This window comes from Epinephelus moara, chromosome 4 (genome assembly GCF_006386435.1).
Source record: "Epinephelus moara isolate mb chromosome 4, YSFRI_EMoa_1.0, whole genome shotgun sequence".
Taxonomy (NCBI): domain Eukaryota; kingdom Metazoa; phylum Chordata; class Actinopteri; order Perciformes; family Serranidae; genus Epinephelus; species Epinephelus moara.
In genome coordinates, this window is record NC_065509.1 from 14,838,093 (window position 1) to 14,910,181 (window position 72,089).

Genomic DNA, 72,089 nt, shown 5'->3' on the forward strand with positions numbered 1-72,089 from the left:
TCCCAAATAACTCATCACTGACATTGCTTGACCTGCTTTTATTACAGTAAGATAATCAGTATGTATGTTTGTAGGTATGTAAAAGTAATCATTAGCGTACATGTTTTACGTAATTGATTATTAAGTACAGTATTCTTAATGATCCAGGATCCAAGCATGCTGTGATGTTGCACCCCTGACCACACCCTCCAGTGATGTCATGGTGCACTGACACACCCTGAAGTCAGTGTCGTGCATGAACGTGCTCATGTTTTTGATGAATATTCATATGAATATTTGAAGGAGTTTTATGGAGAAATCAGTACAGACTCCAGTGGAAAAAAAAATCTTAAATTTTTCTGCAAATTGTGCCCATGGGGTCTGAGAAAACTAGTTTGAATGTTAGCCACTGTGGCAACAAATTCGAAACAGCACCTTGAGTTGTTGAAGCATCGGACCGGTCTTGGAGAATACCTACAAATGAATCACAAGATTTTATGAAGAAAAAAACCCCAGAAGAAATTGACCTAAACTAGTTCATATTTCAAATATGAACCATGACCGTGAACTAGTTAATTTCAGTGTGTGTGAGCTGAACTTTGAGCTGGCTCTTGTGATCTGTGAATGCGTGCACAACGCTGCCTGGAGTACACTTTAACATCACTTAAAAGGTTTGCATGCAGTAAAAGCTTTTTTTTTTTTTTTTTTTTTTTTTTTTTTTTTTAGCAACCAATCAATCTAAACAAAAGAAAGTGAGGTTTCACATTTCCCCCCAACTACAAAACGTATGCGGAAAGTGCTGGTGGAGAAATTTGTTGCTGCGATAATTAAACATTGTTAAATAATCTAACATGCCTGCAACACGGCATCAGGTAAACTGAAATTTATCTCCTGTTGTTATGGAAACAATATGCATGTTCCACTTTTTATTACCCCTCACAAGAAAAGCGCCCCAGGCAGTGCTTTTCTTTACAAAGCATGCTAAACATGATCAAAGCACAATTCTCTATTCTTTTCCAGCTTTGGGAGATAAACACAACTACAGACCAATCAAATGGCAACATGTGCATCCTCTCAAGGATCCAGATATTGTGTAGAATAAATAGAATAGCTGAATACATTTGAATTGCAATGAAGTGGTCTTTAAACACAAAGACAAAATCCGTTATTCGACATGAAGAAAATAGTCTAACCTGTTATAGAAGTGGGGTATGAAGTCTTCAGGTGTGAGAGTGGGAAACTTAACAGAGTAGCATCTTTTCTTTGTCTGATCCTGACCCCCAAAAACCACGCATGTAAGTGCACAAGGTTGCCTTTAATAGCTTTTATTCTTAGGGAGAAAAGCAAAAAGTATTCAACAAGAATGAAAATGTGACACAGGTTTATTTTCCTACTTAGCCTCCGAAGTCCTTTTTCAGTGCTTTACTTCTACCAAGCTTCAATAAAAGGCATCTTCGAAGTGCACTTACGGAAAATTTCTCATCATAAACTCAGCTATGGGCAATAATTCACACAAATTCACTTCAAATGCTCTCAGCCAATGGAGTAATGAAAGGTATTTTGCAAACAATTGGTCCCTTTCCTCCTACTGTGCACTGAAGGGGGAAGGAGCAGTGACTGAGTGAGCTGTGACATTTTGCTAGCATCAGCAGGCTCTCGTGAAACGGGGCTCCCTGGCACACAGGAGTTAGCCAGGATTAATGAAGATGCCAAAGTCACTCCTCAGCTCCTGGCTCTAATGGCACGACACACAATGCAAATGCAGTCGACACAAGATGCCATATGGCATCATTGCCACTGACACACCGGGAACTTTTGGGCTGAAAAGCCTGGCGCGGACGAGACAAAATGCACGCATTACACATTTTACTCGCACATACATTTGTGCACACATGCGAGGAATTGTTAAAATGACATCCGAGTGCATCCCCGGCTAATTTAGACCAGCCCTTTAGCAGGAAATCCTCTGGTGCCCAAGCATGAGTGATATACAGATCCACCCACAAAGGCCCCGGCTCTATCTATCTCCCATGTCATTGGCATTCTAAATCTCTCAGTCATGCCTGCATCCATAATGGCCCAATTACTGCCGATGGGGATCCCACTCCCTATCTGACAATTACATCTGTTAGAGTTTGAGAGCGTTAATGCCTAAAAAATATCAATTAAGGTGATTGATCAGGATGTTAATATCCTATTAAACAGCAGTCTGGGGCTGCAGAGCATTTCTGTTGATTGGGCTGAAATGAGAGAGACTCTCCAGGATGAAGCGACTGTAGTTTAGTGGGCCAGTTAGATTGCGGATCTAATGAACACAGAGATGGCCCAGAGTTGCATTTTATTGCCAGATAAACCTGGACAAGAACAACTTTAGGTAATTGCTACTGAAAGGCATTTCATGGAGCTATAAAAAGCAGAGCGGACGGACAACTTTTCTAGATGGCTGAGCCAGAAACAGACAGGTATCGATGTCGTTTTTACAAAGAGCAGGGAGGAAGAAATGACACTTTAAACATCGTATCACACACTTTGGTATTTGTCAAAGGATCCGTCACAGTAACAGACTTGAATCAACATTTATTTTTCATTAAACTCACTGGCAGTCATAGTTGAGGTACAGTATGGTGTGCTGATTCTCATTTACAGATTGACTGAGTAAACTTTGACACTGCCTTCTTTGCCGGAGTGGTAAATTTGTTTCAACAATGTCTTATCTCAAGGTGATGGTATTTTCTTTTCCCTGGCTTTTGCCGTTTTAACGCAGTGTTTGAAGAGCTCTGCCAGTGTAGTCTGATATTTAAGTTATAAGCGGTGCAGACGGCACATTTTTATTCCTCCGTTCAGCCCAGTTCAGCACATGAAGAGGATATCTGCTATTTAAGCTCTCCGAAATGATTGGACGTATTTTCAATTGCAACACGGCTCCTTTCTACCCGACTGATTGTTTGAAAACATAAAGGATCTCCTTGCATTGTTGAAGCTCACAGTGAAGCCTTGAATAGGGGGGCAATTAAATTCTAAAGTGTAATTTCATACATTTGCAGTGTGTTACAAAATGTTTCCTCTTTTTATCGTCTTGTCGATGATCACCAGAGTGCTGCACTCATCCCTCCCTCCGTCCTCCCTCTACCCCTTTTCCCCTCCTCCGCTGCTTCCATTTTTGAAAGGCTTCTAGCCGTTCCATTCTTCCCCTGGCACGGCATCACACACTCATTTCATTTCTCATTTACAGACTGATAATCAGAATGTCATTACAGTGTCCACACTGGGCCGCTGGAGGGGTAATTGAGCAGCATAAAAGGCATTTGAAAGAGGGATGAATAATATAAGTGGAGAGGGGGGTGAGTGGCGAGCTGGACCAAGGCCTGCTCTCTCAGGTGTCTGGCTGCTATCGGGTGGCATCCGCCTTGGCATTATGGTTAACCATGTCTACGTCAACCTCATTTTTCACTTCTGGCACATTAGAGGCCGAACAGGCATCAACACTAATCTGGAAGAAAAGGGGGGGTGGAATCAATAGGAGACTTTTAGAAGGTCAAAGTCAAGCATCAACAATCACTTTACATCGTGCATGCCCTGTAGATTTAGATGCCAAAATGGAGAAGGATTTCGTCCTTGATTGGGGTTTTCTCCTGACTCGTGGTGAGTCCTCCCAGGTGAATCTGCATGCAGAGCACGTCCACCCAGGTAGAGGTTAAGCCCACGTCTCACTGGGATGCAACAAAGACTTTATTTCTCATAAAGACTCCGTCTGAGCTGTCTTTGTGTGTTACTTGCAAACTGGTTGATTAATTAATCACTGGATGGCTTTAAACTGTTGTTGTGTCGTAAACAATATATTTTACCACAGCCCTTAAAATACCAAAATCGAGCATGACTCCTTCAGTCGCTGTGACACAGATAACAACGGTTGCATCTGTATTACAATCTAATGTTATTTGTTTTGTTGCTTACCCCTCCCCTGCTCCCATCCGCCCCGACTGTGGCGTGGCAGCTTGGCACGGCGCCAGCCCCGTTTGGCCGTGGTGGTACATTTCCATCTCATTCATCACATAAAGACAGATAATCAGAAAGTCATTACAGTGGCTTGACACCAGTGCTTGCCCCAGGAAGACAGAGTAATTGAGCACCACAGAAGGGAAGAGAGCAGACTGAGCCAAGGCCACGCGGTAATGAATGTGAGATGTCGACATACGAGGAGGGGAAGAGGATCTCGACGCGCGGAGACACGGACGGACAGAAAGCGAGACTGACAACCGGGGAGGTAGAGGAAGACTGATACGTGTGGGTTTGGTGGACAAAGACAACATTGTGAGGAAAAGCGAGAGAGGTAGACAGACAAACGCTGGCATGACTTTCAGGTAATTGAATCAATACACACATTGTCAGGGAGAAGAAACCACAAAAACGTGAGATTTGACTGGTGCCGTGACTGTATGTGGGTGTGCTTCTGAGAAAAGCTACAATTCTCACTTTTTAATCACTTTCTGTCAGAAATAAATAAATACATAAATAACCAAAAAATGCACAGTTGTTTAAAAAAACAATTAAACTGACAGTGTATTTATCATGAACAACAACAAATGTAATCCACTAATGAAGCTGAAATAAATGAGTTTTTCAAAAATGCGACAGTGGCTTTTGAAATAAATTAAGACAAAATATCACTTGAAATACAGCCAAAACAACCTAGTAACCACAATCTGATGATGTTATTTTGGAGCTTTAGGTCAAGTGTGTAGGATTCATGGTGTTACATTGGCAGAATATGAATCTAATATAATTAGCTTGGTTTTTTTTTGGTTTTTTTTAAGAGTATAACCACCTGAAAATAAGAATAATTGTCTTTTTCCTTAGAGTGAGCTGTTTATACCTACATAAGGTGTGGGCACTTGTCTACAGAGATTGCCATGTTGCACCGCCATGTTTCTACGGTCGCCCAGAGCAGACCAACCAAACAGTGACTCTAGATAAAGTCTTTCGCATTTTCGTGTCAGCCACTGTAGTGAGCATTTATACTTGTGATGTGTCTTTGCAGTTACACCTCCAAAACACTAGTTGGCAGTGGGGTTTTTGATTCAAAACACACCCAAAACACACTTTAAACATGGCTTAATAGTGACAATTTGAAACACAAGTACACAAATCAGCTTCATTTTAACTCGCAGGAGTCACAGACAAAGCACTTGTCTTTTGCTGGACACATTTTCTCTACAAACACAACATGCTAATGTTAATAGCATGACCCTATGGCATTTTACATTGTATACATTAGCTTAGCGGCTGGCGGATATTTCTCTACTCATATGACACCAGGGACAACAGCAACATTTAACAAAGGTAATGTTACAAAATTCGGCTCCATTAGAGCTCACAAGGTTCACCGACAAAACAACTGTCTTATACTAAACACGTTTTCCAAACAAATACTACATGCTAACATTATTAGCACAAGCCTTTGGCATTTTACATCGTAAAAATTAGCCTAGCGACTAGCAGAGATTTCCTCTGCTCATATGAAGCCAGGATAAATGACACACAAGACATGAAATGCTATTTTGTGAGGGCTTTATTGTTTTCACAATTTGTTGTTTCTTATCTGTGAAATAAAAGTTGTGGTAAGCTGCCAGGAGGTCTGCGTTGCTGTGACGTGTAGTTACATTTCTGGGGAGGTGCATGTCAGGCTATGGCGTAGGCTCTACACTGAAGCAGAGCCTACACCTTAGGTATGGTGTTGATTCGATGCAGTGGTATAAATCCCACTTAATCAGGAGAAGTTTCAGCTGGATGCAAACTGCAATTCTCACTACTACATAGCACTAAATTCCCCTAAATCCTACACACTGTTCCTCCAAGTAAAAGAGCAAAGATGAACACCAACACAGCACATTAAATACCATAATCATTATGCATAAAAACATTCAGTTGACACCACTAACCCTCACATCTCACACGTTTGGCTTTAAAACATAAAACTCAGCACATAGCTGACCCAAAGAGCCATTATGAACAGATGACCAACACTGACTAAACAGTCAAACACTAAATATAGATATGGCATGTAAAGCAATATAATAAGCTGCGTAATTAACACCTCATCCAAATGAACAATTTATGCACTTAAGTCCTTGCTCTTTTTTCCTGAGTGGAACCAAAACATGATCTTTTTGCTGATATTTAAAACAGCTGTGTATGTATTCCCTATTAAAATCCATTATAGCTGCATTATAAATCATCATATCATCTCAGACTGGCACATAGAAATAAGACACCACCGAACACCTAATGGACAGTCTGAAAGAAAGGATCTCCATTTTTTAAACAGTGTTTTAGGGTGCCTATAAAGTTGCAGCGGCTCTCAATTACAGTTCCTGGTCGTGTAGCTACTGACACCAAATCAGTAAGTGATTTACGCCTGCAACAAGGTGACTGCAATGAATATGCTTGTAGAATGGAAAACCAGTAAAAGTATAATCCCCGAGGACCAGGATTGAGAACGGCTGCTCTGTCAGACCCTCTTTGTTCTGTCAGACTTCAGGTGGTGCTTGGTTTATTGCTGCCTGTAGGTGCCAGGACAGCTCTTAGCTGAGGATGATCTCATTTTCTAAGTTGGTGAGTTTCCAAGATCTTTTAAAAGTTACTTGTTTTTTGAACATTTCCCAGCATTTTCCTGCAGTAGAAGATTATGCTACCTGCTGTTATTTATTTTTATTTTTTTTTACAATTACAGTTTATATGTGCTGTAGGCAGAACAGAGTTTTGACTCCATCCATCAATAACGAAAGTAGGAAATGACTGTCTGTTGACCAGAACTTTCTTTATGTGTTTTTGAGGGAAGACTTCCTGATGGTAATGGACCTCCAGCCCTAAAAACACTAGCTTTCAGTGAGGTCTTACAGTGCCTCAGAAGACTAATTTTCAAAATCATAGAGTGCCTATTATACCAACCCACTATTAGGTTCTTCAATAAGTGGTAAGCCCAGTGGCTGAAAGACAAAAAAGCTTGAATTCCTAGCAAGAGTTCATTGTAGGTAACTGTTCCTGGTGCATCCAGCAAGGCCATAGGGTTATCAGCAAGATAAATGTTGTTTTCGGGGTTCTTCACCTCTTCATCAAATGACTGAACCACAAAGTATCTCCACTCCACCTAAAGCACGTCTCCACTGGAGGAACAAGGCCTGGTCCTGTGGAGTATTTTAAGCATTGCTTGTCAGTGTGTCAGACAATTATTGTCTAGACTTTGTGGATTATGAGAACAGACTCCATGATACCATGAGGGATTGCAAAGGGAAGAGGTTTTTTTTCTTTTTCTGTCATAGATTTTTGTCTTAAAGGCATACTATGAAGAAATTGTCGGTTACTGTTTGTAAGCAGAATCCCCAGCAAAAATAAAAGTGAAAGCCAAACCCAGACTCACTTTCATATTGGAATGAACTTCATCCACTTGGCACTTTGCTATTTTTGTGTATTTCTGCATTAGGATACGTGCTGCTTTTGTCTGGGACCTGGTTGCAACCTTTTTGTAAATCCCTTACCTTACTTGTGCACTGCTCCAAGGAACAACCCTGAACACAACAAAATAAGAGAAAAATAAGAAATGCGGTGGAAGGCAGAGTCTCTGCAGATAAATACACCAAAACACACATCTGGTGAGTCATTATTGATGATTACAAAGGGTTACTTTTGTACGGGTCTATACATGTAAATTCTGCCAAGTATGCCTTTCATTTTGGTAAAAATGCATGTGAAATTCCCCACACAATTATCTTCTACCCTTTGATTGGCATAAACTCCCTACGTGAAATCAATGGTACAAATGACTAACATCTTGGTTGGAAAGTATGTGGTTCTCTGATTAAAATTCAAAGGCACAAGCCTGCATGCATAAAAACTTTGAGGTAGACATTAATTACGACTCCCAAAATGTATTTGGGATAAAAATTCTCTGACATGCTTTGACTTGGAAAACTAAAAAAAAAAACAACACAATCCACAGCTTAAATAAATTCACTTTTAATCAATTAATTATTGAAACTGGTGATCACAGATGACACACACTCATGCCTGCCAATCAGCAGACCACTGTTAAGAGACCAACGAACAACAAGATCCATTGTGATTAAGCGAGCCATTGCTTTGTTTTCAGCGGCTTGTTAGACACCAAATGTTGGTGTTTTGTGGTGACCTGTTGCTGTGTTTACAGCGGCTCGTTTAAGCAATAGTTTTTTGCCGAGACATTGTTGCTTTCCCTGATGGAATAGTGGCACAAAACGTGTTAGTTTTTTAGTAAAACATTGCTGTTTTTCCTGCTGGGATAGTGTGCTGGAAACCAGGTATTTTAAGCTAAAATATAATCCTTTCCTAACCATGACCAAGTCGTTCTTCTGCCTAAACCTGACCACACAATAACCACACTTTTAGTTAAATGTAAAGTTTCAACATATCTGCTCCATTATAACATGAACATGTAACATATCTTTGGTTTCCAGAAAAGGACAATGCCAACATTATTTCTGGGGACTGGGCTGAACATACAGTATGTTCTCTGTTGTCATCTGGACCTGGATCAAGAAGATAAGAAAAAACAGAAATGCTTGCACTTCAATAAAATAAATACAGGCTCTTGTAAATAAAAGTGTGTCTAGGTTCACATTACTTTAAATGTTCTTAGTGTGGCACATAAGAATCAACACTGAGCACAACAGTCCCACTGCTAATCTATGTTATGGCTTAATTGAGAGATGATGTGCCGAGGCAGCTGTGGAACACCACCTGCCAGGTTTTGACCCTGGTCTGGAGCTCAGCTGTGTCCAACCAAGACACGCTGTGATTGGCTGTGGTCTCCGTGATTTCTCCAAGGGCACCTGCGGACCATAATAAGTCTATTATCGTGAGGGCAAACCAAAAGGCAAGATTCAATACTCCCTCCTCACATCTGTTACTTTGCCAAATATTTTCTACAACGCCCGTCTGATCTTTTCATTACTGTCCAAATATGAAATAAACACATCCCATGTGCTCATTTGTAACTGCCATCCATGGAGGCTTTTCTTTTTTTGTCTGTCTTTGGTGGGTTCTCCCTAACCAAAGCAGTTGTCCCATCTACTCATGACATATGCACATTACCATACAACCATGCCAACTACACACTGCCGGTAGTAAGGCATTGCAAACTTAATCAATTGTCACAATCTGAGTCCAAACTGTGTGAGGTACAGAGACAAAGTGTAGCTTAGCAGTGTGGGTGGTGAAAAATGTTTTCATCTCAGGGGACACTGTAGCCGTACAAAGTCTTTGCCCTTTGCTGACATCTTTCAGTGCTACCGGCAAACCCTTACTGGAGTAGACTTGTGGCTCCAGAAACTGTACAGTATACTGTATAGAAACTGATAGCCCTCATTTAGGTGCTTTTTATATGAGTTGAGACTACTGAGCCCGTCTTCTGGAAACCAGACACGCGCGCTGGTGATACTGGATACAGCGGACAGAGCTAATGTTGGGGCTTCCCGTAAATACTTATGTGTACCGTGCTCAGACTAATCAGCAGTACTGAGCCCGTCTACTGGAAACTCAACTTCTGTTATTGAATGATGCAGCTTGTTGCAGGACTTCCCACTTCCTTTAATGACCCCATACACTTAATGCTCCTTCCTAAAAGAATGCTTTTGACTCCACACATGGATCCTTGAATACTCAGCATTATTGAGCATAAAAAAATAAAAGGCCGGTGACCAAGAACGTCAAGGGTTTCTATGGAAAAAGCCAACTCAAAAAGGCAAATCTCTGAGCAACTATCAAGCATGACATATATCAAGGTAGTGAGTTATCCCCACTGCTGTTTTGCATGAGTCAGATCATTATAAAGCACAGATGTGAAGACAAAGGCATTTCTCTCTGACGGGGGAACAGTGGGTGGATGGTAGCGAAGAAAGGGAGGACAATTAGCAGTGGGAGAGTCAAACTATCAGAGGGCCACATACAACAGCTGCAAACCAGTGGGGGTTCCGCAGTTGCTTAGGAGCCACGGTAACACGAGAGAGTCTTTAACATCCATGTATCTTGACACAATATGACAGGTATCTTAGCACAAACGGAAATAACAACATCTAAGCCAGCAACACATGCACCCTTCTAATCATCATGCCATCAGATATCCAGCTGGTGTATCGAGCTGCCAACAGAGGACAAGGAAGCTGCTGACATCAAGAAACGGAGAACTGTGACTAAAGTCAAGTAAAAGCAACACAGCTGGGAAAACAGGGCAAGGGCTAATAGAGTGTGTCAACCTGAGTCCTCAGTGAAACAAAAGCATTGAGTATTACATATGTAAAGTATCTGCCAAGAATGAACTGCCAGGAGAATATCTCACAACAGTAGATCCAAGTGTAAATGAAGAGCGAGTCGAGGCAGTGCCACGGGAGGAGGGCTCCTACAGAAGATGTACCACCGTCAGATAAAAGGGGTGACTGACATCAGAAAATACAGGGAAACAGGGTCAGCTGTAGCATCTTTAGAGCTGTGGAAATGTCCTCGACAGTTCAGGGCAACAAAGAAGGAGGCAAGTCTCTGAATATGACCGACAGGAGTGTTTCCGAAATTGGCTGACCTACTGGTGGACAACAAAATAGCTTGCATGACAATTATTGGTTAACAGTTTTAAATCAGAGTAATGTTATGAAGTAGCCATAGTTGCACCAAAACTATGTGGTTACGTTCAGAAAGTCATGCTTGTCACTAAGGTAACTTAGCGTATGTCATGTGGCATATGTTTAGTTGCTGAAATAACTCTACATTGACTTTTGGTTTCACACAGGGCATGAACACCGATCTCTGGATGAAGATCCTGTGCTTGTTTGACCCACCCACCTATGCGGACTTTCTTACTCTTTATACTACATTGTCTCACTTTTGTCTTTGCTCCCATTATAATTCCTACTGCCCCTTGAGGTTGCCATCTAACAAAAAAAAGCAAATGTGGATCGTGATTTCTGCTTGTTACAATTCCCTGTGGTCGTTTTTTCGAGGAAGACCGTCTTAAAAGTCCTGCATGATTTCCAGATCCAAGCCCCGGCCAAAGCAATGGGACATTGTGTTAAAGCACTTGGAACGGTGTTGATAATTAGGACTATTCAGGGCTGTGACATGAAGGCCCAGTAAGTGGCTCCAAAAGATTCAAACAAGAGCATCCAATATCTCTGTCCACAAAAGTGCTGTAACAGGAGCTGTTATAGTCTAATTTTCATCACACCCACATTGAAGCCTATTTTATTTTATTTTTTATCACACCCACTTTAGCTTTATTTTTTCCCTTTTTCTCAGTTCATTATCACTGGTCGAGGTGTGAGTACATGTGAGTCCTTTCTTAAGCAGAGGTGGGTAGGTCTGCCAAAAAAACTTGATTGAAACATTGAGGCGAAAAAAAGTGGGCAGTGCTTCTTTATCGAAAGATTTCCCTAAATTGCTCACACACATTTCATCAAATAGAAAAGCCACTTGATTCAATTTGCTTTCCTGCATCTCCACCTACTCGGCAGCACGCACCGCATTTCACTTGGCTGTGGCAGTTTGTCGATTTGTTAGCGGAGCCCATCTCCCCTTTTGTCGTGCCTCCTTCAATCTCAGCTCAGGATTTAAGCACGGAGCCGACACATATGCAGGCAGGTAACAATATACACACACGTAGGCTGGTGCACACATATACACAAATGCATACAACAATAGCAGATTGGACCCCAAGTGGTTATTTTCCACCGGGGATGGCAGTTAAGAGACGGATCAGTTCAACAAAACAAGGCAAAACAAAAACAACCTCAAAATGACATTTCCATGGAATTTAAAAGAGGTATTTGTAGTATGTGTGTGAGAGTGTGTCTGCAAAGACAAACAAAGGAGAGACAGATCCATGACAAACACAGACAAATAATAATCATAGAAACACCACTGCTTTTGCTCCTAAGAAATAGTGTCCGTGTGATGATGAGAAGACTCTTTAAGACTTTTAAAGAGTCTTCTGATCAACTCATTGCAATTCACAGCTGAGACCCAGGCTACAAGGCTGCACCATTGACAGAAAAGCATGTATTGAGCATTCTTCCATCTTTTTTTTTAAATGACTTTAAAAGTCTTACAAAATACATATTCAGAATGCCTAAGAATTAAGAATGTTGGATTTATATGCAATAATGTGGCCATATCATGCACCTCAAGCATGTGTATATGCATGAAGGATCACACACAGGATGCCACATATGTTTGAAGCTAAAAGTTCCAATGGGATTCTTCACAACCACTTGTTTGAAAATGAAAATGGCTGTATTTTCTCCAAATGCCCCCTGTTGGGTTCATGGAGAGGAAGAGAAACGTTTCAGCGGACCCCCTCCTGTTATAGTTACGGCCCCTTCACTCCGCACACTCTTTCCCTAGCATTTCCAGGGAAATCACAGGCCGACACAGACAGCTGCCTTACTCTCACTCATGTATGGTACAGTATGTGCGAGTATTTTTGTATTCTGGTATGTGTGACAAGTGTGTGCAATTTTGTGACAATCTTTGACGCCGTCTCTAGTGTGTGCGTGTTTGGGAGGGAGTGTGTGTGTCTTGTCAGCGTGGAACAAACACAGCTCTGTGAAGCTCAGCTCAACTAAGAGTCTCTCTCGACAAACCTGTTTAACACCACTTTTGAAGTTCTGCCTGTCGCTTTGCCATACTTCTACTGCTGGAAAACATAGTAAGTTACAGCAGCGTCAAGAGAGTAGGAGGGAAGCACTGGCTTTATAAATGCAATATAATAAAGCAGGGTGTTTTTACATCAGTTGTGGTAGAAGTACTCAGATCCTTGACTTAAATTACAAAGGTACTCAAAAAAAAAAATCCATCACAAGGTAGGCAAGTCCAAATTCAAAATGTTACTTATGTAAAAGTACAGGGGTGTTATCAGCAAAATGTTCTTTAAATGCCAAAAGCAAAAGTACCTGTTATACAGAACAGCTTTCCAAAGTGTTTAATTACAACACAGTCTTATTCCCAACTCTTCAAATACCAATGCTTGATAAGTGGCCCGTTGCATCAAAATAGGGTGCGTTAGGTACCCCTCCTGTGTCAGTTTTTGGATGTTCAGGGATGATGTGTCAAACCCTCATTGCATGTATTGCCTCTTTTCAAAATAAACTTCAAATATAGCGTCAGATAAAAAAAGTTTTTTTTTAAAGATTTAGCGACAAAAGCATGCGGTTAAGTTTTTAATTTTTTTTTTCTTTAAATCACTATTTGGCTAAAAACAGTGATTCCCAACTGGTGGGTCGTGGCCCAAAAGTGGGTCATGGACAAATTCTGAATGGACCACAAGAGACTCACGAACCTGTCAAGTTTGTAATAAAACACACTTTATTCTTAAGTACAGTAAATTTCCAGCACAGAGCTTGTACCGTTCTCTGCTGTAGAGCGAGTGACTAAAAGACAGCTACATAACAGAGACAGCAAACTAGTTCAACAACATGGCCAAATGCAGGTATGACGCTAAATGTATTTCACTGTGGAACCTTGAACCAATGACTAAGGAGAAATCTGGACCGGTGTCTGGACCAGTTAGGAACCACTGCCTTAAAAGAAGAATGTTTCTTACTAACGTTATATAACCTATGTCATGTGACATACGTTACTAGTGTAGTCTACTACACATACTAGCACACTACACTGTTATTACAATAACTCCACTGATTTTTGGTTTCACACGGAACACAAACAGCAGGCTCCTGGTTGAAAGCTCTGAGTTAGTTTGACCTATCCACCTTCCCTTCCACCTGTCCCATGTGGACTTTCCCAGAATGTCGACAAATGCCGCTGCCTGGGTGTCTCCATGCACACCGATGGGTCACTGACCAAGCTTCCAATTGATGAGTTGGGAGATAGACCAAGTTGCACTGTCAACTGTTAGCACTGTCGCCTCACAGTAACAGGGTTCCTGGTTCAATCCCAGGAGGGAGCCCTTCTGTGCGGAGTTTGCATGTTCTCCCCGTGTCAGCGTGGGTTTTCTACGGGTACTCAGGCTTCCTCCCACAGTCCAAAGACATGCAGGTTGGGGGTAGGTTAATTGTCTGTAGGTGTGAATGTGAGCGTGAATGGTCGTCTATCTCTGTGTGTCAGCCCTGTGATAGTCTGGCGACCTGTCCAGGGTGTACCCTGCCTCTCGGACAATGTCAGCTGGGATAGGCTCCAGCCCCCCCGTGACCCTCAAGAGCATAAGCAGTCACGAAAATGGATGGATGGATGTTTTATATTATTAACAAATAGATGTAATGTTGTAGTTTGTCAGTGTGGTGCCAGTTTGAGTTACTGGGTACAATAATAGTGTAGTAGGGGAGAGCCGCCTTGAATGTAACGTGTCAAGGTTGTAACATCCACGTTTTCTCTTGATTGGTCAATGCGGTCATGACATCATCACGTCAGCATGTGACGAGTACCGTAATACACGTGCCCAGGAAATTTCAAGTCTTCTCATCCATGCTGCAGGGAGATATCTGCGGAGAAGCTGGTTTTCCACAAAGTAAGTAAAAATTCACTCCCACAGTATTTTTTGACTACAGATTTTTAATTTAATGTTACAGAGCTAAAATCCACTTGGGTGTCTGTATGTATATGTTCGTCACTAGTTTGCATCGTTTTAACACGTTATGATTGTTAGGTCCGTTCTGTAAACAATGCCAAAAGAACGGTGCGCCGAGCGGCCCAGTTGTAACACGTTACATTTGAGACGACGGCAGAAATTTGCAAGCGCAGCTCGAATAATTCTGCTCTTTGTTTGCTCTTTTGTTTGTTTTACAGAATGTCCCCAGAAAGGACCAGAAAAAGGGGCTTGATATCAGCTGATGTGCTAAAGGCAGCCTCAGATGAGGTGTTAAAAGGGGGGCTGTCTGTGCAAAGAGTGGCCAAAGACTATAAAAATGTGTATGGGGGAAATGTTCTGTTGTGTTGGTTTTGTTGTGTAAGTTGTAGGCTGATTTTTACTTTATTCTGTGCCTTATAGCCTAGCAAATGTTTTAATGTGAACACATTTTTTTAATCTTTAATCTTTTTAATCTTTAGTCTTTACTCTTTCCCCTTGACTGCTGTAACACTGGAATTTCTCAATTGTGGGATCAATAAAGGTGTATCTTATCTTTTAATATTTCTGGATGCTGTGTTTGTGCACTTTGTTCTATGTGGCATGTTCTTTACGCCACCGAGGTCAGTTTTACCTTTAAATTGGTAGCCTATTGTTGCAATTTTACCTTTTAAAAAATGCACTAGATGCTGAACTGCACATATTATGATGTTCTTTGCACTGAGATGTAAGCCTAGTCCTACCTTGAAATGTGACAGGCTAACCTATTTGGTTCTGTCTGTAGGCAAATGTTATTGTAGCCTATTTTGGGTGCACCTTAAATGCACTTCTTTATGCAACTGACATTTTAAGTCAAGAGTTTTTGCAGTAAAACTTTAAAATACAAATAGACTGTTTTTCTATAGCATAGACTGTAAAAAATAAGTGATTTGGGGTGTTGCTACATATTTGACCCTGCAGGGGTCAGTGCAGGTATGAATGGGACTTGTCCAAAACTCATGCACCATATTTGCCAATATTCTGTGTTCAGTCAGCTGTCATTCAATTATATTCTAAATCAAATTAGGGTTGTATAACATTTTTACAACTCCATCAGTCAAAGTCGCTAACTTTGTAGGCATAATCAATGCATTTTCCTATCAAGGAATTCACACAAACGCTCCAACTGGTACATCTGGTAAGTTTTAGTAATATACAATATTTCTGATACATTCTTATCACATTCTTAGTATGAAAGAAACGTTAAACAGTTGCCTGAATGAAATATAATTGATTTGACCTGAAAACGATGAGTTTAATGTTACTTTTTAACAGCGTTACAATTGAAACTCCAGCTGTTACAATTAAGACTCAAACACGCTTCAGTTGTAACATCGGACAGAGTCTGCTTTCAGTTTTATTACTCAAGACCTGTTTTATCAATTGAAAAACTTTAAGTGGTTTATGATAGCAGACATGTGTTGGTGCTTTGCCTGAAAATATTACATATGTAGGTAAAATGATCTCTGAGTAATAGAGTGAAAAATGAAAAATGTCACAGTTGTGGCGGCTCTCCCCTACTGCATCGTATCATATTAGCATCATATTTGTTTAAGCAAAAAGTAAGTGTCAAATAACTGCGGAAAAGTTTGAAGCACACTCTTGTAATGGAGTAGAACTAATTAGCAGCAAGTACAAGTATATCAGAATTGTCGTTATGTTCAGCGCCTGAGTAAATGTATTTAGTTTCGGTGTGAGGAAATAAGGTTGCAAAATGCTGTTACAGATCATCTGTCAGCACACTCAGCTAATAGTGCATTTACAGTAGATAAGTATGATACATAAACACTAAACATGTAGTCTGACACCTCTATAATTAGCAGTGCTGCAAAAACTATTTTGCTCTTGTTCACAGTGGTTTATCACGCTTGATTGTCTCTGTGTCACCTAGAGTTAGGATCTATCTAGTTTCCACCTGTTTGTCCATAACACACCCACTCACCCAGTGTGACTTTTCCACACAACAGCTAAGTGTATTTCTGTCTTAATTAATATATTTCTTAACACATCAATACCTACAGTACCTTATTCTGACAGACTATTTGCTAAACATTTCTTCATACCCTGCTTAAAAATTCTATTTGCTTCAATGAGTTTCAGAGATACTGAAAGTTTATTCCATTCAATTGTGGCTGTGTATAAAAAGGTATTATTATTTTGTATCTGTTGAGCTGCCTCTACTTGCATAGTCCTGATTGTCTCTGAAGCGATTTAAGTAGTTAGACAGATATTTAGGGACCTCATTATGAACAGTATTATGGGTAAGCCCCAAGTTGATTTGTATGCCTCTTTTTTCAACTGGAAGCCAATTAAGTTGTTGAAAATGTGCTGAATCAGTTAAGGTACGGAGAGGTAACTTTAACACAACCCTAATTAACTTGTTATGGGCAGTTGGGCTGTGGTGTAGTATTAAAACAGGCAATGGCAGCATAGTCAAAGTGGTATTGAATGAGTGCTACAACTCATGTCTGTACTGTTGATCCATACAATAACATCTTGCCAAGAATTTAGTCTTTTAGGCAGATTTTAGTGAGCATTTTCAGAGCCCTAAGACACTCCCTTGAGGGACTCCACAAAGGAAGCTCTAGCGAAAGTTCAGTCAGGAAGACAATACTTGTCAAGCTCAGGCTGTAAGTTTCTTTCTCACCCTGCCATTCACTCCTTGCATGTAAGCTCACTCACTATCTCTAGGTGTCATTGTCTGGGTAGGTCAATTGAGTCATCAGCTGATTCACAATCAACCAGTAGCACAGCGACACTCTCTGTCTGCCTTCTCTGTCAGTCTATCATCTTACAGCTCCTCATTTTAAATATGGTTCTTTCTCTGCTGCACTTCTTTCTTGCTTCAGTTGTGCATGCCCTCCACCTCCCCATCACCACCTAGCCTTATGGATTTATCAGCCTCATATGCCTCAGCAGTCAGCAGCCTCAGAGTCAGCAGCCACCACCACCACCAGTGTCTGGACTCCATGGGGGGATTTATCCTGCTGTCACTCAGATGTCCCTCGATCACAAAATATCTCCTTCTGGTGTCCAAGCTCCAAAGACTTCTATTAGATCCTAATCAGCACAAATCATCTGTTAATCTGTACACTCATATTCTCTATTAAATATTATCTTTACTTCATTCTTCTGTCTCTCCTGATTGAATTTACAGTTGAAAAGAAAAATGCCCCACTGAAATCCATTATCTATGTCCTTCCAGGGAGGTAAGAATTAACCCACTGAATAACCAACATGCTAAACCCCATGGCCTTTAGCTAAAACAGCAGGATGCCATGATCTATTGCATCAAAGGCCTTTTGAAGGTCTAACTACCATGACCATTACACAGACTCACTTACATCAGTCTCCTTTCTGATGCTTTCTGTTAAATGTTCCCTAAAGCACTAATGGCCCTTCAGTGGATGTTTAAATTGCTATTTCAGAATTCTTACTTAGGCTATATGCCATTTCTGTTCTAACTAACTTCTAAGATATTTTTAAAGTATTCTAATTACTTACTTTTGGCTACCTTTTGATCCAACTGTGTGTCAAGACCACAAATCATACAGTTTAAAGAAGCTCACAGCAACTTCACAAATCTTAAGGTGTTGCATCACAATCATCCGAGAAATCGATCAGTAAGCTGCCAAACAAGCATTGATGGCTGCAGTCAAACAACTGTCAGTCAAACAGTCATTAATGGACATTCACTGTTCTAAACCTTCCCGCTCTGTGCTTTGGCAAAAACAATGGCCACCTGGATTCATTTTGCACAAAAGTGGCTGCAGTAACTGGGAAAATCATCTTCTGAATAAATGGCCTGCAGCTGCCACCATTTTCCCTTTCCAACATAACCTGTAGTTATGCTGGAAGCCTAGTATAAAAACATTGATGGCACACTCCTGTTTCTGTCTAACTAAGATACTGGGATGAGTTTTTCTTTCACAAATAACACCTTAACTTTCTCCATGCTTTTCAGACAGTTTTTAGGCGATGAATGTTCCCTACAATTACATTTAGGCCTTGTACAGGCTACATCTAATCAAATCCCGATCTCTTGACAGCACACTTTAATGGTAAAATAACTATTAAAACACTTCAAGAAAAGTAATATGCTCTGATATGGCCTTGTTTTTAAATTAGGTTGGTAAATTCTTAGGTATGGCATTGATGTTTTTCAGCTTGATGCAACTTAACAACATCTTTAACTTTTTGGCTACAGCATCACCTGTAATGACACTGATGCCTGCTTGTGTGGGTGCACCAGCGTCTAAATTTCAGCTGTCGGCAAGTCAGTGTGGCTTCATATACTTGTTCAACATAGTACCAGCATCTATCAGAAAGTTGAAGAAGCCTAAACGCAGCAAACACCCAATGTATTCACAATGCACAGACAGAGATAACACATTAAAACACAATTATTAAGCAACATGAGTAAATAGCAATTTGTGTGATAAGCTCATTTGAATGGCTGGAAACTACTTGTACATGATGGTTTGTGCTAGGAGGGAGTATACATCTGATCCAATCCAAAATGACCCCAACATCAAGCTTGTGTCCCAGTGCAGCCTACAGTAAGGCAAGTATGTTTGCCCAATCAGAGGCAGTTGCTAGGCAGAAGAGAATCACCTCACCAATCACCTTCTTATGTGTATATTTTTTGCTGCGCAGTCAGGTAAGAAGCAAAAAAAAAAAAAAGTGTCACACTGTCTCTGTGGCTTGCTTTTACTACAAAATAGTGGCCTGAATTTGAGACTTAGCAACCATTTCATTCCATTTAACATTATTCATTCTGACATTGCCATTCCTTAGTCGTTGATGATGTATCCAGTTGCTCTCTCATCATTTTATGACATTACTGCAAGATACAATCAGCAGCAGAAAACAAAGTGGATTCAGAACCCTTTTCTTACATTTTTATCTTGCATTCAATGATACTTTGCTCCACATGTGCAATGCACTCTCTGACTGGGCTGCTAGAAGTAATATCTTCTAGCTTTTTCATCATCTCCTTGTCCATAATATGCAGAGGGATAGGTTTCCTACTCGCCGATCAGGTCACAGCTCCAGGGATGATTCTGGCAGCCAGTACATTGCGGAGTGACGGTCTGCATTTGAGTGTCAGTTTTCCCATTCACGCTGCCTTTGCAAACACCCATACCTGGGGGGACGATGGGGACCTCTCCTCTGAAGTTCATCTGTAGGCTCTTTCAAGGACGTGAGTGATCCAGGGTGAGGAGCAACATGCTTGCATGCATGGCAAAGTAAAACGGTACAGGGAACAGCGTAAGGCACATGGCTCAATGACTCTGCCAAACAGCATCTCGTCATCCTTATTGTTATTAGAGGTGAGGTGGCTCTGGACAGCCACTGTTAGAGTCTGCGTCATTGCCCTTACTGCAGCTGAGCTCCACATGGGGGTGCAAACACTAGATGTAGTCCCGCTATTTCTGGGATCTCATAGTGGACTGGGCTTGGGCATTAGTAAAGTCCAACAGGGCCTAAATGCTGGCAGCAAGATGGTCAGCAAAGAGCCATGTAAAAAGCCTGGATATGAAGGGTAGAGTCAAACAAAGTCTTTAGAGGAAAGATCTGTAGAGTGGCTGCTTTTTAGGGTAAGCCCTTAGTGGATTGGTGCAATCAACTCTCTGTAGTCATATAGTACATTCAAGTTTCTGAGTGGTCAGACCTACACAGCTGCACTACAGAGTAAAAGCCCAAGTATCTTTGAAAATAAGAAGCTTGTATGAAGTGTTTATACCTTATACCTGTTTCAGTAAGTGCTTATACCTATTCCAAATGGCCATACTTGAAGGTAAGGCAAAACGAATTCTGACATACTGAGAAAAAGATGTGTAAATAATACAAATGGGCAAAATAGAGCACTTTTGGACAGTTTCTCCTCAAAGGCATTCCAGGTGTTGCACCACGTTTTTCACATAAATAGTGATGGAAGTAGCTGCGTGAAGACTGAAAAACAGCTTGAGAAAGTAGTTCAAATCCTGTGTTTCTTACTGCACCTCTGGCTGATTGTTGTGTGAAGCAAGCATCCTTGTCAAATTTGTCGGTTCTAAATAAAGTGACAGAAATGATCTATTGGAGGAAATGGGTTTCAGACGCTGTTTGACCACCTGACAAGCGCTTTGTTTGAAACATACTGAGGGCTCGATGCCTGGGAAATATAATAAAATGGGTTTTATTTTCGTTCTTGCTGCAGATGTGTTGTGTTTTCTGACAAATGCAGCCCTTGCCTGTTATCTTAGGCCTTTAAATTCGTTCAAAGTATTCATTTTATTTTCATATCTTATTAAGTGAATCAAATGTTTAATCTGTACGTGTTTTAATATTTTATGCCCAATTAGCATAAAGCCACCTTATTGATACCCTAGGCCCCTTTCACACATGCATTGCAAACCTGAAATTATCTCAACATTACCCGGAGGAGCTGTATGAGAGAACACAAATGTCCGAATCAGTTGGATCAGACATTAAACAGACTTTATCCTGCCAGCTCCCTGGTACAAAGTCTGTGTAGTGTCTAATTGTGCCTATGTGTGAACAGAGCAGGTCATTGTCCAGAGAATTTGCAGCGAGTGAATGGGCGTGTTAATGATGTTGCTATTACAAGGCTTATGTGATACCAGAAGAAAACAAACACGCAAGGGTGAAGAAGTGTCATTTACACAAACAGCTATGGCAATGTCTAACTGGTGAGATGACTAGATTCGGGATCTTCTGACGGTAAAGCCAAAATCGGCAAGGCAAGGCAAGGCAAGGCAAGGCAAGGCAAGGCAAGGCAAGTGTATTTATAGAGCGCCTCATCATACACAAATGCTATTCAAAGTACTTTACAGCCAAAAGAAAAAACAGGACAGGCAAGTTTAACAGTAGTACCAATCAAAGCCATTTAAAAATGGCTTCAGTTGGGGTACATCTTAGGTCCAAGGGAAGTCAGACAAATTAAAGAAACAGGAAGAGACTCTGTTGTTAATGACCAAATTACTAATGACCATGGTGTAATTTCGCATCATGTCCTACCTCCTGCACCTCTACCCAGGTGCCATCCAGACCTGATCCTCTGGACATTTTTCAGAGCTCAAAGAGAGAACCACAGCTGGTATGGTCTGCCTTATTCCATTGGTATGATAGCATGGTTATCTGCTTTAGACCTCACATGCCGTTACCGATGCGGCTGTAGTTTGTGTAAGAAAAGGAGTTAGATAAAAGAGATAGAAAGAGAGATAGAAAGAGAAAGTATGTGTAAGACAAAGCGAATGAGATGGAGGGAGAGGGAGAGGTGTAATGGCAAAGCTGTCTCTCTCAGCTCTGGGGCCGGGTCATGTCAGTCTGATCTCATTATCCAGCACTTAGTCCTAGAACAAACAGCCAGTGGCCTCCTTCCTTCCCTCCATCGCTCCATCTCTCTCTCCCTCCATCCCTTCCTAACGACTAGCACTGCTCATGTCCTAACAACTCGCTTGGCTCACTTACTGTCTAATGACTGCCACTCCTTATAGCCTGTGCTTCAAATCCCATTTATCTCCACTATTGGAGGCTCACATTCAGACCATTCTGTTTCTAATGCCCTGGGAGAGCACAGAGGAGAGAGAGGGTGAGGGTGGGAGGGTTGGGTGAATAAGTGGGAGGGTTGGAGAAGGAAGGTATCAGGAGAGGAGAGAGAGAGAGAGAGAGAGAGAACTTCCTACTGACATAAGTCACGCTGGTAATGCAGCTTTTAGGTGTTTCCATCAATCTCAACCTCAAAATAGTCAGGTGCTCGTTTCCTGCCTTTCCTTTCTCACTTCATTTTATGTCGGTTCTCAAGTGGCAGGATATGTTTTGTGGATGATGATCTCCTCCCTCCTTCACTTTGATGTCATCCACTCTCATCCTCTTCCTTCCCTCTGTCCCCCCTTTCCTCTCTGTCTTTGTCCTGAGTGTTAATGTGTTAGATGGAGGTCTTTCACCCGGCAAGCACCATTACAGTAATTTCCTCTGTAATATGAATGACGGCGATCCATTATTTATCTCAGACTTGCTCATTACTCCCCAGCCCATTGCATACCCTTCCAGACAAGGCTCTCACAGCCACTCCAGACATTACTTTATTAAGAGGGCGAGGCTGCAGTGGGCTGTCATGAACAATGCTGTGATAATGCAGGTGTGGTGCATGCAATGGTTAAGTTCATCATCAAGAGAACAGAGCAGGATGGGTTTCGCTGTTGCCTAGAAGTAAATTACCATATTCCCTGCTGGCAAGGAAAGGTCAGGATACAGCGGTTCAACTGTATAGGAAATTTCTTAACAACTGCTTTAACTTTGTGGAGCAGAGACCTGGGAGTGCAAGCATGTGTCTAAAAAACATGTGACAGCTGAATGACTTTTCTAGCAGCTGTTTAGAAGGAGTCCTTTCTCCATGGTGACAGAACCACGTCCCGTTTAGCTAACAAACCTAATACAAGTGGTGGGTAGAGTATTGAAAATCTATACGCGAGTAAAGATATAATTACGCCCATACAAAATTACTTAAGCATAACTAATATTTATGGCACAGTGACCAATTATGTTTCTGTCTTGTGTTTAGTTAGCAACAATAAAACAAACAGGTCAATTCGATATGAAATCGAATGAAGGTTTTTTTTTCTTATATTTTTGCATATTTGTCACACTTAAATGTTTCAGATCACCAAACAAATTTTAATATTAAACAAAGATAACCTGAGTAAATACAAAATACGGTTTTTAAATGATAATTTCATTAATTAAGGGAAAAAAGCTAAACAAACCTGCCTGGCGCTATGTGAAAAAGTAATTGCCAAGAGAGCATTGACGACTTATCCGAGAGGTCACAAAAGAACCCAGAACAGCATCTAAAGAACTGCAGGCCTCACTTGCCTCAGTTAAACTCAGTGTCCATGATTCAACAATAAGATAGAGCCTGGGCAAAAATGGCATCCATGGGGTGAAAACTACTGCTTACTAAAAGGAACACAAAGACTCGTCTCACATTGGGTTTGATTGTGAGCGAGGGCTATTCCAGAGCTTTGGAGCGGGCACAATCTGATGAAGCCAACCTTAAATGTTCACTGTCTCACCAATCTGTAGATTAAGGCTACTTTTAGATATCATCCATGCCTTGATTTTTCATGATGAAAACATTAATTACAGTGTTGTAAAATTCATCCTTGCGGGTGGGATAGCAGTACAGTCGCTGACTGCTACCACAGCCATGTGTCTTGTAATCTTTTCTTTTGTACCTGTCCATTTAAAAAACGCTTTTCTGTCCCTTTTGTTGATGTAGGTAGGTGAAGGCTAAGGCCGTCCTCCCCGGTGTTTATTTTGCTTTGAAAATCCAATTTTACAAAATAGTAAAATAATAGCTACAGTGAGTTCTGATCTAGTGCTATTGAAATCCAACTATATATTTCCTGTGTGGGATCTCAATTATACCTATCATACATAACCAAGGGCATTTCTGGCATATTTACATAAAAAGGAACAGAAGAATTTTTGCTTTTTGACATTAATGTTGTAGAATACGTAATCCAAGTCACATTCAATAGAGATTAAAAGCATTGCCTTTGTCCTGATCATTTTTGTACTTGATGATGTGCAACTGCCACACTTCTTCCCATGATGTCCAAACTTTTGAATTAATGCGCAAATGAATGATAAAAATCACAGGAATAAACAGCAACATTACAAATACAAGTTTATTTAATGAAATATTACTGGTTTAGAAAATGTAATTTACAGGGGAGACAGGGTGGGCACTGCCTGCCTTGCCTGCTGTGACTGCACATCACTGAGGCTAATCCAGCAACCAAAGATAGCCTATACAATCAAGATATGAACAATCATCATCTCCACTTTATCATAACATCAAAGATTAACATTACACTTAAGAAAATGAACGAAGCTAATGTTAGCAAACTAACTACATTTTCACCAGAGGTATGTGCAACGTACTTAAAATTGCTGGTGAAGGTTAGAGGAGTTTTTAAAAATGGAGATTTCAGTTGGGTCTTTTTTGGGAGGCACAGCAAGCACTTTCTTCTAGTAAATGCTGTCTTCGTAGATTTTGGTTTAAAAAGTGCAGCCAGGGATTGTAACTGGAAGCTGCCTTTTGTTGTGGGGTTTGCGCTGTCATCATGGCATCGTGGTCACAATACAGGTGATGCTTCTTTTAGTTTCAGGCAGCTGCATTGCTGTTTCTTTAAATACTGTTGTTAGTACACTTATATCCCAGCCAACATTAAATGTTACAAATTTTGTGTGTTGAGCCCATGTGGGTAGTAAATGGGCTAAAAAGGGCCCTATATGGGATTGTGCATGAGTTCCATAATGGCCCCATGCCAGTTGCCCACATGGTTGGGTTCAATCAAGTGGGCCCCACATGGGTCAACACTTGGGCTACCTTGGTATGAAGTGGGCATTGGCCCAAAATGGGTATCCTATCTGGGGCCCATTAGGGTAAACCCACCCTCGTGGGTAATTGGCACAGGGCAATGTGGACAATCTGTATAGGGCCCCTTTTTCCATCCATTTACGACCCATACCTGTATGTGCCCACATACAATTGTTGGCTGAGATATGTGGTACACTGTGAACACTATGTTTGCAAAGTGCATACATTCTGACAGGGTAGTGTAGTCTTAAATCAGACACAGCTCTTGTGCACTGACTGGAAATGATGATCACAACATTTAATGCTAAATTGTCACCCGCCAAAATATCTGCCGCAAGAGTTTGGTGGTGCCTCCCTTTCCTCTACATAGCGAAAATGGCAAGCATTGAGGGTGCTACTGTACATTTCCAGTGCTGCACAGTCAACTTTTCAACCATTATGAGCGCACCATCTGAGTGCTTATAGTATTGCCATACTTTTCACTGTGAATGCACTTATGCACTGAAAATACCAAGGGTAAATATGAAAGAACATGATTTGTGGCTTAGCACTCATGCTTAGTGCTTCGTTTGTCCAGAATTATAGATGGTGGGTGTCAAGCTGGTTGCTTGTTCCAGACATGGTGATGGAAAATGACCACACTGTCAAAACTCACAACAAGAAGTAGTCCTATAAGCTCAGCACACCATACCAACCATACTGTCGCTGTGTGACACGAATTATAGGACAGAATGAGCGTACGGAGTCATGGCATTGAGGACTGCCTAGATCGTACATGGGGCTGATAGCGACGGCTAATACCAGCTTAGATCAACATTAGGGGGCACTGTCAATGCAAAAAGTTCGTAAAGTTCTTCTTCTTGGTAATAACAAATAAGCAAATGAGCAGATAAATACATGCGTCAAAACATACAACAAGATGTATGGATTCATTTGTCTTAAATACATCTTTAGCTTGTCATCATTACCGTAACTGTCAAGTAAAAAAGTAGTTTACTGTTTCTTTGTCAAATAACCTTACTGCCTTCCGAACTGGTTTACCTTTTTGTAACCAAGAAGGCTGACACTCATCTATAGAGCAACAAGGGAACATCTATGCAGCATGGTGTGTTGATGTAAACAGACAACTGAATCTAATGAGGAAATGCAAAGAGAAAATGAGCATGAGAAGAGGATAAAAGAAGCGGCAGTGTTATTATTAAAAAAACAAAACAAAACAATAAATGCAGTCACATCTGATGAAACCTTTTTTCCTCTCCTCAGAACATAGATAAATCCTGCTGGTGTAGAGACAGTGTCATTAATCTCAGAATTTACCTACGGTTTATGGAATGGTGCTTAATAAAGCCTCACACATACAAAATGTTCTTTGCTATAACTGGTGATGATTATAGGATATTAATGTCTGCTGAAACTAATGAATCTGCAGCACACACATGACCTCTTTTGGCACTGAGCTGCATTACAGTGATAACTCCCCACGAGGCGGACTTCTCTATTTCTCTGTGCTGGGATCCATCTCCTTTCACTTATTTTCACCCTGATACCATGCACATAGTCTCCCCGTATCTCTCCCTCTCCCTCCCTTCCTCCTTGTCTGTCTTTACAGGGCTACATCCACACCTCCTCCTCTATCGCGAACCTCCCCTTTTTTTCCCCCCGCCGCCTGTGACATCAAGTGCAGCAGGAGACGTGAGGGATCCAGTGAGCAAGGCTTCCGTCTCTGCTGTCAGACGGGCCTCAGTCACAGTCTCTACCCCTGTCTGGTGCTGAGGTATACACATATGGCAAATTAATCCCTATGCCCTGCCGCCGCACATAGTGCTCATGTCAAAAGTAGTGCGCTGTGTGGAGACTGGGGTGACATTTTCGAAAGACAGACACACTGTGGGAAGCCATTACGCTAAGAAACAACACATCGAGAGGAAGTGATGGAGAGCGGCGGGCCTAATGAAAGGAGAGACTTCGAGAAAAGGAGGAAGTAAGAGGATTAAACAGGCAGGCTAATGAAGGGTAAACGAAGGGACACAAATAAAGCAGCTAATGAGACAGATGCATCAACCTGCTGTGACCTTTTCCTCTTTATCTAATCATGCATGCCTTATTATGGTCTTTTTATTCACTGTTTACCATTAATAATAGTTTTTGCTGTCTCTTAGGTTCCCATGCAGCACTCACACAGATTACAGCCTCAAATCAGAACCATTTGTTTTACTAACTCCCATTTGTTTTACTTACTCTCTTATCTGTTGATTGCATTCATCCCTGTTCCAACATTCATACTGTGCAATTATAAGGATCCGTTTTCATGGATGTAAGAAATAGATCATCAATGTCTTTTTTAAGCCCATTTGATGGGTAGAGAAATGTGCTGAGGGTGAGGCTGGTGACTCATTCAGGTCAAAGAAACATGAAAAAAGCTTGGAAACACCTGACCTGCAGGGTTAACTCAGACCCAGCATCATCAAATCTCACAACAGCTCAGTTGTCAATACTGGCCAGGGAGCAAGGCTACATGCCAGTATTGCTTGCTGCTGTCATGCTGGTGAGATCACGGAAAGCAAATGCCCTTTTCATTTGCCAGGTGGCAGAGAACACGTTCGTTTCCTTACACCGCCGACGAATGCCCCAGCTATTTGAGTTAACCTCTAAATGTGCCTTTGATACAGCAGTTTAACATCACGTTTCAAGCAAAGCGCACAAACACGAAAGAACATCATTTTCACTGTGTGCGCGGGTGATTCTGCAAACAGAGAGTTGAATCCACAGCTTTTCCTTTTACCGATCTGCCGAGCCTTCACCAGATGTTCCACCGCAGCTGGATCCGCGCTATCAGGTGCTTCAAATTGACCATACTCGATTTAATTGCTTGGTTACTTTGTTATCTTCATCCAAATGTAGTTTCTGAAATCATTTTACAAGCTAACTAAATCAAGCCGCCATATGCCTTGGTGTGTTTTCGCCAGCTTAGAATGAATGGAGCTCTTAAACAACAACAACTGCTGCACTCCCCCCCTTGAGAACCCGGGCTGAGGCTGGGAGCTTGCTGCTGTTTATACAGCATAATGTTTTCCCATCAAAGATGGAGGGACTCAACCAAATGACTAATGGCATTCTTACACAGAAGCACAATTATTTGTGTTTATCACAGCGGCAGAGGAGACAAAAAGGCCCAGCGATATGGATAGAAAGAACATGTTTCCGCCATGTTTCTTTGACAGTTCTCAAAGAAAACAAGTCCCCAGAGAACCATTTGAAAGGTCCATACTGGAGGATGAAATTAAATGCTGGATTGTTTGATCTTTGAAACAAGGTCTGTTCTTCCTCGGGAGATTTCTCAGCACCAATCACTGCTCTGACTGCACTGCTCTGAATTCTAGACAAGCAAAAGTATAAACCTCAGATGAACCAAAAAATCTTTTCAGTTTCATTATTTGGCTGTGTGAGGATGTTTTAGATCTACAGAATCATTTATTTAGTAGCATTACACCTGTCCCATTCAACCCTGTGAATATGATGTACTGCGTTTGAGAGAGAAAGGTGTGGTGCTTACTTAAATCGTTGCTCTTGTACACAGAGGTTACTGCAGGGCAAGGCTATTTGGGAGGTGTTTTCAAAGCAACACAAATTTCGGCATCTCTTTTTATTTTTCATTTGCTTTCTCCTTTACATCTCACCTGGGAATTACTTGTTCAAGACAACCCTGGCAACAAAGGAAATGGTCTCTGCGCACGCTATGAAGCTGAAGAAATAGCAAAATCTATTAATGCTTCTGAATGTCTTGGGTTGAAATTTGCAGAGCGGCTAGAGTCAGATACAATGCCAACATATTCGAGTGTATTTATGTCACAGCTGCTGCGTCTTTTTGTTTTGTGTGGAAAGTGCAGATCCATGTAGGTCGAGAAAACAACAGCACTTGGTTTAGGGTGAAGGTGGGGAAGTGGCAGGACTACAGGGATCAGAGATCAAACCAATCGCCCGCAGTGAGAGGAGAAAGTAGAGACGGAGGGAAAGAAGGTGGAGGAGGAGAGCTTGATGGAGAGAGTTACAGAAAAGTGCTCTTATACACAGCCTACGGGACTCTCAGGTGTGAGGAGAGGAAAAGGACGACTGTCTATTTTTCCAGTCTCATTGCTGTCGAGATCCCTCTCTCCATCCACGCTATTTAGGTAGTGCGTGAGGCGTGTGTGTGTGTATGTATGTGTGTGTGTGTGTCTGTGATGGTATCTTCCAGCTTGCCTGGAGACATGGCACTGTGTTTCACAGCTAGATCAGCAGTAACAACCACTTCCACTACCAGAGCTGTCACATGCCGCCGCTAACAAAGCTACAGCTCCCACTGCTAACACAGGTCACATTTAACAAGGATAACAGCATGGATTGTGCCCATACTGTGCTTAATGCTTGTTTCACATCAAAACTCTATATCTAATTTCACATAGACCTTGTGTACAGTAATCACACACACACACAGAGACTCTCTTGCCTTATACACACAAACGCATTTTTGGTTTTAAATGTGTTTGTTAAAGGTATACACTGCAGGATTTTTCTAAAAACAAAACTAAACAACAAAAACAATGTATAGACTCATACAGAGCTAATCCCTCTCAGGTGGTGGCTGTGGTTTAGAATGTAGATTGGGTCATCTACTCATCGGAAGATCAGTGGCTCCATCTCCGGCTCCTCCAGTCCGCATGTCGAAGTATCCTTGGGCAAGACACTGAACCCCAAACTGCTCCCGCTGGCTGTTCCATCAGAGTGTTAGTGCGTGTGAATGCTCACTGTGTAGCAGGTGGCACCATGTATGGCAGCTCAGCCACCAGTGTGTGAATGTGTGTGTGAATGGGGGAATGTGACATGTAGTGTAAAAGCACTTTGAGTGGTTAGAACACTAGCAAAGTGCTGTACAAGAACAGTCCATTTACCATTTACCATAGCTGGTTCCAAAATGACAGTGAATCTGCGGTTTCACTTTCACGCTCACATTTGCAGGCGGCATTGTTTACAACACTTTCTCACTTTTAACTTCTCAAGAAGTGTCAGTCAGTGGCCCTACAAGTCAAAATATGACGCTGTAGGTAACCCTCAGACAGTTAGGGACTGCGTGTCAATTTACACTTATTACATGCATTTCAAAATAGACTTAGAATGTAGGTAAAACACTTCATATTTAGGTTTACTTCCTTAGGTTTAGACAACAAAAGCATGTGGTTAGATTTATAGAAAAAACATGGTTTGGCTTACAATAAGCAAACGTTTGTTGCTAAGGTAATGTAACATCACATATGTCACAAAAGTAGTATGCTACACATACTAGCACCCTAAGATGGTTTGACCCGTCCACCCTATGTGGACTCTTTATACCACAGCAGTAGCTTGAAGCATCAAAATATATCGCCTTTAGCGTCTCATACTGACGCTAAAAGGTGCCTCAGTGTCTGACACCAAAATTCACTGGCCAGGCATCGGTATTGATGTTGAAAGTGAGACCTGGTAGTTTACAAACAGTAACCAAAAACTCCTGCATAGTATACCTTTAATATTTTGGGCAGAAAGCATTAAAAACAAAAAAGAGGAGAAGAAGAAAAAGCAGTACCTGGATAAATTAGGGTTGAATTAGAATCAATAGCAATGATAGGAGAAAGATAATATGAAAAACCATTTTGTCCTTGTAAAATCCATATTGATTTTATCATAAAAGTAAAATAACGATAGCTAGTTGCACTTATTTGGTTTCCACCTCTCCACTTAGGCTAATCCTCCAAAGGCTGAAAATTAAATGGGGAATTGACAGCCATTATGTGGAAAGAAGTGGTCTTAGCCAGCTCAGCGTCTCTCTCCGAAAATCTTCATCATCGTGTTAAAAAAAAAACAATTAAACATGCAACCAGTTTAGAGGCGGGGTGGGGATAATACCTTGATGAAAAAACTAAACACAAACACTATTGCACACTTAATAGATCCGACGCCGTTCCCCTGCTTATGTGTCTCTTTTCTTTTTCCCTCTCATTATTTGCAATGTAAGCAGCAAGAAAAAGGATTTTTCATCCACGGCCACCAGAGACACAAAATAATGGAAAGAAGGATAAAAACAAGGAGAGGTGGGAGATATAAAGGACACAGATAGACAGATAGTGTATATAGATAGATAGACAGAGAGATAGGGAGGAAAAGAAGGACGTGCAGGCTCGTCCCGAGGGAGGTGCTGGCCTTAATTATGCTAGTGTGGCTCATCAGTCTCCAGGCTGGCCTATGGCCTCCACGTCCTTTCTCCTCGTGGACTGGGAATTATACATCGCTGCAGTGTTTGTCCATAGAATTAGTCTGACAGATTAACAGCTAAACACCCACAGATCACACCAGGAGCCCACAGGGATTCTGCTGCCTGGGGAGCCCTGCCCAGACACAGAGAAAGATAGATGTAGAGTAAAAAAACAAAGAAGTAGGAGAAGGAAAGTGGAGGAAAAGGGCTTTCGGTTTTTCATTCTCCGAGGCACAGAGAGAACTTTACCTGCTTGGTTATTTCTGTCTGAAAATCTCGAAGCCCCAAAGGCAGCAAGGAGGCTAACGTTTTGGAAAAGAGAGAGGAAGAGAGAAAAAAGAAGAAGTGAGAGAGGAAGAAATTGGGTATAATGGGGATAGATGGGGCAATGTAAAGGGTTGCATAGAAGGGATGAGAGGAGAAGCAAGCAAGTCATGCAGGGACTTGCTAATTGGAACAACAGCAGCAGTACTCTATTCCTGAGTGAATAATTCTACGCCAGGAAGTATTGTTAGTGACATCTTCCACTCAGTGTAGTGCTTTCCAGCTACAAATGTTAAGAATGGTGACAAAAACCCAGGAGGGGAAGCATTTTATTACTTTATAATGGCTCGATAGAATGTGCACTCAACGGAAAAAGGGGAATGTAGATTTTTGAAATGAAAAAGTGAAATAACATGTATGAGTTTTTAAAGGCAAATCCAGCCTGCAATTATTCAGACACACTGTACGTTGTTTTCTTTTTTATTGCACAGTTTAAATGTGAGCGTGAAAAGCTCAAACTCCAAAGCACCAAAGCCTGCTTGATTTTGTCTTTTATAAAAGAAAGAAATTGACTTTTCAGATGTGACAGCATCGAGGGTGATTTTACAGACCTTTGGGCTATTTTTTGTCAATACTTTTTAATACAACAGCGCAGTGCATACACGTGTTTTTGACTGTATAAGCTTTAAAAAAAAAAAGAGTCAAGTCAGTGCCTTCAGGTTTTGTCCTTTTGTGAAATTAAAGAGCTTTTGAGAGCTTTCAGAAATACCAGGAATTTAATTTTGGCTGAAGAAAATAGAGAAACAGATGTATTGGTGACAGGCAGCGCATGCTTAAAGAAGTACAAACACCACCATTTTAATGCACAAGCAAATGTGAAAGGGCCCACGAAATTCACTGGGAGAAACAAATCATGCTTGACTTTGTGTGGTACCCCTAACTGTGTTTTTTTGTGTGTATATCTTTTCATGATGCAACTTCTGTATCGTATGCAGAGCTGGGTCACACTAGCTCACCACGAAAGTTGCGGAAGTTGCATATGGTCCTACAAATTACGCAAGGGCCCCACCTTCCCCTGGTGTCAAAGCTGGTGTCAGTGTTTACAACCCTGATGAGAGGATGAAGTGGAACTTTCCTTCTGGTCACAAAAAGAGAGAAACAAAATACCTTGAGAGTGCACTGTGGCAGCAGCAGTCAGGTAAACTGTGTTCTCTCCTTCCCAAGTTTGATGTCAGCTTATTACAGTAACACTAAGGTGATGTGCTAGCTTGCAGTCTCTCTCCAGTCTGTCTGTCTTCCTAACCTAGCTTGGCAGTGCATCTCTTAGTCTGTCTGTGTCGTGCTTGCTTGCCAAGACTGTGTTCTGTGACTGACAAAAGTGAGAATGAAATACAACTATTTATTACGTTTGATAAATGCCAGTGGGCAACGGTGATTATAAACTGCAGCTCGGAATAGATTACAGTGTTGTGCTTGAAGGTGTGTTTACATGCGCGTGCACAAAATGAAACTTGTGCTCTCCAGCAACAGCGAGCTCTATGAACAGTCCAGGAAATATATTGGTGTGATGGCATTTATCATAGGCGCACATAGTTTCAAAAAAAGACAAGGATAATGTGGTCTTTCAGTATAGGTTTAGTGTAAACTCTGGTCTCAAACACTGTTTGTATCAATACCTACAAAAAGTCATACACTGCAATTGGTATATAACTGTGAGCCAGTAATTTGTGTATAACCCATGTAATCAGGAAGGCTGCAATCACAGGACCAATGCACTGATGTGAGTAAGGAAGGAAGTAGTATAAACAGCGAAAGTGCGTGTGAAGAGGCAGGTTGGGATGGTAGATGGGTCAATAACAAGGTCTTTGCCCAATGAGACCAGTGTTTTGGACAGTGTGAAACCAAATGAACTTTGATTTATTTTAAGGTACGTCATTACCATGTTTCTCTTCCTAAACCTAACCATATGTATAACTTTACAAGCCTAAACCTAACCGACGTAACATTATGTGGTAACACTTTACTTGAAGGTATCTATAACTGTCATAACTATGACATGACACGGTCATGAACCTGTCATGAACATTATGTACATGTCATAAACGTTTATGACTGCTGTCATTAAGTGTCATTCGGTTTTTGTAATGACAAGTTGACATTGTTTTGGTTGTCTTGATTATGACAACCTGACATTAGTCAAAGTGACATTACCAGAAGATGTCTTTGTCATGACAAGTTGACATTAAATTTGTTTGGGATGTGGGACAAGACAAAGACATCTTCTGGTAATGTCACTTCAATTAATGTCAAGTTGACATAATCAAGACAACCCAAACAATGTCAACTTGTCATTACAAAAACCGAATGACACTTAATGACAGCAGTCATAAACGTTTATGACATGTACATAATGACAAGTTCATGACCATGTCATGTCATAGTTATGACAGTGTCATGTCACCCTTATGTAGATACCTTCAAGTAAAGTGTTACCCATTATGTTAGCTACGTACTATAGCTTTACAATAAGTGTGTAACATAATTTGTGGGTTGCTAATTCATTAGATATCATAGGAACCAATGTATGAGGAGACATTGAATGGATAAACATTGACTATTGATTAAATATTGAATTTAAAATGTGTAAAATTGTGACCATGTGGCAATGGCATATTGTTTCCATGGCTCCATGGCCCCCTAGCAAAATTTCGCCTTTGCTGCAAGGAGGTCAGGAGGGCTGTGCATATAGGTTATGTATGCTTCATGAGACTTGTATTTGGTGCTGCAACAGTCATAAATTAAACCATATAACTGTATGCAAAATAAGTGTGGCTGATTATTGTGCAGGTTGGACGAGGAAATAGTTGAGTCGCGATGTTGCTTGGGGTAGGGTCTTGAAAAAGGAGTTGCCCTGGGGCCCATGGTACTTTAATATAACCTCATGTAAAAGATGCAAAAATATATCTTTTGATTGTAATTCTTAATGTGAAACAGTTTGAGCTGCATTTCTTATATGATAAAATAAATACCATTATTTATTATAAAAATCACCATAGCTGATAATGGAGCATGGCAGAAAACCAAGTCATCAGAAAATTACCATGTATTTGTGGTAAATGTGAATAAAAAATTAATCATAGAGATGAATTGAAATGTAAAGATGCCGTTAAAATGTAATGCAAATTCGAGGAGAATAAGGCAGGATTGTGCATAATGTACAAGTACAAGAAAACAAACAAACAAACAAACAAACACCACAACAATGAAACAGAATAATGAATAGCTGTAAAAGCTATCACCATAAAGACAGTGGTGCTAAAATATACTGTCATTGATCAAAAGGCCCTTATGCATGTGTCAACTTTCATATCGCTTGCAGACAGTATAGCTCTGAGAGAGAACACTTAGAGCATGTATCTTCTTCCTGGCTTGAAATGACTGTGTTGTGCAGCTGCGGCACAGACTCCAGAGTGCCCATGAAATAAATGAAATGCTGTTTATGTTTATTCTCATTCTATGAAACAACCACTCCAGTGAGCTGCGAGCGTAAACACCAAGTTCCCTCAGATCTATTCATTGCCTTCCTGTTTTGATCACGACAGTATGACAGACAAATGCAAAGTGGTTGCAATGAGAGGAGATGTTATTCTGAGGATGGGCTTCTCTCTCCACTTAACTCTGGTGACAAAGATATTATACGGCATTATCTCTGTGTACAGGGGGGGCAGCCATACCTGTTCTCTTGACAAAGCCTGGCTTTTCAGGAGGAGACAATGGTGTCGGGCTGGAGGAGCTCTGTTGTAATTGAGTATTAATGAAGGTGGCGAGGAGGGGGATGCCTGATGTCTGATCTGTTAGCAGTGGCAGGGCCTCTGTGGTGCAGGCAGCTAGTGTCTCTGTGTTTTAGAGGATTTGGTTATCTATTATGTATGAAGGATTAGTCTCCTTCTGCTCCTTCCACCGGCGGGATATCAGCTCCTCGATAGCCTTGACTGCCAGGCTCCACACTTGTTTGCAGATTTAGAGCCCCCACCGCTACACACCCTCGCCCTCAGAGTCCTGTTTAACCTTGAAGACGGAGAGCCAGAAGTCCTGCTAACGATCAAATCCTGGTGGGAAACACCACTCGTGGTCTCTGGTACATAACTGGTGGCTCAGGTGGCCTGGGACAGCGCAGGGTAAGTGGTTAGTGCCAAAACGGAACACACACATAAACACAGGTACTGTGCAGCACACACACTCATACTGTATATTCACAGACACACAACCGCCACACACACTGCTTCCTATATATATACACAATGGGGCCGTGGGGTTCAGCTGCTCACCGGCAGCTTAGAATTGGCTTGTTTCATATGCATATAAATATTAATAAAAGATCCTCGACGGGCCACAGTCCGGCTATGCTCCTGTAATCTCTTACAATTGAAAGCCAAGGCTCATGAGATGAGAAGGAGAGGAGGCAGAGAAAGAGAAAGAGGGAGAGGGAGAGAGAGGGAAAGACAGGAAAAGAGAAAGAAAGAGGGAGTATAAAAGGCCTTTGTGATTTATCATTCTGAAAATGTCTCAGATGTGGAGAAGGTCTGTAATCCATCAAGATCTCTTTTCTTATTAAATTCTTCAGGATACACTTTCCACTCCCTAAATGTGGTTCACTGTCCCTTTTGATTTGATGCATAAATAGATAAAAGACCAACAACTAAGTGAAACACCCATGCCTTCGGAGACAAAGTCAGGTTTATGAAATTACATCTGTGCTATATGTACACTACAGCACTAATGCCGTGCCTCTGATGATATAGAACAGATGAGAAAAAAACATATGGCCCTCTTACTCGTCTGTATCAGTACTGACACTTTTTTTTTTTTCACAAAGAGTGTCACTCAGCAAGTAAAACGTTGAATATTACATGGTTTATGAGCTTTTGGAAAGTATTTCCCATGCGTGCAAATCTAGGAAACTACTGACAAAATGGTGCATTTTCACTAAAACATTATTCATAGAACACTTTCAAGAAGACTTGATCAAGACACAGTGCACAAAATGGCATTTGCTCTTCATTCAGTCTGAATTCTTTGTGTATAATGGCTGTAATCCCAGCATGATCGTGTCCTGGATGTGGGTACAGTGCAGAATTACCAGCACTTTAATGCTTTTATACACCATAGGCTGACCTATATGATTTGTGGTTTAAATCTCCAGTAGAAATCATGTGATTAAATACATTTTTACAATGTAGGTTTCACTGTGAGGGAAGCGCTCATCAAAACCTGGCCTTTGTGAGTGAAATAATTATATATACGTAGACTTCTGTGCAGTAGTTACTTTATAGGTGTGATGTGTAGATGGCCAGAATTTTAGTTTATTATCAACAGACTGTGCAGAAGTAACAGTTCTGATGATATGTCAAATACACCTGTGTATTCTGGTGTAGAGATGTCTAGCAAATTATACCCGACCCATCTTGTCTTGTAATATCACTTGTACCTCAAGAGGCGATAGTGAGCCGCTGTAGCGTCCAGTCGGCCCTCAGTACAACATGGGAGGAGGAAGAAGTAGAGCTGCTCTGAGCCCCAGGTTGGTGGCACAGTCGAGACAAAAGCTACATACACACTACACAATACACACTAATATTTATTTTAATATGAGTGACTTTTTATGGCACAAAGATGGCTGGCTCTCTTGTCAACCAACTTTTGGCACCATCCCAACCATCGGTAAGAAAAGAAGGGATAAAAAGAAGCAAACAAGAGTAAACACTGGCGTAGCTTTCCAACGCTGAAGACAGCTCTTGGCAAGTAAAAAGATGAGGTTTGATCCTAGACTCTCAACATTTATTTTGGACTAGTCAGCATTGCCTAAAGCTGGATTTATACTTCTGTGTCAGCTCTATGCAGAGCTCAGGCCGTAGCCTACAGATGTGGCCTACGCTGTTGTTAGCATTTACGTGTGCAAGGGTGTGTCTGTGTCACTCTGCAGTTACACCTCCACTTACATCTTAGTAGATTCAAACACACTCAAAACATGCATTAAACATGGCTTATTAGTGGACAAATCAGCTTCAATATAACTTGCAGGATTCACAGACAAAGAATTTGTCTTTTGCTGGACACATTTTATCCACAAATACAACATGCTAACGTTTTTAGCACAAGCCTATGGCATTTTACATTGTATGAAATAGCCTAACGGCTAGTGGACTTTTCCTCTTCTTATATGAAGCCAGGAAGAACAGCAACATTTCACAAAGGTAATGTTACAAAATTAAATCCCATTACAAACCACAAGGTTCACCAAAAAAACAGCTGTCTAATACTAAACGCTTTCCAAACAAATATAACCTGCTAACATTATTAGCACAAGCCTATGGCATCTTACATTGTATAAATTAGCCTAGCAATGAGCGGAGATTTCCTCTACTCATATGAAGCTAAGACAAGTCGCACACAAGACATAAAATGCTATTTTGTGGGGGCTTTTATTGTCTTCACAAGACGGAGAAGTATAAATTGGAATTGGAAGTATAATTGGCGATTTAGCTAAAAGTATCTTTAGTGCAACTAATGAAAACAGAAGCCACGCTGAAAAACAGAATCCAAATGGCGCTGATATACACTGTTCAGCCACAGCATTAAAACCACTAAAGGATGAAGTGAATATCTTGGATCATCTTGTTAACAATGCGGCACGTGGGTTTTTATTTATCCTTTTTTTTTTAGTAAGTGATGACTGGGCATAGCATGTGGCTAGGTATTACACACTGAACCTTTTAAGCCCCCTTGTGTAGGATTTGAAAATATCTCTGACTTCTGTGGCCCCTACTCGTGGGACCAACAATATATTGTTGTAGACAGTCGAGTGTTAACAGATCAGTAGAATCACTGCACTAGCATGACAGGGACAAGATCCCTCACTGGCTTCCCACTGCCGCCAATTCTGTTAGCTGGAAAGCACAAACAAGCTGGAGGTACTGCTACTAGTGACAGGGTGCACAATGACAAACAACTGGATGACAAAGCTGCTGAAATGATGCATTTACAGGTCATGAGTTCAGATTTTCTGCACAGTCTCTGATGCTTTTTATCGTGTCTGACATACATTGCCCAACATCATCCAATATTGCTTTACAAAGAGAAATCCAGTTTGGAACGGAAAATGAAAAGCAACACATCGATCTGAAATTGTGAAGATGCAGACAAAAACTGTTTTTGGTGAACATGTTCTTTAGTGTTGTGAGTTCACAAGGAGCGGCATGTTAGGTAAAGTAAGGTAAACATGGTTTAATTAGTGCAAATTAAGATTGGAATAGCATTTCACGTCTTTTTCATTTTAATTTTCAAACAAGTGCTCTCAAAAGTTATTTTTTTCACCACTCCTTGTACCAAACCTATTTGTAGTAAAATATCTTCTAAGCTGTAATTATAGGGAAAGGAAAAGTAATGACACAAAGGCAGAATAAAAGGGACGGGAAGTGCATGGGCACTGGCCACCACCAGTGACTTTCTAATGATGAAGTAGTTGCCATGGTGACAAGGCTTTATGAGACTCTACCAAAAATGAGGCCTTGCCCTGTACCAGTATGTTGTCTTTGTGTGTCTATGTGTGTGTGTGTGTGTGTGTGTGTGTGTGCTTGTGTCCTTAGCACAGCCACGCTAAGCCTGCCTCGCTATGTCCTCAGGCAGGCTTAGAGGCTGTGAGTCAGTCTGAAGAAACCAGGCTGTGATAAGTTGTTACCAGCAGCCTTCAGTCCAGATCTGTGCCCTTTCTCCAAGGCTCGGCTATGGTGCCGCGACGTTCCCTGGCTCTCTTACTGTGACCACCCCAGAGATGACACTCCATGGGTGGAGGGGGGGGTACATGTCCAATTATAGCCCCAGCCCTGACCTTTTTTTTTGGAGGCTTTCCTCCCACCCTTGGCTTCCTCACTTGCTTGATTTGACCAACCAAGCAGACCACAAGCCGTAGCCTCTGTCTCTGTGTTGTCCCCTATTTGCCACAGTATTGAGTGGAAAATCAGGCAGGGGACCTCTGCCTAATGCTTCCCGATTGCTGTTAATTCAATAAGTGAGCGGCCTTGCCTTGATTTGCCCTTGTGGGGAGAGTAAATGGACAGGAAAATACATGAATAAAATGCTGAGTAGAGAGCAGAGAAAGATAGATGCTAGAGAAACATTATGCCAGAGATGGTATCCTGTCTCATTTGATGACTCAAACATCTCCCATCCCCCTACTTAATACTCACCAGTAAGCATGGACACACATGCTGGTATTAGTATCTCTTTAGCTGTCATTGATTGCTTAGAAACCCCAGCATCAGAATCCGCCTCACTTGGTGCTTGAAAAGTGTATATAAGTGTGCATATTAATGTCAGTGTCTTTTTTGTATGTGTTTGCGTGAAATGTAGAGAGGGAAACACACACACACACACACACACACACACACACATACACAAGAGTGTTAATGAAGCTAGATTTATCCTTCCATATCCATATCATTCCAACATCCCACTCATTAATTAGTTAGTAAGGAACTGGTTCAGACTATGGAAAACCGGCTTCATCTTCACTGGTGTGTACTAAACTCATTAACCAACAGTGGCTTTAGCTCTGGAGGTTTAGGAGGGCCCCAAAGACAGAAGTTGAAATGAATGGGCCCCTACATGCAGATGCAGTACGGTGTGATCTGATGCTTATCCACAGCTCACATTTAAAGGATTACCACAATGGAAAAGCAGGCAAGGGTGGTATGATACTTCTCTAAGCTCTTGTTTAACATCTGAAACAAGCTGATTGAATGTAATTATTTCTAAAATGACTATTCTCACTGGTTGTTTGACAGGGTTTTAAGTGAGCAGTTCACCTCAGATGAGGTGTCTTTTTTGTAATTGTGTGACAAAAACAGGAGAGATGTCTGTCAGACTTATAGAAGTACATTTTATTTTGATAAATAATGTGAAATTAATCTGCAATATTTCAATGTGAAGTTCAGTACAATGTAGCCTACAGGTTTTTTTTAAACAGAATTAAAAATGTTTTTTATAGTTTGTAATTTTTGATGTATTTGTATGTATTTTGTTGTTATCTTTTTGAAGTGAGTTATATTACATTGTTAAATGTGACTTTAGCCCAGTTCAGACCAAAGATTCCAGACGAGATGAGTTAAAACATGCACCTACCTGCAATGCGCCGTTCAGTAACAATCTAAACACCTGCCGGTTCACGCCAATGCAACTAGATGAGATGGTGTATCATCTCTATGCAACAATTCTCTGTACCTCCGCTCTGTTTGCACCTTTTCAGGTTCATTTTGTCGCTGAATATAATTTGTAGCTTCTTAAAATATGAATGAAGATAGTGACTGTGAGATACTGTCTACAGTTGCATTTGTAGTAGTGATGAAATGGTGAAAAACAAACAAAATGAGCATCAGATGGACTGTATTTATAACAGATACTGCTGGGGCAGAGCACCTGCTGCAGCAAGCGAACACGCCGTCTACGGTCATTTTGACTTGACTTTGACCAGCAGACCTCACTACAAGCCGAATGGCTGTAGAAACACGTGACATGCTTTCTAAAACCAGCTGGTGAGTTGCAGGTGCCTTGAGTCCAGTTCAGACCAGCCAGTTTGCTGCAACTTTTCTCTGCAACATTTCAAACGGTTTCATCTCATCGCAAATATTTAGTGTGAACAAGGCTTAACATGATGATGCTTCACAATAAAACATTTGAAACATACTATCACTTACTATTGTATCAACAACCACCTTAAAGAAAACCTGCATTTGTTAATGTTTTTTGGCCAACTCTGACATATTATCAGCATAACAAGTTGATATAGTGAACATATTAGCGCACAGTTGCCTTTTATACATCTATCAGAGATGGACCATCTTTAGCATTCATGTAAAATAATGTTTCTGTCTACCTGAAAACTGAGTCCAGTTTGAACCTAGAAGACTAGTGTCTGGCTCTTTAGACGCTAATTGCTTCACTGTATATTCACCAGCTAGTTGCTAACTTTGTCTGTCTGGGTGTAACTCTCAGCACTATGACTTACTTTGTTCTCATTACATACAGTGATTTAATCTATTGTTAATATGATTACTGCAGCTTTAAATTCTATCTATCCAAGTGAACAGAAGGGAAAAAGGCACTTTTTTTTTTTAAACCAAACCTCCCACCTGACCAAATGTCACTGTAGGATTTCTTTATTGTTACATCATGCTGTTATTTATCTGGCTATCTATTTATCAAAATCCATATCACTGCTACGAGTTGAGTCACTGGGAGAGTTTGTTTCTGAGCAAGTTATCCTATAATAAAACACAGAGGTGCCAGGTGCACAATGTAGTTTGGAAACTGTACATTGTATGCAGTGCGGCAGGTGGAAACAATTGTTTTGTTTTTCTAAGATGGCTGAGCTCTCTTCCCAAAATCCTACAGCAAACACGTGGGCGTCTGCCCCTTGATATTTCACTGGTGTCTCCGTCTAGCTGTGTGACAAGCTTTTTACTCAGACGGCTGCTGCTGGCGCTGTTCTGAGAGCAAGAAGATCGGCGTGTCATGAAGGGGGGGGGGGGGGTTCACAAACAAGTCATCTCTGAAATCCTGCAGACAAGCACTCATCAATTAGCCTGGTCTTAGATGATAACGTAGCTGTTTTGCGTTAGCTGTTACATCACACTCCATTTAATTTACAAGAGGCGGTGAACGCTGTCTCTGTGAAAACAGTATAATGAAAGCGACAAGGATTCCTCCTGTCAGTGTGTCATATTATTTTAGCTATTACCATAGGAGATCTTTAAATATTAAAGACAACTCCGATTTATATAAACATGTATGCTATATCCGTGGGAGATCATTTACAGCCATAGCTCTGTATGCACTGAGTGTCTTCCCTGGCCTTGAAGGAAACATGCCAATATGAAGAGATCTTCAGCATAATAAGGGTATGCAATTCTGGCTGGCAGCCTCAGAGCAGGTTGTGAGTTTTTATCCAACGGGAAAAGGAAGGTTCTGAGATCTCCTTATATGAGACTTGAGGGTTCTAAGATCAAATTCCTCTGAGCCATACAGGCTTGTGAAGGGAATACTGAGATGGGCTCTGACGCGTTTCTTTCCCCTCCACAACTAGTGGAGTGTGGGATTCTCCTGTTCCTCCACACAAACAGATCCATCTGACATGACAGACCTTAACCCCTGAGGGCCCACTTAACTCAGAGCCACATTAATTGAATCTGGCCCTTGTGAAAGCACTAGAGAAACCCTACACCATGAAATCCACTATAGAAAACAGCGGATTTGGAGCAGTGAGAGGATGCATGTCATGGGCTGAGATTTGATGTGTTTCAAAGCCGATGGAGCGGACGACTGTGATGTGTGTTCCTCAGATCATTAGGTTGAATCAGCTGAGATTCATCTGAAAATGTTGCTTTATGGGGCAATTCTCACAGCTAGCTGGTTACATCTCATTGTCTCTCTGTTTCTGGTGTCTATCTCTTCCCTCCTCTCACACAGGCTGCTGCAGATAATGGAGAGGTATCCGGAGCGTATTTCTTGTATCCGTGTTCCTTCAGGGATCTCCATGGAGATAAAGTTGACCTCTTGGTATGTAATCATCCTCCTCCACTTCGCAGGTGAGAGAGGTAAGGGCAGGGATCTCGGAGAACATGGCGAGAGCATGTAAGCGCGCACGCACATACACACAGAGAGGGGAAAGACACACACAGAGCAAATACACAACTCTCTGAAAACACATTCCTTCCGTTCACCTCAATATAACCCCTGTGTTTACTCCCAGAAACAACATTTTCACTCTGTCTCAGTCTGTCTGAGGATTAATTCACTGGATAGAGGCTGATAATATAGACCTACAGAAATCTGGGGCTCCTCCTTTTACAAATGTCAGATAAAGTCATCATCATCATTTTATTACACAAAGCCGATTACTCCTCCAGCCAGGCGCGTATAGGGATAAAAGTGGGGATCGGGTGGAGAGCCCTGACACAAATTGGATTTCCACTCTCCTATATCCTTAAATATAGATTTATTATCCATTAACACACCAGTATCCCTAGCTAGTTGCAAGATGGGGATTTACTCTAATGAATAGAAATCATGCGGTATATAAAAATACATTATTTACTTTCCAAGGCTTTATTGAATTTGGAGCAGAACAAATGCAAATGTGTGAAAGGTGCAGGGAGAGTACTTTGTTTCTTCCACTCCAGTGTAATTATGTCACAATCTACTGTAGAATGGAAATCCAGATGTCGCATGAGCTTGATTTTTTTTTCATATTAATGATGAATGATTGGCAGATACCGTGAATATTTCAGTGTCCGAAAGATGGTCTTGTCATAAAACTGCACTGTCTATGCAGAAGAAAGATGCAAATATTTATGATATTGGTGCTACATGACCAGGGAAAGGGCTGTGGCAGTTGCTTTTGCTCAAGAGGTCAAAAACCTACAACTACCTACAACTCATACTGGTGTTCGACATGATGCGTGCAAAATGTGAAGAAATGAAATGCTTTTATATGTTTCTGAAAACATTTTTTAGGTGAGAAAAAGGCAATACAGTGACAGAATCTTGGTTCATGTTTGATCAACACTGCTTAGTTTTACTGCTTAAACTTATTTTTCTTTTTACAATACAGGGAAACAGTATGGCGTCCACTTCCTGTTAACAAAGTCTCATATTACAGCCAAACAGTGCACTAAAATGTTTCTAAAAATGTTTTAGGCAAGAAATAGGCAGTACAGTAACAGAATCTTGGTTTATATTTGATCAGCACTGCCTAGTTTTTAGAGCTGCCCCCTTATAGTCAACCAAATGTTAGTCGACCAGAAAGGTCATTAGTCGGCAAGATTTCATTGGTTGCTTCGTCGCAGAAAAAAAAAAGGGTGAAACTCATTTAGGAGCTGCGCCTTGTCAAAACAAATCAAAAGCTATATAACTGGACCATGTGGGAATTCAATTTGAAAGGACAGACACAGGAAGAGGCCACGCTCAGCTGTCAGACAGGAGTCACGTTACAAACCAATCACAGATACCTTTCCCTTCCTCTGTAAATATTCTACTACCCAGATCTTTACATCTGTCCCATGGATGATAGGCCTACACACTTATAAACAGAGTCTGGAAGAAGATCAGCTCTGCTCTCAGGATTTCAGCTTAACAGGCTATATGGTGCTTGTTAAGGTTGTTAGCAACCTGCAGCTGCACTCTTGAAAGCCGATACAAAAAGGCACAAGAGTAGCACCCATTGCTTGCCCTCGCGTTTTCCAGGTGGTTAAAGATGTGGCATGTTTATGGCCTCTAGTTTACAGGGCTGGTACCTGCAGTTATTCCACAGACTAGTTAATGAGAAGGTGAAGGACGACCCCAAGGTGATATGTAAACTCATCTTCATTGGTCGACTACAAACACGACGTATCATCTGAAACATGTAAGTAGCTACATGCCCATTAGCCACTTAGCACAATCATTACTGCTTTGCCAACAGGGTCATTAACAGGCAACTCGCTCAGTGGGCTCTAGTTTCCTGGCGCGGCGCAGGGTGGCGAACCCCGCGCAGAGCTAGTTTCGAGCAGCCCAACCTGAGGCGCGCTCAGTTTGGTAGTTTGGCAGACCGAGTTGCGCTGAGATGGGTGTGGCGGCGCAGCAGGGGGAGGTGTCGACAGACCCAGCTTGGCGCAGTGACAGTTTCGTGCCAAAAGGCTTCGACGAAGGTGCGCTAAAAGCTCGCCATCTGAAACTAGGTCTACTGTCAGCGCAGGCGGAGCACAGCCGGTGTAAGCCGAAGTTTGGCTGACCGGCGGACAGTGCGCACACGTCACCAAAACCTCACAGGCAGGTTTCCAGAATATCAGGCACATTAACGATGCAATAAATACCCAAAAAACCACTATTCAATGCAACTATCTGCAATCAGCACATAAATGTATCTCTATATCGACTGTCCCGTCACATCTGATGTCAGATCAAAGGGGATTGGCACCGTTTGGCACGTTTGGCACGCGTAATGGAAACCCAACCTGATTTGATTAACACAGCTGCAAACTAATGAGTTCACATCCCTCTCAGCCAACCACAAACAGCCACAGCATCAGATAGGGAGTATATATTCAGCATCTGTCATCTTAGAAAAGTCAAAAGAAAAGAAACAGAGTGAGACTGCGAGAGAGAAAGAGAGAGCGCGCGCGCACGAGAGAAACGCAACATTGATTTACAATTGTGGTGACCTCCTCCCAGGCTACCTTTGCATCATCAGCCCGTGGAGGTCTGCTCGCAGTTCCGTATATTCGGACACTGCGAGCTTGGACCTCCCGGACCAAAACATCAGTTTCCTCCTGGGAGAAGTTTGGCCGTCTGACGCTGCTGCTCTCTTCTGCCATGGCGAATTGAGTAAACTCTCATTACGCCTTCGCGCGGTGCATTTAAGGGCGAGGAGAGGGGCTCATTTGATTGGTGTGATGTGTGTAAAACCCACTCCACGCCTTCTCTCATCCCTCTTTCCGACTTGCACAGGTAGGAGGGACGGAGGTGAAAAAGAGGAGTAGCTGCGCCAGGCGCACGGTGTGCCAAACTTGCAAAATCCGCCTGGCCACACCCAGTTGGCGAAGCGCAGGTGCGCTGGGTCTCCGCCTCGCCCTGTCTGCGAAACTGCGAGGCCAGTGTGTGACGTGCACTTGTAGATAAAATATAGGCCTATATTAATGAAGGATCATTAGTACGGTTTGTATTTCTCTGTAATGTAGCACAGTGTGAACAATGTTACAGATAGTATTCTTTCTCACACCTTCAACTCAAACCATTGTGTTGCCCCGCCCCAAAATACATAATTTAATAATTAAATGAATATTGTAAACATGCGCCCTGCTAGTCAACTAATGGCCCTAAATGACAACTATTGGTCGACTAGGAAAATTCTTAGTCGAGGGCAGCCCTATTAGTCGGACAGTTTCATCTGAGATTGGTCTGAGTTTGAGAGAGAGACAGAGTTATCTATCTTAATATGATTCTCTTTGTGTCCGTGGTGGCGGGCAGAAGAAAATACAGAAGTGTTACCTGTAATTCAAGCAATAGCGGTACAACTATCAAGAATTTGAGCTGAGAGATGAGCAGGGAGATCTGGGCACTGGTAAGGTAGAAGTAAGTTTACCGCAGTTCATTAACACATACTGCCCACATTGTTATGATATACAGCTGGTTGAAAATCAGCAAAGTATCCCTTTAAGTGTAAGAACTGTCTAAGACTGTTTTATATTTGTAATAAAAAAAACTGTATAATGCTCAAAATGAGTCAGCTATTTTGCATGTGTGCATGTTATTGCTGTGTGCTGCTGAACATGCTCATACATACATTTAAGCCTGTGTAGTGTGTGTGTGTGTGTGTGTGTGTGTATGCATGTCACAGCGCCTGCACGAGAGTCTATTCCCACATCCCCATGAGAGAGCGCATGTATTGAGGGTCAGAGTTTGTTTCTGTCCCTGGCTGGTTGTTGTTGGCAGGATTAGCGACAGGACAAGATGTTCAGTAAAAGCCCTCAGTTAGCTACGCCAAACATTGCATAATGCTCCATTTAGCACAGCACAAATTTGAGGATTTACTCTCAGACCTCTGACCTATCTGTAGGCCCTTTCTGGATGGATCAACCTTCAATGCGTTTTAGCAGATGGATAATGTTTGTGGTGATTTTCCTTGGCTTAGTGGCTAAAATATGTTTTTGCTTCGTTGTTTCTGTTTGTATCACAGATAACAGACAGATCAGTGGCTGCCTGTTCTAGCTTATAAATTTACAACAACTGCTGTGTGGTTCATGCAGTATATATGCCTTACTCAGCGCTGTGCCGACACGCCAGGGCTCCCTCATAACAGCACGGCGCGGTATCTATGTGTACAACCTTTGACTCCTAGCTCGGAGAAAAATATAACATTTGTCAGTCATCATTAAACATGAATCACAGATGTGAGAGGAGTGAGAGTGAGAGGTAGACGCTTCACTCTCAATCACCTGATAGTGGAAACTAATGTCTGACTTCTCCGTGTCTCTGCAGTGCTGTGCAAAGTGATAGGCAGAGGGAAAAAGTGTAGTCGAGCAATAATTCAAAAGTGTAACCTCGGGCTATCTGAGGACTGTGCAAACACAAGGGCCTATCAGGCTCAGTCGAGTCAACACTGAAGCATGTTGGAGGGAAAAGGTGATTTTATGTATTTCCTGGCAGAGGGTAGGTGTGTGATTCGTGCATAAAGAGGCTTTTTTGGAAAGTGAAAATGTCTTGTGCTGTGGAAGCCGTGTGTTTTTTGTGTCAGGGATACTGTTCTGCTGGCCTTTCCTTTCCCCATCATGATTTGCTTTTACTGTACATCGCTGCACCTTGTCCTCCCCTCACTTACTTTACTCTCTCATCTCTTTCCCCATCCTTGGGTTTTCTTCCCTCTATCTTAGAACCGCATTTCTGTTTATCACTCCTGCTTCCTGCCCTGCCAAATTCTCCTCTCTACACTTTATTCTATCCCCGGGTACCTGGCTTTCTCTCCTCCACTGCTGAGCTCGTCCCTCTCTCTCTCTCCATTTTCTCTCCCTCCCTCCCTGAGATGACTCTAAGTCATCTTCACATAGAACTACTCTCATCTCCTCTCTCTCCATTCCAACCATCTCTTTATTGACTTCTACTTGTCCTCCCATCCATCCTTTCCATCTCTCCAGGCTTTTAGAGTGAATGATACAGATAGATGCTCTCTGCACCCTTTCTCAAAGCTCTCACACACAATCAACAGCTCCTGCACTCAGCAGTCTACCTCTCATCTCCCTCCCTTTCTCTCTCCCTCTCTGTCTTGCGCACACACACACACACACACACACACACACACACACACACACTCAAACACTGCGCAGGTCTCTTTACACCTGGTCATTCCTGGAGCAGAGAGGAGCAGGTTGATACAATGGGGGCAGCAAAACACTTCACTTACTTTCGTGAGTGCTGGGTATAGGGGGCAGAGATTTACCTCCATTCCTTTGATAAAAATACGTATATATCAGCACTGAAGTATGATGTGTTAGTTGCTAATACAGTTGGGAAACAGATGTTTTTTTGGGATATCCCATGATTTTGGCAATTCATTCATTCATTTTCCATAACTGCGTATTCTGTTGGGGGTTGCGACTTGCGGGGGGGCTGGAGCCTATCCCAGCTGACATTGGGCAAGAGGAGGGGTACAACCTGGACAGGTCACCAGACTATCACAGGGCTGACACACAGAGACAGACAACCATTCACACTCACATTCACACCTACAGGCAATTTAGAGTCACCAATTAACCTGCATGTCTTTGGACTGTGGGAGGAAGCTGGAGTAGCTGGAGAAAACCCACGCTGACACGGGGAGAACATGCATACTTCACACAGAGGGGCTCTCCCACGCCAGGGTTCGAACCAGAAACCCTTTTGATGTAAGGTGACAATACTAACCACTGTCCCATCGTGCCACCCATAATTTTGGTAAGTGGAGGATATTTCAGATCCTAAGTAAGTTGTAAGTTTAAATATGTAAGTATCTGCAAAATGTACTTAAAATATAAAAAGTTATTATTATGAAGCAGAAAGGCTCCTGTAAGAGTCTTGTTCTTTTATATTTGTTTACTTGATTATTATTTTTAGAGCTGCATTAATGTGTAAAAAGCATTTTAATATTGGTCCTTAGTCAACGAGTCAGCTGATTTTAATGGCAAGGATTACCAACTGAACAAAGTAGGAACCTGGCTCAAACAGTCATGGGCCCCAAAGAACCTTGTTAAGTGTGGAAATAAGTTTATGGTAATTGTTGAGAAATACACACACACTACATGATATCAGAGCGATTATAGCCTGACGCAGCGTCGTAAGGTGTTGGCTCGGGTCGTGAACAACAGTGAGTGTCGTGCACGATAATCCATCGTTTTATCTTGTGTAGTGTGAGAGTAGACGACAGCAGACGCCACATCTGGGACCCTTCACGACATCCCGACAGAAAGTGTTTGATTTTCTTTTTATCGTTCAAGACTTCTCCCATCACAGCCGTCACTTTGACCAATAGAAACACAGAGTGATCTGCTGCCATGGACGGCTGTATGACAACAACACCCCAGCTTTTTTGATATTTCCTCTAGGGTCACAGAGTAAAAGAGGAAAAATGCTGATGTGAAAAAGCAGAGGCACTTCAAGAACCCGGCTGCCATTAGCATCAAGCTAGCAAAGAATGTTATTAAAGTAGTGGTGGGGCTTTTACTTACCACAACTGCAGAGGGTACCAGCTTCATTTGAAACAGGCTACATTAGAAAATGACCTTTATTTATTATTCACTCTGTATTTTTCTATTTTAGCTGTTCCCGTTTGCCTTGATAAAATGAATGCATTGTGCTGTCATTTCAAACTCAACACTTCTTGTACCCGTTTAAAACTAAAAGCCCCTTATAATTTCAATAAGAGAATCCCATCATTTTTAAACAGGCTTTTATTGTGAAATATTTTCAGGAACCTGTTGTGGAGGATTTAGTGACTTGCATAATTTGCATGTAGTACTTCAGATGTAGCTCCTGCCATCTGGTGGTGCCTTTTACGGTACACATGAACAGACATAGTGACTGAAATAATGGTAATTATGATAAAGATAGGACAAGAATAACCTGATGACATCACACATGTTGTGAAAGATGACCAGAGATGATTGGTCGCGTACCAATCACCTAATCTGACATAGTGACATTCGGAGCAGACAAAAATGTCGTGTAGTGTGAACCACGCATGATGTGCACTAATAACGCACAGTCTAAGCTAAAATAGTAAAGGCCTTAAAGTGGCTCCAGTATTATTACATAATTGAGGCCCTGTCTTGAAGAGGAGCAAAACTATTGTTTAAATACCTTTAATATAGTTGTTAGTCTAAATTAGTGTTATGTGATATCAAACTAAAACCTCACTAACTTGAGGAACCTAGGAGGAAGGGGGGGCAAGGCCAGCTCTGATAAGGTGTCTGCATTTCCATAGTTCATCAGTCTGACCATCAGAGCAGACGATGAAAATGTAAATGTGGAACTTCACAGACAGCCTTTTTAAAGTATTATACATGCACATAATTTTGTTTAAGGTCACATAAAGTAAAGCAGAAGAAAACAAGAAATATTTGCGGATAGGGGCCTTGAAGTACTCTTCTTTTGAAGACAGAAAAAAAGAAAAGAGTATCATCAGCATATATAGACACATATATAAACATTTTTATTCATTTCCATGAGTAATTTAGCATAATGATGTCACTAATGTTTCTGTTACTAACAGAAATAATTATGGAGAAAGCAGACAACCCCGTCTGGCCAATCAAAAATGAATACATGAATGAATAAAAAGATTCTTTAAAATGGAACCAATAGCTCATCTGTGCTGAGGTCAGGCTTAAATGTGTAGTTATTGCATTAAACTGTACATGTGTTTACAGTGTCTCAATTAGCTGAGGTGAAGAGAAAATCAAACATCCAGTTCATTGTATTGTTGCATAATCCAATTGAGCGTATGTACTGTAACCCTGCAAATACTGTCTATAACATTAATTCTGTCCCACAATTATGGTAATTTTCTGTAATGAGATTATGTCACTAGAGTGCCATGTTGTTGTACTTCATTTGTCACTTTGCATTGGTTCATTTTGTCATGATGTAGTGTATCTCTCCATTCACCTGGACGCCTGTTTGTAAGCAGCATTATACCAAATGATTACAGTGTGATTCTCTTTGTATTCACTGTCTTTAGGATTCTGAAGTAAAAAGCTAAATTATATTATCCCGATCAAGACTGAGCTGCCTTGGATTCATGTTTCCCAGACAGCTGAGCCTGCATGCAGGAGGTTAAATGAACATGTCACTCTGCTAAAACACCAGATTATAACATGTACTGTAAAGAAAGATATCCCCCCTCTCTCTTCCTCTGTCTTCCTACACGTTCACATACTTGCACACACACACACTTTCTGTTTTACACCATAAGCTCCTCTGGTACACATCAGGCTGCGATGATGAACGAGCCCTCTGTCTTTTACAGTGTGATAAAGCCCCCTGTCTGGGCTTAGAGAGGAAGGTTATTGTTGGAACGCCATAACCTTTTATTTCATCTGCTGTAAAAAGAAATCAATTAAGAGCTAGGTAGGATCCTGCCTTGCTTTTAGCACAACTAATCACATTTTGCTCACCCACACTTGAGTTTTTTTTTCCTCCATTTTTTTCCTCAGTGCATTTTTCTTCTAATTCCATCTTTTCATGTCTTTACCATTCTTCCCTGCTCTCTCTCTGCCTTTATGTTTAATTTGTGACAGCAGAAGCAGTCAGAGCTCCCATTTTACCGTATGCCTGCAGCTTTAATAGCTTTAATCACTGCCTTCACCATGGCAACCTGTACGGACAACCAGTCAAATCCCACCTGTGGTATTTTTGTGTATACCAAAGCCCACCTCCAATTGCTACCAGTTCCATGGAAAAGCAGATTTCAGTCAAAGGAAAGGCACAAAGATTGATGTAAACAACGAATAATGTAGTTGAGCAAGAATAACTGAGGAACATATTTAACCGATGAAACATCCCTCACAGCAACTCAAATTTTACACCACCTCACATGTCACAGCAATGGTTGATAATCCACAGCAAAGCCTTGGGAGGATAACTGAAGCACAAACTCCAATTAAAATCTAGCAGGTTGCAGATGATGTACAGTAGTAGATGGATTCCTAGTGGTGTATGATCAATTGCAGTATTTTAGGATGGTGCCCCAAATTGTGCATCCATCCTGCACTGTATTTGTCCCCTCCATTAGTGCTGTAGCTGCCATCTGCAAAATAAGTGGTCTGCTACTCTCAAAATACACTCTTTCTTCTATCAAGCTCTCAACCTCTTTTATCCTAAATTTGGAAGAGAAAAAAATGCTTGAATGTTTTTCACTCAAAAATACAGTTTTATTTTAAGAACAAAGCACATTTTTTATTGACTGCACCACATCTGCATCTGAAAAATTGGTTATATTGTCAAATTGTGTCAAGTAAATATCACTGAATATCGAGTTATTTCTATTTACCATTTTCAAATGCACAATAAAGAGCAACCTTCAAACAGAATTTTTAAGGAAAAGCTAAACATTTTGGGAAGTAGGCTTAGGGCTCATTAGTCTCGCTCACCAGACCTTTCTCAAGAAAAGAAAGGTCTGGCTGGGCCGACTCTCACTTTAAGATTGGAGGAAAAAACGCCCCGGCTGCTTGTATTTCTTTCAACCAATCACAATCGTTCTGGGCGGTGCCACAGCAACGGTGCGCTTGCAAAAATATTGCCGGGGGGAAACAGGTTTTGGTGTAACACACAAACCATGGCAGAAAAATGGCTACATCCCTGCAAGATCAAACACCGCAAAAGTTAGTAAAGGACGTGTTGAAAACGGTTGAATACTGCTACACAACCCGGATGTAGTAGGGCGGGACTTCAGCTGGTGGCTTGTGCCGCCCAATGAGAGGCTGATCTATGCAGCGAACTTCCGCCCACTCAGACTAAGGGCTCATACACATGCGCAGACAATGTGAGGTTGGGCGCTGATTGCTACTTTTGTTCTAACTCTTGTGTCACCTTTCAAAGGTGTGGATGCCTAATGTTGCTGCGCGACCATAACCAGTACTGTATCATAGCCAACTTACCTGAAATCCAGAAGTGTTAAAGAGATGATCTACTTCCAGGCATTGTTTGTTAATTGTATATTACAATATTGTCTGTTGGAAGGATTTAAAGTTCTTAGTAGCCCTTCAGTGAATTGATCAACTTCTCCATATTCATCAATGATAGAAATTTACTGAAGAAACTATGGCTGCCAGGTGTGATTGGTTGTTCCTCACCACATGACATTTGGTGTATGCTGCGTTTCAAAAGTTTAACTTTGTTCATCTCAGGGCACAGATGTCTGAAAAATAGACCCGACTGGTGGGCGGGGCTTAGCTGGAGGTAAAACAGTTCTCCACAGACATTAGCTAGTGCTAGCTAGCAAGTTCTGTTGCCTTGTTTTCGACAGTGGAAGAAGATGATGTGAGTGGTGCATTCAGAAATACTCATTCGGAGTGTCAGAGCGCACTCTGCATAAACTGGACCTTTCATAAATGCAGAGCGCTGTCGGGATGTACCGTTTGGTTATCCAGAGTGGGCATTCTGTCAGGGGAAACAGAGCAGCAGAGTGCCGAGTGGACATGATAATCCTTAATACACATAACATTACTCATCCCTACAGTAGCAAATACCTTTCACCTAACCTGATACAAATTGTGCGCGGCACATGCAAGCATTTTTGATGATCGTCTCCGTCCAGTCCTTTCGTCTTATTGCCAACCACAGTTGTTTTGTTTTTGTTGACAGGCAGTGGTGGCTGGTATGTGATAAAATTTAAGTTTTGAGCTATGACTCTTCTGGCACCCAATAACACAACAGGATGATATTTTAAGACTCCTATGCAGCCTACAGCCCTGTAGTGGCTACTCGTGTTTTGCCTCCAGCAAATAAACTGATGTCATTGTGACATCGGCCCTGAAAGGGTCTATATGGATGGATTTGAGGGAGCAAATAAACATGGCATGCATCCCGGCCCTTATTCTTCTTTTGTTTTGATGAAAATGAAACAAGAGGATCAGTAACATTCTAATGTGCAGATGGCAAACATGAAGCTTTAGCCAGCTTAGCTTACCTGGCCGAGACATAGTCCAGCACATTTACATGTGAGTTTTTGTGCAGATCAACAAATAGCTATAACATGTTTGTGAGCTTTAGAAGGGCTAGTAGGCTGAGTGTGTTACCTTTGGACAGAACCAGCTATTTCACCCTGTTTCCAACCTTTGTGCTAAGCTAAGCTAATTGACTGCTGGCTTCCTATTTACCATATAGACATTACAGTATCTTCAAATCTCTAATCTAATTCTCTGCAAGACTGAATAATTTCCAGTGTTGAAGTACTCCTTTAAAGTGTTCCCTGTAAAGCAATGTTCATTTCTCAATTAATGGACACAAAATCTTTCAACTCCTGTGACAGCCATATAGCATTTTATCATAAAGTTAAGATGATGTTTTCTGTGGGCTGTCTAGTTAGAACACTCTGGATGAGGGTGTTACAAACAAAGCGAGCATCCTTATGCAGAGTTATTCAGAATTATTGTGGTCACTCCGGTGCTGTTCTAATTAGCAAGTACCTGTATGGCTCCACACTTTTTTTTTCCCTCCACTTTCTTCCCTGCACCTCTGGACCTCTCACCATCGATGCACAATGCACCCTGTAACCTCTTTCTTTTCCTTTTCTTTTTCTCTCGTTTTCTCTGTGTTTGCACAGCCTTGGAGTCCATATGCTGCCCTGGGGTCTGATAAGAAAAAAAAACAAGCAAGTTCAAACAAGTCCTCTGTATTTTTCTGTGAATAGGCAACTAAAATATGAAAAATCTCCTCTTCTCTGTTGTCTCCTTACCACACCCCATGTTCTCTTTTCAATTCTCCGCCATGGCGAAGAAACTGAGAAAACTTCTGAATGAGCCGAGCTGGCATGGTGCCTGACCCCTCCTCTGCAGAGCTCTGCATTTCTGTTTATCATTCACTCTTGTTTTCACCCCTGCAAAATTCTCATATCCCCCATCTTATTTCTCCACTCTTTCCCTCTGTGCCTGGCCTCCGTCTCTGTCACTGGTGCGCTCGCCTATTTCCCCCTGTACTCTCCCTACCTCACCATCTCTGTCACTACATTCCTCTGCCCATGTCTCCCGGAGGGTAGGAGGAAAGAGAGGTTTTAATTAGGTGAACACATCGTAGCTCCAGGGGAAGCAGAGATGGCACGCTAACACACGGCCGCTACTTAAGGCACCCTGACCCAGCCGAGGAGTGTGGCGATCGGGGCGGAGAGCCTCATCTCGCCCATTCCCTGGAGGCCCTGGCACTGCGGCCTCGGCATGGTTCCCAGATCTCTCCATCTTGTTTGTGTCAGTGTTACAGTACAGATTCCCATCAGCAGCAGTAATGGTTGTCTAATAGGGCACTCCAGTCCTGCCTGTGGACGGTAATGAGGACGGCTGCCAGCGCGGCACAATCGCCCTTGCTTTCCACTGTATATGTGTGTGCCTGCCTGTCTTTGGCACTTTCATCACGGAGGGCGCAATCCTCCTCTTGCAGACACCCCTCCTTCTTTTACTCTCACTTCCTATCTTACACAAAAACAGTCCCAGACTAATTCCATCAGTCACCCTGAGATTGTATTACATAAGCAGAGTCAAAGACTCAGTGGGAGTTTGGCCTTGGGGTAAGTCTGTTTGCTCTACCTTAGATACCCTATAGTGATAGTCAAGGGGGGAACAATTACATTCTAACCTGCAGCGCTGTAGAAGAGTACTTATATTTCCCCTTTCATCTTTTCCTCTGTCTTTTTCTTGCTCTTGCTCTGTCTCTATCTGTCTTCATTAGCATCACAGTATGGCCGTATTTATCGTTCTTGGAGAGGATCAGTGGCCTGCCTAGGGGCTGGTGTGATGAAATTAAAAACTCACAAACACACACCCACTCACCCACACTCATGCACAGATCCTGTCAGGTCCTGTACGTGACACGGCTCTATACATACACACAAAGACCCTGAGGGTACTGGATCTAATGAGGACACTGGTCTAGAGCAGGGTTACCATAACAAGCTTAGCTCAGTGTGTGCGTTCGGCTACACACAGCCTCCACGCTGTCCTTATCAAGTGAAAAAGGCCCTTTGAAGCAGTAAAGGTACCATTAGCTGGCCTGCAATCTGCTGGTGAGGAAAAGATGGCAAAAGGCAAAAGAAGGATGAGGTGAGAGAGATCAAGAGACGTATAAGCAGTGCTTTCATCTCCAGTATCTTCTACATTCTGTTCACGTCAAAGGCTACTGGCAGAGGCCTTTATGCACACACCAACTTGCTGGCTCAATTATGAAACCCAAACATCAAAACTGTGGGTTTTTCTTTCCTCGACAGCTGACTTAAAATGATACAAAGCAATCTCCTGTTCCTGATTGGAAAGGCGCTGGCTCCTGATTTGCATGGAAAAATATGTATAGCATCCTTTTCAGTTTGCCACTTTTATTACTTTATTTTTGAGTATGATTTCTCTAAATGGAGACAAACACGGAGAGACACACTAACCAACAATATGGATTTCTAGAGGATGATTTACAGTCTCACCACCTACAGTCAGTGACATCTAAAGAGCTAAAGCTAAAGCCCTTTAGTCACTTTACACTATGTAAACTCTCCCCTCTGCTTCATCATTCTTTAATTGGGGCTGTTAATTGCTTCTTTAATGGCTTCTCCTGGACCTAGAACTGGCACTGTGGGAGACAGAGGCCAAGGATGGCTTATGTCACCCCACTTGGAAGACACAGAGCTGAACAGGGAAACGCAACCCCATTGACCTGGCAGCTGGAGGCTGAACAACATCATCAGCCTTCAGGGTCAGCTCACTCTGGCAGCGAGCAGAATGTATGCATTAAGTAAAACAAATGATAATTTCCTCCATAGTCTGTCGAGTACTTAACAGTCATTAGTGTGAAGATGAACTTAAACATCCCCCTGGAATGTGATCATTATCGTGGGTATTGTGTAGTGAGGCTAAATGAAATGTATGAGTGTTGGGTTTACTGTATACTGTACATCCTGACCTTTAGGTGAAAGCAGTATGGTATTTGGCTCCAGGCAAAGAGTTCTCAGCTCTCCTAAGGCGGTACACTTTCCGCGCGTTCTCAATTAGTATTACTTTTCTCAGGAAGTGCTTTTTGGGGCATTTGCTCAAGTTATGACACCTCTCCAACCGAGAAAGAAGTTGCAATGTTTGCTCATTAAATCTGCCACCTGGAATGTTTGAGCACCACGATCAAGTCATTTCCTCTCACCCCAGTGATTAAAATGCAGCGCACGAATTTTGGCCAGAAATGTCAAAGTGCTCGTTGTGTTCCCACTCCATAACCACTGTGTCATATCTGACCTTTTCCCTCCATCACTGTCACCGCCACTCATGTCTCGGTAGCAAGCCGACGTTGTACACCTGGAGGAACCAACTGACTTAACAGCAAGACGGCGTGTTGACAAACCGAGGGGAAACAACCTTTTGAATGAAGATCAAACTGCCATTCTGCGTTGTCGAAGCTGATTTATCAAAGCCCTGTTAGTAGAAACTGACAAGTGCGAGACTCTCTCTTACCTGTAAATTGTTGATGCTGATTTGAGATACAAACAAAAGCGAGTTCCTGATGAAAGAGTCCAGGAAAATACATTGTGCTATACATATAATTTACACAGTTCAGGGTATACTTAGGAACCTAAGCTTTTAGCCTCCAACACCAGATGTAATCCATACACAGCTTTCTAAGATTTCTTTTTTTCCCATGCATAACAACTCTGCATCTGTTTACTGGAAAAAAGATGCAGTTTTAACAAATCAGTGGTTTAAATGGACCACAAAGCAGAGAATACAATCGGAGCGTCCCGCTCCGCGCGCTGCATGTATCAGCTTTGATTTCATTTGATCATGGAAAGCAATCAATAGCCCATCACAATGTTCCCCTATTAATCTCAGATCCAAATCAATTCAGTTTGTATTCCCATACAAACTCAGGTAACAAGATTCTCCACACAATGGTAGGCACACACTAACTGCACAATTACCCATTCCGCACTGGGCACTCACTCACAGATATAAACGAGCTGTCAGAAAGCCACAAGAAAACTAATTGGATTGAGAAAAAAATGAACAAGCATTTTGTCGTTTGGTCAATACTAACAGCATGGATTGGGAGTTTTACATAAAATCTACTTAGACTTTGACAATAGCCAATTGACGCGGCCTTTGGGGGGTAAATACAATCTCTGTTGTTTTGCTTTCTCTCTTGGCTCACTTTTAAGTAAACATATTTTCAAGTGCAGGCCTGGAGAAAATAAATAAATAAATAAATAAATAAAAAGGAAAGAGGTCCCATGGGCAGAAAGCAGATGTGATCATTACAATCGTAACCCATGAATTAGACACACACACACACTCGGGTACCGTCAGGACAAAGTCAAGCAGCTCTCAAAGTCGAAGCGTGCCACACTACAAAAGCATCAAAGCCTAGGAAAGTTAAAGAGAATAACAGTCTGACCTGACGACACCTTTGGAGGACAGAGAGAGAGAGATGGAAGATAGAGACATTTACCATCTAGCACAAAGACATACGAGCAGACCAGACAGTTGGGTGTTAAACAAGCAGACAATAAGCACAACGATTACATTTGTGTCAGCACCAGTTTTTTTCAATGTCCAATTTCTTCTTCTGGAGGCAGTCCCCATTGTTTCCATTGTCCAAAGATCCTTTGAGGTTGGATCTCAAATGGCTGTAGTTTCTGCTGCAGTCTCTATTATGTTTGCTACATCACAATGGAGCCATGCAGTCATTATTTTTCTTTTGCTCACATGCACAACGGAATTAAGGTCCTGACTCACAAAATGCATATCTAATTCAGAGTTTAAAATCTCATGAGGATAAGTGCAAGTTTAGTTTTAGACTTTAAAGCTGAATTAGTGTACAACTTATTGACACATCTAGCAGATATAGAATAACATCAGTATTTCTTTGGAGTCAGGTTTGTGTCCACCTGATGAAAGTAAGTCCGATATTTAATCTGCTTTTGCTCTGGTTTGGCCTCCAACACACATTTTGTGTTAACCAAATATTCACTAACTTCATCTGTTTGCTGTCTAATAATTTTCACTGAAAAAAGCTGCCAGCTGAGTGTGGAAGACAGGTCGGTGAGACTGGTGGGAGTAAATCAGAATAGTAAAGCTGTGGGCTATAAAACCAAAACAATAAGCTGCAAGATGCTAAAATGCTCTGCAGAGCTGAGAGATGATTGCTTTATTGAAAGTACAGTAGTACCATTGCCAATAGTGGGAGAGTTAATGGGCTAAAACTGTACATTATTAGTTGAGGTAGCACGTTGAAAGGCAGATAGTTAAAGTGCGATCGGTCGCATTTTAGCCATTTTTAAGCATTCATATCTACCAAGTTTAGTAAAAATCGATATGGTGGTTAGGCCTAGATAAGACATTAGCTCTCTAGCGCCCCCATTTTGTTTGATGGGGTCAATAATGGAGGGGTCCCCTCAGATTATGTGTGGTCATATGCCTACAAAGTTGCGTGGTGATCGGTGAAACCCTTGAGATGTTATACACCTTTATGTGATGAGCCACGCCCTCCGCAATATTCATTGCCTTATAGAAGCTCAGTTTTAGTAAGTTTTCCAACTTTTGCCAAGAGGGAACTTTAGATATTGGTCCCTAGATTATGTTCACCCAGTTTCATGCAGATCGCTCAAACTTCCTAGGAAGAGATCCATTTGAAGTGTTTTTCAAAAAATTCAAAATGGCGGAAAATCTATATAAGCGGAAGTTATGGGTTCTTGAGGCAAATGTGTTCCTCATGAGGAGAGGCATCTCTGTGCAAAGTTTCATGTCTCTACGACATACGGGGCATGAGATATGCCCATTCAAAGTTTGCAATTTCAATCGGTTGCTATAGCGCCCCCCTTTGGCCAATTGATGTAATATTGCTTCATTTGCATCCTCCCATGACCCTCTACCACTGTGCCAAATTTCACATGGATTGACCAAGTCAGTGAGGAGAAAAACATGGAACAGACACACAGACACACCCACAGACAGAGTTTTCGTCATTATATAGTAAGATGAGCTTGCATGTGCATGACAGCTGCCTTACATATCCTACGTCTGTTTGGAGCATTACTTGTGCATGTCCTCAGAAATTAAAGTGCCCATATGATGCAACATGCACATGAATGTTGGGGCGGTGTGGCAGCAGTATGGTGGTGACATGCTGGCTGTCGCTTTTTCTGCTGTGATCTCAGAGTAAACAATACAGTAACCTACTCAAGCGTCACCATGTTTATTGTTCCCACCGTGCAAATCTGAAAGTTCTATAAGATCGAAGTTCTCTGGTGTAGTAACACATGTAGTACAGGCAAGTATGTGAACAATTCGGTTCATGATGCAGCCGGATGTCTATGTGAACATGATTAAAAAGAAACTATATCTCTAGCCCAAGGTAGAAATTCTCTGTGGGCATGCCACCTTTCACATTACACATGCTTATTTGATCCACTGTTCACATAAAATATTGATTAATGCCGCTTTAAATGACTGAATGCCTGGTTCAGAATAAGCAGTATACATACCTATCTAAGGGATATCAATAAATTGCATGTGCAAATAAGGAGTGTTGAATAAAGATGACTAAGCTGACCTTTTTTATTATTTTTTATTTTCTCATGGAACACATATACATACATATACTGTAGCCCTATATATGGCAATAAAAAGGTGAATGAAGAATCATCTTCTGTTTTCTGTGGGTGTTTTTGTGAAAATGTGAATCCGTTTGAGGAGTCTGCATGTTCCACATTTATTGTAAATGTGTCATGCAGTGTGGGACTTGAGGTGGTCTGGCTTTGGTCTTGACATGACCTTGCCCTGCCTTGGTCTTGGTCATGACTCAGTCTTGGTCTTGACTTGGTCTCAACCCCCCAGAGTCTCGGTCTTGTTTCTGTCTCGTTACACTCTGATCTTAGTCATGACTTGGTCTCGGTTTAGGTTGTCGTGACTACAACACTGTTTTACATGTATAAGACAGCAATGAAATATAAATAACTCGCAGTATCATCAGTCTCACTACAATATGCAGCTTAAGTAAGTAGGCCAGTGAAAGGTTTGAATATTTATTGCAGAATAACCTGTCTTAAAATCTCTTCAACGCCCCGACATGATTTATTGCCATGAAGTCATACACTGCTTCTTTAACAGCAGAATTAAACCTATGCTGAAGCACTATACTCAAACAAAATTAACAAGCCTGCTACCGACATTAGTTCAAGGCTGCTGCTAACATCTAAAAACCCAATATGACTGAATGTATTCAGGGGCCTTGCACAGTTATAAAAAGTTGATCAGGTGTTTTTCACAGTATGTAACAGTTCTGGATTTGTGACTGACGCAGCTCACTGTGGTTTGATTCATTCCTCTGATCCATTTGACGTCAAACCCCTTTGGCTGACAGATGCAAGCGACAAAGGAGGGCTGTTGGAGGGTTAAATCAAAACAACTTCACTCCTGCAGAGAGGTTCCCAGTGCCTTAGCAGATTTTCAAAGACTCCCAGACAAAGACTCTTGTTCATAAGTCATTATTAACTAGTCAGAGTTAAACCTGATGTCAGGAACGGTGTTGTTGCAAGTCTAAAGCCTATTCACTATAAATGCAATTCATGTCACCTGAGTTCTCAACTAACTAATGTACACACTGTATATCACCAGCAGTGAATATTATATAGACATAAACACAAAAACTCATCCACACACACAGACACACACAGATAGTAGCAGGTGCTCTCTGTTGGATGTGGATGAAGACAGATGAGCGGTGATCATTCTCATTAGAGCAGTGATGAGCTCCCGTGAAGACATACACCTGGACCAGTGCACACCTGGGGAGACAAAAAGAACGTGTGTGTGTGTGTCTATGTGTGTGTGCGTGTGTGTGTGTGTGTGTGTGCGCTTAAGTGAGAAAAAGAGAAAGAAAGAGACAAAAGATTAGAGAGGTAAAGAGACAGGAATTAAAGAGAGTGAGGGAGAGAAAGGATTGCTGGGGCTCCACCCAGCACATACACACATACAGTAGGAGATAAAAAAAAAAAGTCTCTATCAAATGGCATTCATAGGCGAGACCATCGTGCTGATGGGCCAGTCAGTCCAATTCATCTTTCTTACTATTACAAGATATATTTCTTATCAGTATCACTGCATATACCTCCGTCCTATAACCTGCAGACCGTGTCTCAACGGGAATACAGACGCACACATGCATACACACTTGCTTTATCTCTGATGAACCTGTCTCTGAGTCACTCTGGCCGCATGAATGTATTGCGAGCTCTATTTAATGTACCTCATTGAAGCTGGTGTCTGCACTATAATGGTCACAGTGTGCGTGAAGGTTTGTTTTTCAGAGATACATTGTAGGAGGAAAATGTGTTTAGAAACACCATCTGAGGCAATCCTGAGCCTTGCATTGAAACATAACGTCATGGGTCGGGCATGGCATTAAATTTATAATTTACAATAACACCAAAGAACTTGTATCTGAACTTGTAGGCCCACATGCTTTTTTCTTTCTCTACTGGAGGTAACATCCAACATGTGCATTGTTATAGTGGCTGTATCAGAAGATGTAGCATGCAGGGGGCAGATTTAACATCCCGCTTCCTGGGCTACATCATATTTCCGTGTGTGTGTGTTTGAGATTGATAAGAGTGGGCGGGACAAGGTCGGATAGGGAAACCTAAATCGCTTGTTGATTGACGCATGCTGTCATCCAATTCCATTAGCTTTGTTCCTACACACCTTGGCTGTTGCTAATTTAATCTCAGCTCTGATAGAATGTAATTTGGTTAAAAAGGGGCCCTTATTAATATTTCCAGAATCATTTTCAGCCACTGATGGGCAGAGGAACTTTCATTACCGAGAGAAATTACAAAGGCAAGATGGCGTGTAAATGGGGAGACAGTGGATGGGACTGGACAGAGATGTATGGGAGCATGGATGCAATAGCTGACATCGTTAGCTTCAATCAGTGGCCTGAATATAGGGGGGAAAAGACACACGCACGCACACACCTATTCCAACACGCGCAGGAGAGCATACACAGTGCAGTGGTGGATAGTGACAAAGTACATTTACCCAAGTACTGTATTGAAGTACAATTTTAAGGTGCTTGAGTATTTATACACTTATTTTTTCTACATTTCAGAGGCAAATATTGTACTTTTTATTTTACTTCAGCTGTAACTATTTGTTAGTTTTCATCTTAAGAGTTTACATAAAACAATATGATGAACTTACAGTATAAAATACATCTGCTGAAGATTAAATAAGGAGGTCACAACCTTTTGGCTTGTGACCCCTAAAAAGAAATCAAAGATCCGAGATCACAGATTAAAATGAAATAATTCACAATCAAAGTTTACAGTTTGATTTTTTTATTGAGTGGGGTTACCATGGCGATGCGGCAAGGTGCTAAAGGTACCCGAAATTTTGCACATGCATCAGAGCTGGTGAAAATTAAATCCCTTGTGCTCAGGTGTGAAAATAATTGACTGAAAGTGCCCCTACAAAATTTCAACAAAGTAGCTCTCCCAAGGTGTGGTTAGGTTAAGGCACAGAGAAAACTTGGTTATGATTAGGAGAAAATAATGTTTGTGGCCTTAAACACAAATGTTTGATGGCACAAAAGTCGCTGAAAAAGAAGGGATGGGTCAGTCACAAAAATTCCAGGTTAGGTAGCTCCAGTGTTGGTGGAAAATGCTGCAGTGTGTAGGTGAAAAACATTAAAGAGGATTGGTGGTTCACACGCTTCTGGGAAAACCCATGATGTGCCAATTAAAACAACCCTAGTGGTTCGGTGCCACAAACGCTGGTGGGAACATCGTCTAAGGTCGCCATATAACAGCCAGTGTTGTTGGTTTCAAACAGTAGTCTGCAGTGATCTGCAGCTTGGCAGGTGTCTCCCCCAGGTGACACACCAGCCATCATCACTTCCACCCCACGATGACAAAGGTCAGCCTATATATAAGGTCACTTTAGAAACATTGATATAATACATATGGAACATGCAAATGTATCGAATTGCTGGTTTGAAGAAATGGAAAATACTAACACTTTTTCCTGGCAGTTGGGTTGTGAAGTACATACCTGCCAATATTGGGCTGTGAAAAGAGGGAGATTTTCTGGGGTAACGGTTGGAATGGTCTACTTGCAACACCTATATCACCTATAAAATAATTAAACGTAATTTACCCCCTCAATGATGAAGTCAAGATATAAAATCACGTATCTTACCTTTCACGAGCTGTGTAGTCTTGGTTCTCCCTGACACATATTTCCGAGCAATTGCAGAGTCAGGAAACATGTATGCAACACTTTTGCTGAAGTCATCACAGAATGAAAAGCATTGCCATGTGTACCTCTGCCTTCGTAAGTTTATCAGCCTCCGACACACCTCTCAGCAAGAAGGAGCCGATGTTAGCAGTTCCTCTCTGTGCGTCCACTGCCTGTGTGTGTGTTTGCTGCAGTTAGTGTGTTTGCTAACGTCGTTTTTACCGCCAGGTTCCCCACTAAAGTCGGCCCGACATAGCTTGCAAAACGCATGGTACTTGCTGACGTGGCTAGTGACTAGAAAAGGGAAGGTCTGGCACCAAGCAGGCTGAAATTTCGATGCATACTTCTTCTTTTTGGGAGCGGTTTCAGTTTGTTTCTGCGTCAAGCTTGGGCATGGACGTGAGCTTGAACATGCGCAGTCACACATAGCACGCACAGCACGTCGGGCGGGGGGCGTTTGGGTTGGGTTGCCAGGTACTACGACACACCAAACACCAATTTGACTCATATCACTGTGAAATCAGGACAATAGCGGGAGAAACTACCAAGGGCAGGAGAAAGGGTTAAAAATAGGGAGACTCCCGCGGGAGTGTTGGCAGGTATGGAAATGTGTTTCACCAAGATAAACAAAATTTGGAAGGCACATGTCACATCCCAAGACTTCAAAAAAGTCTCTTGGAGCCATTCCCCAAACCCAACAGAAAGTCAGCCATTCTAAATTGACTGTGCAGTTTTAGTGTATTTTCTGCCATTTACAGTGCTCGTACTTTAACAAACATCTCCCAGAGATTAAACCTGATTGACTTTAAATTTGGTATGTGCAATCTAAAGACCTTTGCGTTGAAAAGCTGCCAAAATTTTGAATTTTTTTCAAATGGTGTGCCCACAGCAGGGCATCAAATATCCATGTTTCGCCACAAAGCAGGAAGTGGTTTGTGATTCGACTGTACTGTACATCGTCAAATTTGTCCCAAACATCACTTCTGATCGCAGCCTGAAGTCGTCTACATTCCAATAATGAGACAGTCACAGCTGCCACCTTCTGGCAACAGGAAATGACATGTTTTATACATTGGTACCATAAATTAAGGAAAACATTGGGATATATTGCCTCCACCATTGCTGATACAGACACAGAAACGACAGCACACACACCCACAAACACAAACACCAATTCCCCTATATTAGGATGCAATCTATAGGCTAGAGGATGTCAGAACCATCTAGCTGTCAACAAACATAATAAGCACCATAACAACAGAACATAATCCAAAAGGCCTTGGGTTCCCGGGAGAGAAAAATATCACCCTCCTCACTCTGAGAGGACTATTGTGCCCTTCTATAGGCCCGCGCTATTACTGGCCTTATGTCTCAGTGCTCTCTCCTCCTCCTTCTCCTCCTCCTCCTCCTCTCTTTGTCTCTCTGCTTAGTGCCAACAAAACAGTGGAAACAGCCATTTAATGCCTGACATGTCACAGATTACATACATACATACATACATACACACATACATGCTCTGTATCATGCTGTATCAGCCAGCAGAAAGTCTGTCATTGCACTCCTGTGTGTCAGTGTGTGTTTTTGCATATAGTGCGGTATTCAAAGGAAACGGCAGTAAAGGGAGTAATATTTGGCAAGCTCAGCTGCACTTGTGGAGCATCCCGGCCCCTCGCCAGTCTTTGTATTAATTCTTCAACCTCCTTTTCTTCCGCTCCAATACCGACTTTGAGTGGCCCACCGGAGAGAAGAATGAATTTGTAGCAGGTAATCACTAATTTCTGGCAGATTAAATTTAGAAAGTCGTCTCCTTAAGTCTGGTATGTAGCTTTGGAATTGCTTTTGCTTTAATTTCCTGCTGTAGTACTTTTATTCACTCAAGCGACTCACATCTGTGCCCCCCTGCTTCCTTCCTAACCTCCGGCTATATCCCAAACCCTCCCCTCTGCTCAGCTCCCTGTCCCACCCTCTTCCCCTGCTCCCTACCCTCACCCCCATGCCCTTTCCACACCTCTGCTCCCACACCTACCTTCTTTTTTCTTCATCATCCATCCCTCCCTCTGGTTCCCTCTCTTCCTCCCTGCCCCAGGCCACCCCTCTTCTCCAGTCTCATCCAGCCTTTCGGGATAAAGAGAATACAGAGGATCAGTTCTGCTCAGTGACCTTTGGAGGTGGCCTTCAATCTAAAGGTATGGCAGGGGAGGCAGAGCTTAGAGAGATTTACTGGGGTTGCCTACGGGAGAGAGAAGAGATTTCTCCCCCTGCCAATTCTCCGGAGGCAAAGAGAGGTGTGGCGGGGAAGAGAAGAGAAGAAGAGAAGTGAAGAGTAGAGCAGAGAAAAGAGGGGAAGTGAAGAAAAGAGAGGAAGAGAAGAGAAGAGAAGAAAGGGGAAGAGAAATTAAGTTTCTCTTCTGAAATAAAGAAGGACTGAACGCTGGGGCAGATGAGAGTAGATAAGAGGAAAAGAATGGCAAGGAGAGGAGAGAAGAAGTGCCTGCTGGTCACAGTGGGGCTGCGGTCATTTGTAGCACAACTGGAGGCTCTGACCACAGAGAGGAGAGGACAGATGCATAGATACAGTATAGGATTATAAAGGTACATGTGGAGAGAGAGCATATCATGAAAGGAATGGAAAAAAAGGTATATCTCTTAAAAGAAATGCTGCAAAGGACGCAGCAGAGAACTGAAAGAAATAAGTTCTTCTTTGTTGGTGTCTGTAAGATCGTAGCTTTATAAATTTTACACTGACGTCCCGTCAACTACAGCAGATTTGATGCTAAACCTTCCGTGGGGACAGTTGAAGGTTAAAGCTGAAGAAATCATACTGTGCGTGTGGGTGTGTGTGTGTGTACAAAACTGTCCCATGAGGGGTCCCCTTGCAGGTGGCTTTTAATTTTGGTCCAATTTGCATATATCCAATCAGGTAGAGTAATTGGGAGTGTGTGCGATAGCGTGGGGAGACTGCACACACACACAGACACAGAGAGGGCGTTAGTCTGTCCCGGGATGCAACAAAAATTTGCCGCAGACGAGCTGATGACACTGATAATTGTGACACTGAGTGATGGCTCTAATCAGCAAAAGTATCTTCCTAATCAATTGACCTTCCCTCCACCTCCTCCTGTCTCCATCTCCCAGGCTTCAAAACAACTCCTTGTCCCCACATGAAAGGTGTCCACATTGGAGATGAGCATGAATAGCCTGAATTACAATTATTGACCTTGACAGGCAGCGGTAGACAAAGCCAAGCGATAAGAAGCACACGGGGAGAAACAAATTCTCAACATGGGGCCTGATGAATGAGAGATGCCTGTCAGCTGATTTCAGCTTTGTCTAGAGATGCAGCGTTGCAGCCTTTGTGGATTTCATGGTGCGAAATTTACATTTATTAAGGATATCTCTTTAACCCAAAGCTACAAATTGTTTAACCAATAGAATTTCTGCAGTTTCACTTTAGATTGAAACATGTGGGAAAAAATGAATGATATTTAAATTGTCTCTTAAATATCTAAAACTCGCAACACTAAACAAAATATGTTTCAGTGCTTCTGTTGTTCTGCACTGTTACCACATTTTTCTACATCTGAAAACATACTGCATACCAGCAATTTGTAAGATAAATGAAAGAATTTAGCATTCCCGTATGGGTTAAGAATCAAAAGAAAAAAAAGGATTCTCACTCAGTGAAAAATTAATTATCACAAAGCTGACAACACAACTTTTTTTTCTTAGCTTGTGAGAAGTTGGCATTTATGAGATACATGGTTTTAATAAGGCAGCGGAAACAGTGTTAAAACGACTTAAATTAATTACTTTAGATCAGATTTAATGCAACTTTGATGGTACTTTTGTGAGGCATTGCAGCAAGAATGAACACATTATAAAACAATGGCATTTTAATGAATAGAAAACAAATCAAAACCACACTGATGTAAAATACGTGGCATCGTTTCTACTAACAGCAGCTTTTAATGGCATTGTCTCATTTTCAGCTGCTCAGTTTAAGGATGTGTTGCTGCTCAGACTTGCAGTTAACATTGATCTTAAAATCAATAACAATAAATACAAGCATAGTTATGCTAAATGGTTAGATATATTTCTTCCCTGTTCAAAAATACATTTTAGCATTTGAAATACAAAACACATCATCATTATGCATTGCTTCAGTTGTGGTGTTTTCAGTTGCTTTATTTAAATTTTACATCAGATTTTCTGCAGAAGAGGAATTTTGGTATGTGTCATTCTTTTTGTATGTGGTGCCTTTAGTTTCAATTTCATGTTAATGCTTGAATTAAAGCAAATATACTTATTGTACATTTTATTTATGGTGAAATTCTGTTTTAAATGTGCAGATAGGAAAATGGAAATCTAGCAGCACCCCAGTGTGCCACCACACCCACTTTGAAATTGATTTAAAGCACATAATACAACGATAAGTCAAAAGGGGCATTTTATATAATATATAGTAATATGCAGTATCATTTTCATTAAACTTAGGTCTTATCTAATTGCATTACAACTGACATTCTACTTTTTTGCCTCTGTAATGTGTGTCAGTATGTACTGTGGTAGCTGTTATTTATATATTCATATGTGTGTGTGTGTGTGTGTGTGTGTGTGTGTGTGTGTGTACGAAACATAATGGAAAAGGGCAAAAAATGGCACTTGAGGAGAATTATACACTGATTAATGCACAAATCCTGAGTGATTTTACATTGTTGTCCCTTAATGACATGAAACATTCTATATGCTGCCAGTGAAAGACAAACATAGAGCAGTGGCCTGGGAACCTTTGAAAAACACATGAGGCCAGGGACCAGTTACAGTAATATGCAAACATTAATAATTAATATACACATAATTATGGGATGAAAAGGGGATCCTCTCTTGGCACTTGTCTTTTTTGATAAAACAGACTCCATTTTGATGCTTTTTATGCGTTCTGGCACCTTAGTTTGTTTCAAAGTTAAAACCAAATACCCAGTGTGAATCAACTTATTTTCATTGTGAATTAGAAAATGGTCAGCAGGCCACCTGGCACCTATTGCGGACCAGGTCTGGCTCAAGGACCATAAATTGAGTATCATCATGTGGATCCTTTTCCAGGTAAGTGAATAAGCTGTTTGTTACCTTTTCCGTTCTGTTTTTTTTTTCAGCAGGACATGGAAGAAAAAAACTGGAAAAAACTACTGGCCTGATTTTCAAAAAACTTGGTGGAACAGTGTAGCATAGGCCAAGGAAAAAAACAAAATAATCTTTTACTTTGGTTAACAGTGCAAGGTAAGTGATCAGGCCTTGGTGGAGGTCTGCGCTGTTTAAGAGCCCGACTAATTTCCAGTGTGAGTGTATCTGAATGCATAAATATTCATATAAAAGACACAATCAAATTTCTAGAAACATCTTAAGTGAATCAGCAAAACTTCTGGAGTATTTACAAAAGCGGTAGTGCTTATTCTATCGGTCCCAGCTCTGCTGTAGAATTGCGATCTCTTTCTCTAGAGGCATGATGAAAAATGCATATGTTTGGAATGACAGCTAATTTCGGTGAGAGTGACAGAGTTTGTGGATTGTAATACTCCGGAGAAGCCTAATCAAAAGGAGAAGGGCCGGCTTGAGAAGAGAAAAACACTGAGAAAACCCATAATTACCAACAGCCAAGCAAATGGGCCATCTAGGCACACAACCACTTAATTGGTAGTTAGGTTTTTCTGTGGAAAGGCACAAAAGCACCAGAGATAATTTCTTAATGGGGGCCTATTAAGTCTGAGGATCTGGCATTTAGGGCTCACATGGTGGCAAACACAAATACACGCAACACACACACAAAAAAAACACACTGGCAGATATACACACGTGCGTGTGAAGCTCACTGAGACACACTCTGGCCATCCACTGTCCACTCACGCACACATTCTCTGATCCCTCGCTGCGGAAAGCAAGGTGGCTGAAATCTCGGTGTCTCTAAACAGCCTTCACTGGCACGGTTTGCTGCTTTGAAAAGAAGCGTGTGTGTGTGCACAGTAATTTCCTGCCTTCATGTAGCTTAATCATAAGTGTTAACAGGTAGAGGAGCAGGTAATTGACAAAGTGTATGCTTACAGCATACACCTCTTGTAGAGATTTCTGTACAATAACCAGGAGGTAAAGTACATTTGATTTCAGCCACTATGTCGAGAAAAAATGAGGAGGATTAAAAATAACAAGCTTTTGTGTGACTCACAAGTACTTTATAATGTAACATTTTCACACATATGTGTTTTCAACAAATTATTCCAGCAGATTATTTAAAGGTTAGAGGGTTCTTCTTGACACAGGGGTCGGTATGACTGACCCCATGTTTCCCTGGTGTGGGTGGCCCTGACAATAACTGTCACTTTTTCTTTTCTTTTTTTTGGACCTCAGCCCATCAGTCGCATCTGCACTATTTCTGTTTTTTTTCAGAGGTGGGTGCATTTTCTAAGCAAAACTGGCCATCTCACCTCAGAAATCCAGGAGAACACATCATTCCTGAAGTGTGTTTTCCATTGAGGACGTCTTTTCAAAATCCTGTGTCCCCCTCACTTTCAATTAATTTTTTTTTTTTTTTACGACAAAAAAATTGTGCTCAATACACTATTGTTTGGCCTGCCGTCACATTCAAACCAATGTTACGCCCATGCATATTTCACACGTGTTAATTTAGCACGTCTGCACCAATTGTCAGTACTAGTACAACAATATTATATTCCGCTAGAAGTAAATGTCCTGCTTTCAAATTCAAATTTATATGAAAGTACAAGTATTACCACCAAAATGTACAGCAAGAATCAAAGTTAAGGTACTTGTTTTGCAGTAAAATGTTCCGTGACTGACATTATTACATATGAAAGTAAATAAAAAGTTAGATTCCTAATACTGATGCATCGATGTGTAAGCAGCATTTTCTCACAAGATAAGTTGTACACACAAAATTTGTACTTTTTTGGAACCCTTTGAAACCTGGATCGACATCAGTTTTCTTGTGTTGCGTTTAGATGCCTTTCACAAATATTTGAACTATTGAACCTGGAGCCAATTGGTTTGACTTCTTTAGAAAACATTGGCAAGAAATGCCCTGCAAATTGCAAGAAATTGAATTTAGAAAATTGTGAAAAAAAAAAAAAAAAAAAAAGGCTAAGAAAAATGGTCCATGAAATTGTATTTATAACTATCATAATAGTACATTTAAATTTGTTACAGAATTCTTATTATTTTAAAGCCCTTTTTTTCAGATCACTTCCTTTCCTTTTTTATACTTTCCTCTTATTTTGCTTATTTTGCAGGTAATTGTCTTGCTGATTGCCTTCAAATTGAATTCAAGTCAATTTGCTCAGGTGTCAAAGGGTTAAATCTCGAAATAATGAAATATAAATATAAAATACTCCACAAAAAAAAACAGAATAAAAAAGAAAACCTATGGACATATTTTTTACCTCTTTAGTTATCTAAATTTAGGTATCTCAATGACACCATATATTTAGAAAATTGTAGCACAAATTCAAA